The sequence below is a fragment of the Nerophis ophidion genome, linkage group LG26 (assembly GCF_033978795.1).
Source record: "Nerophis ophidion isolate RoL-2023_Sa linkage group LG26, RoL_Noph_v1.0, whole genome shotgun sequence".
Lineage (NCBI taxonomy): Eukaryota > Metazoa > Chordata > Actinopteri > Syngnathiformes > Syngnathidae > Nerophis > Nerophis ophidion.
In genome coordinates, this window is record NC_084636.1 from 21,155,806 (window position 1) to 21,216,753 (window position 60,948).

The 60,948-nt window shown below is 38.0% G+C and overlaps 2 protein-coding genes and 1 long non-coding RNA gene across 3 annotated transcripts in view; 2 read left to right on the forward strand and 1 right to left on the reverse strand.

Moving 5' to 3' along the window:
• Positions 1-20,054, forward strand: part of LOC133543316 (signal-transducing adaptor protein 1-like) — a 21,312-nt gene extending 1,258 nt beyond the window's left edge. Inside the window, exons 2-13 of the mRNA XM_061887814.1 lie at positions 3,989-4,060; positions 4,144-4,263; positions 4,433-4,489; positions 5,148-5,290; positions 6,581-6,712; positions 9,570-9,639; positions 11,615-11,717; positions 11,803-11,892; positions 16,606-16,659; positions 16,745-16,777; positions 16,903-17,049; positions 19,708-20,054. Coding sequence (XP_061743798.1) covers positions 3,989-4,060; positions 4,144-4,263; positions 4,433-4,489; positions 5,148-5,290; positions 6,581-6,712; positions 9,570-9,639; positions 11,615-11,717; positions 11,803-11,892; positions 16,606-16,659; positions 16,745-16,777; positions 16,903-17,049; positions 19,708-19,763 — 1,077 coding nt within the window. The 3' untranslated portion in view covers positions 19,764-20,054. The remainder of the gene's footprint in view (positions 1-3,988; positions 4,061-4,143; positions 4,264-4,432; positions 4,490-5,147; positions 5,291-6,580; positions 6,713-9,569; positions 9,640-11,614; positions 11,718-11,802; positions 11,893-16,605; positions 16,660-16,744; positions 16,778-16,902; positions 17,050-19,707) is intronic.
• Positions 20,055-29,842: 9,788 nt separating this feature from the next.
• LOC133543594 (uncharacterized) lies at positions 29,843-31,835 on the reverse strand. The gene is made up of 2 exons (XR_009804419.1): positions 31,060-31,835; positions 29,843-30,255 (listed from the first exon to the last, which is right to left on the reverse strand). It is a non-coding gene; the product is annotated as an uncharacterized LOC133543594 (long non-coding RNA).
• An 11,575-nt stretch (positions 31,836-43,410) lies between these two features.
• On the forward strand, positions 43,411-58,084 carry LOC133543311 (signal-transducing adaptor protein 2-like). Its single transcript, XM_061887803.1, has 9 exons — positions 43,411-43,514; positions 44,805-44,936; positions 47,779-47,848; positions 49,619-49,721; positions 49,803-49,892; positions 54,624-54,677; positions 54,763-54,795; positions 54,923-55,069; positions 57,738-58,084. Exons 1-9 carry the CDS (start codon positions 43,438-43,440, stop codon positions 57,791-57,793), a joined length of 762 nt encoding a protein of 253 aa, XP_061743787.1. The 5' UTR covers positions 43,411-43,437; the 3' UTR covers positions 57,794-58,084.
• The last annotated feature ends 2,864 nt before the right edge of the window (positions 58,085-60,948 follow it).

Genomic DNA, 60,948 nt, shown 5'->3' on the forward strand with positions numbered 1-60,948 from the left:
GCAATTTTTTAAGAAAAAGTAGCATATAGTTCTTATTTATATCCGTCAGCAGATTCGATACGGAGGCGCTAAAAACAATAACATGTCTGACATGTTGGAGACGCAGTCTAAGGAGCTTTGGCCCGAAGGAAGGTTTTGAAACGTAAATAAGACCGCCCACAGAAAGCAGCTCAAAAACGGTCCGTAAAACAATCCATGCAAGATTTTGATCAAAGGTCCACCATTCCATGTTATGTAGATGACAAGGAAGTCTTTATTTAAATGTGGAAGCAAATCACAAGACGACCACATTAAAGAATGGCGCAGTTCAGCCTCAAAAGTTAAGTGCTAGAATTTGAAGTTCGAGGAAAAACTTTCTAGAAAATCGCGCCCAGAGGATCAAACAAAACTTGCAGGTCAAACAATCGCCATGTCCAAAGTTAGCAAACCCAGTGGACAGTTCCGTTGAAGGTTGAAATTCAGAATGTGTCAGAATGTGTTGATAATTGTTTATACACAAAAATATATTTTATTGTACCACGCAAATGGAAACATTTATATGGACCACACAAATGTAGTTGAAAGCATAACGGCCAATTCAAAGCAAGGACATTTTTACCAAGAACCTTGTCAACATGTTATGCCTACTTTGCAACTAATAATGTTTAGTTTAACAAGACAGTGAGTACAGCCTGCCAACACAACATACTTCTTACAGTAGCTAGTGAACATAACTCTAATATTATTGCTCTACAACTGCAACAACTTCCTGCTCGTTTACGTCACTACTAGTTTTACTTTTCTTGATTTGTATCCGGTTAACTTACTTTCACGCTTGTATGACAATTAAGAATATTAAGATATGGCCCAAAACATACTGTTAAAAAGTTCATCAGCATCGAACAAAAATATTCACTTAACATAAATATAAAGTTCCTACAGTAACATTTGCTCATTAAATATTCTACATGTGTCTATAGCTCCATATATAGCACTAAAGCATATATATGCCTCTTACTGTAAATAAAATAAACCTGGGAACTGTAACTACGTTTTTTTTTTACAAGTCAAGAGATGTACGTCAGAGCTACAGATGCAATTTGTTGGAATGCCGACAACTTTAAAACCTGTCTGACTGTCTTGTTAACGAGCTGTAAGACGGAAAAAGTTTTGCGCGTCTGCTTGCAATCAAAGGAATGATAAGTTACGTGCTTTTTCCTGGCAGTCCCCACTCCAGCTGGAGGCCACAAAATATTCTGGAAAGTTGTCAAAACCGCAACAATTGAAGAGAATTACACATAATGATGCCAAAATGCAATTATTTCAATGGGAGTGAATGTTTTACGAGCTAAACCACCGTGTGAAGCACCTTAGGGCGTTAAATTTATAAACTTGTACACATTTTTGTCATGACAAGGCTTGTCCAAACTTTTTATATATATACTTAGACAAACTTTATTGATCCACAAGGGAAATTGTTGTATATATAATATATCCAATCCAATCCTATCCACTTTATTTATATAGCACATTTAAACAACAAAATGTTTCCAAAGTGCTGCACAACAATATTTAAAAAAAACATTCAAATACTATCCTATGCTCCACCAACGACTGAATAAAAACAAAAAAATAAAAAATTCAAATAAACAAAAAAATAAATACATATAAAACCAATGTAAAAACAATATAAAATAAAAATGGCAGACAAATATTTTTAAGGGTGAAACCAATTAAAACAGAAAATATAAATCAAAATTATAAATATATATAATTGTTATACTATAAAGCAGTGGTTTCAAACTTTTTTTCCCCAAGTACCACCTCAAAAAAACACTTGGCTCTTCAAGTACCACCATAATGACCAACAATAAAATACAGTAGCACGGTAGGCCTGAATATTCATTAAAAAACAGTCAGAGGTTCTATTCAACTATAACATTTAAAATTTTGGGGCATAACACTATACACAGTTTGAACAGTAACGCTGTATTTAAATGGAGCCCGAGTACCACTGGCGGTGCATGTATCACGGTTTGAAAATCCCTGCTATAATGTACATATAAAGTTTCAAAAAGAACATATACCCTGTTAAAAGTGTCAAAAGACGATAGAAGATGCATTGTAGATTTTATGCATTAAAACGGATGATATTGTGCTATATATATTTAGACTGTACCACTCCTCTCTGGGGGGGGAGGGGGGGGGGGGGTACTAGGATGACAGGGATGCAAAAAAATAACAGTGTAATACTTTTCCATAAAACAAATGTAGTGCAGCATGGGAGTGCACGGAAGAAACTTGTCAAGTTACAAAGAAAATGATCCAAGGAGCAGAAGGTAAAACCAAAAAGGCTAGATAGAGGTTCCCAAACGAGTACCACCCCAGAAAAACACTTGGCTCTCCAACATTAAAATACAGTAGCGTAGTAGGCCTAAGTATTCCTTGAAAACGCGGCAGGGGTTTTTCTAACTCTGGGGTGTCAAACTCAAATACAGAGTGGGCCAAAATTTAAAACTGAACAAAGCCGCGGGCCAAGGTTGAACAGATTAACCTTTTAATAGGGACCCAAACAAGTTTTGCATTGAACATTGAACAAGCAAGGCTTATATACAGTAACTTTATAGTGACATGCAAAATCGAGTTTCAAGTAATAATAATAATAATTAAAAAATATCAATGGCACATCAAATAAAATTTAAATGCACATTTAATGCCTCTTTTCTATTTGCAGCCTTCTGAGGTAAATATCAAAATATATTGTAGCGTACCGAAAGAGTTAGTGCTGCAAGGGGTTCTGGGTATTTGTTCTGTTGTGTTTATGTTATGTTACAGTGCAGATGTTCTCCCGAAAGGTGTTTGTGATTCTTGTTTGATGTGAGTTCACAGTGTGGCGCATATTTGTAACAGTGTTAAAGATGTTTATACAGCCACCCTCAGTGTGACCTGTATTGCTGTTGACCAAGTATGCGGTGCATTCACTTATGTGTGTGTTATAGCCGCATATATTATGCGAGTGGGCCTGCACGCTGTTTGTATGGAGGAAATGCGGACGTGACGACAGGTTGTAGAGAATGCTAAAGGCAGTGCCTTTAAGGCACGCCCTCAATATTGTTGTCCGGGTGGAAATCGGGAGAATGCTTGCCCCGGGAGATTTTCGGGAGGGGCACTGAACTTCGGGAGGATTGGCAAGTGTGAGAAATTGCGGTGTTACAGCGGCACCGCTGCTGTGTAATAACGGCGGGCCAGCTGTAATGTTAATTTGATATTGCCTGAAGGGCCAAATTAAATTACACGGCGGGCCAGAGTTTGACACCCATGGTCTAACTAGTATATTTAATATTTTCGGCAACTGTAACATTACACGCATATACATTGTACCATGAATTGATTAAAGTGAACTCGGACTTAAACAAGTTGAAAAACGTATTTGGGTGTTACCATTTAGTGGTCAATTGTATGGATTATATACTGTACTGTGTAAACTGTATTGTTTCATTTAATGTATTCTCTTCCTTTGCAATCTACTGATAAAAGTTTCAATCATTCAATCAATCTAATACATATTTACAGACTTCTTTGGCGTACCACTGGATGAAGTACCTGTAGTGGTACACGTACCATAGTTTGAAAATCACCGGGCTAGATTGACTAGTCACTAAGGGGAAAGCAGGAAACAATGCAGAGTGTGAAAGTGCAGTAAAACAAACAATCCAACAGGAAGTACGTACCAAAATAAAATCACCAAGACAGGAAATGGCACTTAACACAGGAAAATAGCGAACAAGGTCAAAACTGTCAAGTGGGATCATGAAGGATTAGTCAATTCCACACACTATGCAAATGTCAACACTTTTGTAATCAATGTTTCCAACCCTTGTTTATATAAAAATATAAATCAAATATCAATGGGTTGCAATGTTATTTATGATTAAAGGGATGTTTTTTTAACTGTACATCTGTCTTTGTCCATTTAATAAAATGACATCCTTCCTGTGTGTGTGTTCAGAAATCTCGCAAACTGTGGACGTGCCTCTGCGGCACAACACTTTTCTTCTTCAACGACAAGAGGGACACTGAAGTAAGTTGAAAGTGTTGGCATTTGAAACATTGGATGGAAGACTGTGCAGATGTTATTCAACTTGACACTCTATGTTGGAACAGTACCTGGAAAAGCTGGATCTCAGTGGACTGACTGAAATCACGGATGACACCTCGGTGGATTGTAACCTGGATGCAGCAAGACTGAATCTCCAAATTAAAGACGTCCAAATCGGATTTTCTGTAAGGGAATATTTGAAATTAGGAAGACTGTATATATAGCTATGTGGAGACATTAGGACAAACTAGTTTACATTTTATAAAGACATCCTTAGTTTTATAATCATCAAGCAAATGGCATCTTTTTTTAATTTATTTATTTAGTTTTACTAATTTTGCTTAAATTTGACAGGCTCCGAACGCAGAGGCCCGTGAGCTTTGGAAAGGCTTCATTCAATCCGTGTCTGAGGTTTGTTTTCCTCCTTCACTTACTTCCCTAAGCATTCGTGTCCAGTGGAAACTCCAGACCCCTAGGACTAGCCGGATCACTAGGGTTGTACGGGCATACAAATGTTTTAAATTATATTTTCCTCCAAGGTTATATTTCTCCTATTTTGTTGAGAAGAATTGTTGTACATCCTCGAGTAGCAGGTTATAGTTTGCTTTGTACATAATTTTAGCTCTTTGCAAATGCACCAAATTGTTGAATTTCAATAATTGTGATTCAATAAATAAAGGGTTTGTATGTTCTCTATATCCAACATTATGTGCTATTATAATTGATCTTTTTTGTAACACAGTTAGTGGATGAAGCGCACATATGTAGTTGTTTACCCACATTTCTGCACAATAATTCAGATATGGAAACACTAGCGAGCAGGAAAAAATATGAACTTATTTTTGGTCTCGAACATGTTTTGCTTTATTAATTATTTACGTGTTTCTTGCTACTTTATGTTGTATATTTTTTACATGAGATTTCCAATTCATTCTATCATCTATTATTATACCCAAAAATGTGTTTTCTTTATAAAATAATCCCCCCAAAAAAAGAAAAGAAAAAAATAGTAGTGAAATATTACCTCACCGCTCCCGTATTTAACATGAAGTTGTTTGTGTTTGTGCAGCTGTCGGTGTCTTCCTCCCTCAACCTGCTGCCGGGACAAATACTCAATCTCGAAGAGGTGGTGAAAAAGGAGAAAGAGAGACAAAAAAACATGCCGCAACGTTCTCCCACCCCGAATGTTGACCTCAATGTGGACATGCCAGAGTGAGTTAGTTCATTGTGTTTTTCAACCACTGTGCCGCGGCACACTATGGTGCAGTGAAATACAGTCTGGTGTGCCATGGGAGATTATGTAATTTCACCTAATTAAAAATATTTTTTTGCAAGCCAGTAATTATAATCCGCAAATAATGTGTTTGTTGTTTAATGTCGGTGCTGCCTAGAACTCGGCAGAGTATCCGTGTAATACTTTTCCATATCAGCAGGTGGCAGCAGGTAGCTAATTGCTTTGTAGATGTCGGGAACATGGTTTATTGCGATCACAATATGAGGGAGGCAGCGTAGAGGTAAAAAGGTATCTAACGCTTAAACCTAAAATAAACAAGTGCCGCTAAGAAAAGGCATTGAAGTTTAAGGAAGGCTATGCAAAACGAAAATAAAACCAAACTTGCTGCAAAGTAAACAAAAACAGAATGCTGGACGACAGCAAAGACTTACAGCGTGTGGCGCAGACGGCGTCCACAAAGTACATCCGTACATGACATGACAATCAACAATGTCCCCACAAAGACGGATAGCGTCCGCACAACTTAAATAGTCTTGATTGCCAAAAGGTGCGGGGAATAGCGTTCAAGGAAGACATGAAACTGATAGAGGAAAACTCCAACAAAACAGGAAAAGCCACCGAAATAGGAGCGCAAGACAAGAACTAAAACACTACACACAGGAAAATGTTAAAAAACTCAAAATAAGTCACAGCGTGATGTGAGAGGTGATAACAGTACACCTACTTTGAGACAAGAGCTATAATGAAGCATGCTTGGTTATGGTTTGAATTCAAATCCAACAATTGCGAAAAGTACTTTTTGTCGATATCGGCTGCTTGGTTTAATTTTTCAATGAATAAAACGAGCCTTGGCTCAGAAAAGGTTGAAAAACACTGGTGTAAAAAACTCCCCACGAGTCCAAAATCCATCTTATTGTGTTTTATTAACCTTAGTTGCTATAATATAGTTTTGCCATAGTTTTTAATTTTAATTTTCCTGAAAGAACTCTCCTGAAGGAATCAATAAAGTACTATCCATCTATAAGTTAGCATAACCAATCATTAATTGTCTTGTCTATCCTTTCATTATAACGGTAAAGGTCAGGGCGGGTTGCTTACAGACTTGCATAAGACACTTTTTCATCTGGTTGGGCTACTTTCAAAATGCAATTGTTTTGGAGGCAAAGCCAACACCCAGAAATTATATCCCAGGGACTATTAAAAGATGTCCACAATTGTACAGAGGTGTGATTAAAGTAATTAATATGCTCACTTGGTCTGGCCCACAGCTGCTTCCACCCAGTATCTCGCACGGAGGCGGAGCTTCTTCTGGAGCGAGAGGCCAGCAGAGGAAACCTGCTGCTCAGGCCCAGCAGTTACGGCAGCGCCTTCGCTATTAGCACCCGAGAAGAATTCAATGGGTAAGTAAATGTTATCATGTTGTGAACACAATTTAAACATAAGTGGTAAACATTCCAAACTACTCCATGCATTGTATATTATTATATATGTAAAACTATATCATACGTTAACACATTTAAACAGGAACAATAATGCGCAAAACAGTGTTTATGGATGGCTTAGATGCAGTCGCCGGGCCATGGAAACCCATTCCAATAAGCTCTCTGCGTACTGTACGTGGGTTAATTGGAAGGTCACAGGAAGTTTGGAGCTCTGTAGTAAGAAGAAAGCTGTAGTAGGATTTTAACTTGTTATATTATTGAAAATCAATCATTTTTGATACTTGTTTTTAAAATAAATGACACATGATTTTCATTGGACAGTGAGCTATATTTTAAAATCACTTTATCCAAAATGGAAGTTTTTACATATCAAACAAAATTACTATCCTACAAACGTATGTAAACCAATAATACAAATGAATGCACAATACCATTTTTTTTACAATATAGCTTTTGTGATTTTGCATAACATTTTTCTACTAGTGGTTTTATTTCCTCTTTTTACATTCAATAAATTATTTTTAAATTAATTTAAATAAATCGTTTTTACAATTACATTTACTACAGGGAGACCTCGAATTATTTTCATTTGCATTTCAAAGCATTTCCTATTTTGGACAATGTCTGGACAAAAATTATTGGTGATCCAGTCCAATCCAATCCACTTTACTAATATAGCACATTTAAACAACAAAAATGTTTCCAAAATGCTGCATGAAAATATTAAAAACAAGATTCAAATACTATCCACCAATGACTGGATAAAAACAAAATAAATGAATATAAAAATCATGTAAAAATAAATATGACTAAAACGATTTTAAAGGGTAAAACAAATAACAATAAATAGAAATAAAAATGTCAAAAGACAGAGGACCTCACAACTCACATAGTGTTAAAAGCCAGAGAATAAAAGTGGGTCTTAAGACGAGACTTAAAACAGTCCACTGTGGGAGCAGTTGGAACATGGAGGGGCAGAGTGTTCCAGAGTTTAGGGCTGACCACAGAGAAGGAAGGCCCTGTCTCCCCTGGTTTTATGTCTTGTCCTAGGCACTTTGAGGTATATCTGGCTCAGGGACCTCAGAGTGCAGGCAGGAGTGTAAATTTGGATGAGGTTCGATATATAATGAGTTGCCAGTCCATGCAAAGCTTTAAAACCAAACAGAACATTTAAAAATCAATTCTAAAATCAACAGGGAGCCAGTGCAAATATGCTCGCAATTCTGGACTAACTGCAACCGGAAGGGATCTTTTTGGCTAATGTGATGACTTCAAGATATCAATTTAACAGTGTACATTTTCAAAAGATAAATTATGATACTTTCGGAAAGGGTAAAGCATGGTTTCATTTGCAATCTTGGCTCGTCTCCAATATCCAACATCTTAGACAAGACTCACAAATCCACATATAAAATTGACCGTGGTGCAACATTTAAACCAAAACATCTCCAATAAATATTATGTGAACTCCACAAACATTATATAGATTCACCCGGTCACAACATTAAATACACCTGCACAATCGGCGACCAATAAAGTCTGCTTTTAGCAGGAGTTATGTCACTGCATGTCCCACAACTGTATTATTATGCACATGCAAAGGTTAAATAATAATATGTTTACCTAGTATTAAATTACTTTTTTGTGTTTCCTCATAGCCTGAAGCAGAATGAGATGAGTTCCTTGACTAAATGTCTAAATAAGTACATCTGTATAAATCGGTATCAACCGATACCGATTTATACAGTCGTGGAATTAACACATTATTATGCCTAATTTTGTTGCAATTCCCCGCTGGATGCATTAAACAATGTAACAAGGTTTTCCAAAATAAATCAACTCAAGTTATGGGAAAAAAATGCCAACATGGCACTGTCATATTTATTATTGAAGTCACAAAGTGCATTATTTTTTTAAACATGCCTCAAAACAGCTGCTTAAAATTTGGGACATGCTCTCCCTGAGAGTGCATGAGGAGGTTGAGGTGGCCAGGGTTGGGGGAATGGGGGAGTTGAGGTGGAGGGGGTGGGGTGTTTAGTGGGGGTGTATATCGTAGTGTCTCGGAAGAGTTACTTCTGCAAGGGGTTCTGGGTATTTGTTCTGTTGCGTTTATGTTGTGTTACAGTGCGGATGTTCTCCCGAAATGTGTTTGACATTCTTGTTTGGTGTGGATTCACATTGTGGCGCATATTTGTAACAGTGTTAAAAATTGTTATAAGGCCACACTCAGTGTGACCTGTATGGCTGTTGACCAAGTATGCCTTGCATTCACTTGTGTGTGTGTGAAAAGCCGTAGGTATTATGTGATTGGGCTGGCACGCAAAGGCAGTATCTTTAAGGTTTATTGGCATTCTGTACTTCTCCCTACGTCCGTGTACACAGCGGCGTTTTAAAAAGTCCAAAATTTTACTTTTTGAAACCGATAATTTCCGATATTACATTTTAAAGCATTTATCGGCCGATAATATCGGCAGTCTGATATCGGAAATCTCTACATTGAACCTTAAGATTTGACGCTTTGGCATTGTTCAACACCAGTATCCAACACTGTAATGAATGAGTCAGAAAAGACAAAATTCATCATCTTTGTGATATCAGCCCACATGAATAACATTGTTTGAGAGCATGAAATTTGTAGTCAGTTTCTCAGATTAAGCCCAATAAGAACCAAAATAAAATATATACATAAACAATTGTCATAAAATTACATGCATAAAGAACACATACCCATTTTTGATATGAAAGCTGCCCATACAGTATAAAATGTGCATTAGGTGTTCATTTGTCCTCATGTGTTGTCTTTCTCCATTTTCAGTCCTATCTACAAACATTATCACGTGAGCCGCAATCCCGACGACAGCTTCACCATCAATTTGGACAGGCCTGTAAGTTTTCTCTTATTGTGTTTGCGAAAATGTGAAACCCTAAGTCTAAATGTTGGGTGTTGGACAACAGAGAAAAATTCTGAATGATATTCTTGTGATGCCACTTATGAAATACTCTGCATTTTCTGTGGCGCTGGTTTATGTAACTGCTGTTTTAACTTCAAAACACATTTTCCCTAGGAAATAATGTACAGAAAAAACATTTTATTAACTGCACAGGCAATATTTTTATATTTGACCATTGCTATTTATGGAACTTGTTTCATCCCTTGTGTGTGTGCCCTAAGGAAAATTAAGTTACCAGGAGTAGCAACACCCTATGCCACACACAAGGCAGTCATAGCAATAGCCTGCAGTGTACACAAAAAAAACAATAATAAAGAATAAAACAGCTTTAAAAACATATCCAAGGCAAAAGACTAATTATAGCACATTGTCCAGTTAAAAAAATGTCCTTTTGTATGCACTAATCAAATTCTGTATTGTCATAAAGTGTACGAATGTATTTTAAATTCTTAAATGCAAATTTAAAAAAATAAATGTCGGACCATTTTTTAAAATTTTCACTTCTGAAACAAAAGTTATTTAATGATACTTTTTTTAAGATGACAACAGGACTCCTGCTGAACAAAGATGTTAGCATTGTGCTAAAAACATGCTAAACGCAAAAGAAAAGCTAAAAATACTGCTTCCGGTTCAATTTGTCAACACACAAATAACCACACATTTTTGGATTTTGGATGTTTGTGTTTATCTGGAAAATTTCAATCCATGAAAGGAAAACAGCACAAAATCCAATTTTATGGTAATATTTTAATGAAAATCAATCCGTTTTTGTTTGTTTTAAAATCTGCCATATATAATAAAAATCGAAAAACGGCCCTGATTTTATTTTTTGATTTGCGTTTCAGAATTGGAAATAGAATGAATGGAAGGTACATGGACCGATTTACTTAACCACTGAGTAGTAAGATTAAAAAAAAACAAAAAAAAACATGAAATCTGTAAGCCAGTCTGGTCCGTGTACCTTCCGTTCATCCATCCATCCATTTTCTACCGCTTATTCCCTTTCGGGGTCGCGGGGGGCGCTGGCGCCTATCTCAGCTACAATCGGGCGGAAGGCGGGGTACACCCTGGACAAGTCACCACCTCATCGCAGGGCCAACACAGATAGACAACATTCACACTCACATTCACACACTAGGGCCAATTTAGTGTTGCCAATCAACCTATCCCCAGGTGCATGTCTTCGGTTCATTCTTTTTCCAATTCGTAAATGCTTAAGTTATTTAATGACACTTTTTTTAAAACGACAATAGGACTCCTGGCGAACAAAGATGTTAGCGTTATGCTAAACACAGGCTAAATGCAAAGGAAAAGCTAAAATACTGCTTTCAGTTCAATTTGTCATCACACAGATAACCACAAATTTTTGCATTTTGGATAAACATGAAATGGATTTTTGTGTTTATCTGGAAAAATAAAAAAAAATAAGAAGGTAAACAGCACAAAATAAAATTTAATGGCAATATTTAAATGAAAATCAACCCGTTTATGTTTGTTTTCAAATTTGCCATATATAATACAAATCCATAAACGGCCCTAATTTTATTTTTTGATTTGCGTTTCAGAATTGGAAATAGAATGAACTGAAGGATTTACTTAACCACTGAGTAGTAAGATTTATAAAAAAAAAATCATAAAATCAGTAAGCTTATTCCTAATCCTTTTCGTACATGTTCAATTGTGCAGTGTCTTCAATCTAGCAGCATGTTTAAAAAAATTAATAAATCACAGCTCGAGCTGTACCATGATGTACTCTTTTGCATCATGTTAATAAATATTGTGCGCCTGGTTTGACAACGCCCTGCTTGTGCAAAAAAAAAAAAAAAAAAAATAGCTATGTTGCATATTGAATAAGATTTGCCATCAAGATTATTTCTGCTTCAAGCTAAAAGATGTCATGTCTGTTCAGGTCACCTGTGCGTCGCTACCTGACATCGTCCATTACTTCATGGACACCACGGACGGCGCTCTGATCTCTCTACCACGGGAAGACACCTACGAGCAGAAAATATGTAAGTACAGTACGTGCATTATTATGCATGTGCATCTCCTAGCTTTAACTCTAGTCATGACCTTTCCGGTGCATTTCTTTCGCAGCTTTTGTTGGCTTCGATAATGAAAATGGAGAGAGGACTGTGCGGGATGCCGCTGTGGACGTCACCACGCTTAATTTGCCAACCAAACCAGGTACGGTGCCAAAACTAAACAAAAGAAGCAGAAAAATGTTGACTGTATGCCAAACGAAACGTGGCTTTAGTTTTTTTTTTATTGACGCCGCTGAAGTTAAACGCACACTTGCACCCTTTCTTCCATCCATCCAACCATTTACTACCGCTTATTCCCTTTGGGTTCGCGGGGGGCGCTGGAGCCTATCTCAGCTACAATCGGGTAGAAGGCGTGCTACACCCTGGACAAGTCGCCACCTCGTCGCAGGGCCAACACAGATAGACAGACAACTTTCACACTCACATTCACACACTAGGGCCAATTTTAGTGTTGCCAATCAACCCGCACCCTTTCTTTCAGCCATAAATGATTCTAGGTTTCGCCTTAATTCCATCGGCAAAGTGGTTTTCTTTAATGTATTTTGATTTTCCAACTACGGCAGGGGTGTCCAACTCGTTTTCATTAAGGGCCACAATTCACCTAGGGCTGCTTATTACAGTAAATTTATTTGAATTTAAATATTAACACACAATTCCTTGTGCTTTTGAATTTTTTTTCTACGTACCCTTTTACCCTAACCCTTAATGGATAAAATATTGCCTTTTAAAATCATACGTAAGGGAAACAAGCATTTTATTCTCACATATAATAGGGTTAGGCGCAATAAGTGTTCAACTTCAGCCTAAACCCTTTCGGTCTGCAACATTTTTTTTTTTTAATTTATGAATGTACAACTGTTTGTTTATGAATGCACATCGGTTTGTTTGTGTAAACCTGTTTGTTTATTTTGTTGACTATTGACCGAAGAAATAATAAACTCAACATGAAATGTGTCCAAACTTTTGCCCACAAGGGTCACAAACCGAAAAGTCAAAGTATGCAGTGGCCATATTGATTTTTATAATGTAAAAATAACTGCTAAAAACAGACATTAACTACAGTACAGGCCAAAAGTTTGGACACACCTTCTCATTTCCATCCATCCATTGCTACCGCTTATTCCCTTTTGGGGTCGCGGGGGGCGCTGGCGCCTATCTCAGCTACAATCGGGCGGAAGGCGGGGTACACCCTGGACAAGTCGCCACCTCATCGCAGGGCTAACACAGATAGACAGACAACATTCACACTCACATTCACACACTAGGGCCAATTTTAGTGTTGCCAATCAACCTATCCCCAGGTGCATGTCTTTGGAGGTGGGAGGAAGCCGGAGTACCCGGAGGGAACCCACGCATTCACGGGGAGAACATGCAAACTCCACACAGAAAGATCCCGTGCCTGGATTTGAACCCAGGTCTGCAGGAACTTCGTATTGTGAGGCAGACGCACTAACCTCTCTGCCACCGTGAAGCCCACCTTCTCATTTCAATGGGTTATATTTATTTTCATGACTATTTACATTGTAGATTGTCACTGAAGGCATCAAAACTATGACAGCTATAAGGTGAAAACTATTTCAGGTGACTACCTCTTGAAGCTCATTGAGAGAATGCCAAAAGTGTGCAAAACAGTGACCAGAGCAAAGGGTGGCTATTTTGAAGAATCTAGAATATAAAACAAAAGTTTGGAAAACTCCTTCTCGCATTTTCTTTACTTTCATGCCTATTTACATTGTAAATTTTCACTGAAGGCATGAAAAGTATGAATTAACACGTGGAGTTATGTACTTAACAAAAAAAAAGTGAAATAACTGAAAACATGTTTTGAATTCTAGTTTCTTCAAAATAGCCAACCCTTGCTCTGATTACTTGTTCTGCACGCTTTTGGCATTCTCCCGATGAGCTTTAAGCACACCTGTGAAGTACAAATAATTTCAGGTGACTACCTCTTAAAGCTCATCGAGAGAATGCCAAGAGTGTGCAAAGTTTTCAGTTATTTCACCTTTTTTTTTGTCAAGTACATAACACCACATGTGTTCATTCATAGTTTTGATGCTTTCAGTGACAACCTACAATGTAACTAGTCATGAAAAAGAGAAAATGCATTGATTGATTATAAACTTTTGGCCTGTACTGTATAAATTTAAAGACAAAACACAGTGTTATAATGTAGATGACAAAGTGTACTATTATTATTTATTACAGGGTAAGAAACAACAGTAAAAATATTTTTTTAAAAGTGCAAGAAGAGGTAATGAGAAAAAGCTGACATTTTTATGCTACAAACTATTACTAATTATACACTTTGTCGTAACACTATGGTTTTAAAATAAATATTTATCTTTGCTTTTTAACAAAATAAAACAATTTTAAAATGGCCCCTTGATGGCAAAAAGTTTGGACACCACTTAGTTATTAGTATCCCAATGTCAGCAGTGTTTTCATTACATCACAAAAATTACCTCTTTTTGGTTTTATATTCTTACTGCAGTTTTTTATTTATGTTTTTTATTCCAAAGAATTCTGCGGACCAGGAAAACTCAAGCTGGGGGCCGCACTTTGGACACCCCTGTGGTATCGATGTTTATTTGCATGGTTCAATAATTCTCAAGTTTTAAGTACATGCAGCGCATACTTGTGTAAGAAAGATGAAGCACTTTCTTGAAGCAGGTTATTTCCAGGCTTTCGCGGGGCCACATAAAACAATGCCGTGGGCCAAATCTGGACCCCGGGCCTTAATTAAGCTTGACATGTGACCTAAGGTGTACCTTGGGCTGGGTACAGGTAAAAGGCCACACCAAACTTTATAGTGTACTCCTACTATTAGACAGCAATAAATACAACATATTTTCAAAATATGTAGACATAGTGATGGAGAGTAAGTGTTTTAAAGCTTCAAAGAAACTCCATATAGTGTATCTGTTAGCACAGGGGTGTCAAACGTACGGCCCGCGAACAGGTTTTATCTTGTTTGCTATGTATAAAAATGAGTCGAAATTTTTGAATGAAAAAAACTGCTGTTCTGAATGTGTCCACTAGATGTCGCAATAGCAATTATTTGTATCTTTGTAGATGATGCTACATATGTACAAAAAATAAACCACATGATGTTAGTACACCAGTCGAGGAAAATGAGCAAACCCCATATATAACATCCTTTAAGTTGATTTTGATATTATTTTTTATCGTAATAGATTGAAAATGAACACCAATGAGTTGCCTGTTGAACATTGTCACATGATTTAGTCAGAAAAACGACAAATAAAGATAGAATACTATTATCTACACACTACAAAAAGTCAGTGTTCCAAAAAATTACAAAAAAAGGGGTCTTTTATTTGAACTAAGCAAAATTATCTGCCAATAGTACAAGAAAATGTGGCTTGTCAAGACTTTCCAAAACAAGTAAAATTAGCTAACCTCAATTAAACTTTAAAATACGTATTTTCTCACTAATAACAAGTGCACTATTCTTGGTAGAAAAAAAAAGACCTTTCTGCTCAATATGTTGAAAAATATTCTTAAATTAAGTAAATGCTAGTGCCATTATCTTGACATAATAATATGCGTTTGGCATCATCCATCCATTTTCTACCGCTTATTCCCTTTTGGGGTCGCGGGGGGCGCTGGCTCCTATCTCAGCTACAATTGGGCGGAAGGCGGTGTACACCCTGGACATGTCGCCACCTCATCGCAGGCGTTTGGCATCATGATTTTCTTTTTCATGCTTGAAGTAAGAAATTGTTACTTTAAAAAAGTAGCTTTATACTTGTGAGTGTTAATGACACAGCTTTGCATCAGTTGATATTCTAGTTTCAAGCATGTTTTTGTCACGTTCGGAACACATTGAGATGCGCGGCGGTGTCAATTCAAGATGCATGGGACCAGAAAAGCAAGTTAGCAGGTAGGAGCTGGATTTAATATATACAATGACAAAAGAACACTGGTACAAAGGCAAAAGAAAACGCAAGCAACGCACGGGGAGCTAGGCTAACACTAGCACTGAGTAAAAGTCCAAAAACTGCGCGTGTCGTGCGCCCAAAAGCTAAGGTGGAACTCAGCAAGCCAAAAACAGGACCAGATAATCGAACGAGCGTGTTGCATAAAGCAGGTTACGAACCCAGACTGGACAAAGGGAGGAGGCAGGTTAAATACAGAAACAATAATCATAAACAGGTGTGCGTCAACCGGTCAGTGCAGGTGGAACAAATGAGGTAACCATGGAGACAGAACAAACAAGGAAGTGCAACCAGGAACTAAAAGAAGTCCAAAACTAACCGAACATAACTAAACAAAACATGATCCGGACCACGGATCATGACAGTTTTACTCAATATTGGTCATAAAATCTAAGCAACAAGCTGTAATATCTTACTGAGATCATTTTGGACCAAAACCCTTAAAACAAGTAAAACACTAACATAAAATCTGCTTAGTGAGTTAGACAGAAAATAAGCAACTATCACCCTTATTTGAGATATTTAATCTAAAAAAAAAAACAACCCAACAACATTATGATTTGTACATTTTTGGAATGTGCTCGGTCTATTTCTAAACAAAGAAAACAATCTGAAGTCGTCTTTATTTTTAAGTTATTGTGCCGTGATTTTACCAGTCCGGCCTACTCGGGAGTAGATTTTTTCCCCCCATCTAAAATGAGTTTGACACCGCTGTCTTAACACTTCCGTTACCAGCCAGTTGTCCTAAATCCATTTAATTGCACACAAATAAAAACATTACAAATCCGCTGCATGAGAGATGATCGGTTGTGGTTGCGTCGGCGTGCATGTCTTCCCAAAGCTACAATTCCATGATTATGAATAGAGGGTAACAACATAATGTTGTGTTTTTGCAGCAATGACAAAAGCGTCGAGTCAAGAAGAAGAAAATATCTATGTCAATGACAGCGGTGAGTACTAGTCATGCCATTGTTGCCAAACAGGCCCGATTCCATTTTCTCCCTTCTTATTTACTGATGTCATGTTTTCCAACAGAGGAGCGCATTTTAACTGACGAAAGGTCACCAGGTAAGACTCTTTCATACGTTTGTTTTGTTTTTTTTACATGGTATGGACGTTCATGTTGTGTTAGTGTTAGCAAAACACTTTTTTTGAACCTTTTCTGATTGGGATGCCCTTTTTTGTTTCGACAGAGCGGGAAATAAAACCTCAAGTGAAGTCAAGGACAGTTCCAATTCCCGCACGCCGCAAAAACCCGCCCTCCTCCCAAGCCTCAGTCACCGTCTCGACGCACAGCAAAGAGGCGAAGATGAGGATCCACACGGATCCTCTCGGCCAGAGTACGTCTGCACTGCGACAAACATTCACTTTCATTTTTCACCGTTGGTTGTACTTTAATGTTTTTAGGGAAATTATAGCACTTTTTGATTGCATTTATAGCAGGGGTAGGGAACCTATGGCTCTCAAGCCGGATCTGGCTCTTTTTATGACTTCATCTGGCTCTTAGTTAAATTTTAGCTGACATTGCTTAACACAATAAGTAATGAATAATTCCGCTGGTAATCACAGTGTTAAAAATAACGTTCAAAATATAAAACATTCTCATGCATTTTAATCCATCCATCCATCCGTTTTCTACCGCACCTGTTCAAGAAGTCGCATTAATGGTAAGAAGTGTTGTATTTATAATTGGTCACCTTCAGAATTACAATGTTTTTAAAAAGAATAAGAGACTTATTATACTCTAAAAATGTTGGTCTTACCTAAAAATGCACGCATTTTGTTGTATTCAGTGTTAAAAAATATTATGTGTCTCTCACGGGAATACATTTTAAAATATTTGGCTTCCATGGCTCTCTCAGCCAAAAAGGTTCCCGACCCCTGATTTATAGGATTAGGTACTAGTGTTTTAACGATACCAATATTTTAAAAATATTTCAGTACATTTCTAAATAAAGGGGACCACAGAAAAAAATTGCATTATTGGCTTTTTTTTAACAAAAAATCTTAGGGTACATTAAACATATGTTTTTTTTATTGCAATTTAGTCCTTAAATAAAATAGTGAACATACAAGACAACTTGTCTTTTATTAGTAAGTAAACAAACAAAGGCTCCTAATTAGTCTGCTGACATATGCAGTAATATATTGTGTCATTTTCCATTTATTTTATTTTACTAAGGACAAGTGGTAGAAAATGAATTATTAATATACTCGTTCATTTACTGTTAATATCTGCTTACTTTCTCTTTTAACATGTTCTTTCTACACTTCTGTTAAAATGTAATAATCACTTATTTTTCTGTTGTTTTGATACTTTACATTAGTTGTGGATGATACTACGGATTTGGGTGTCAATCCGATACCAAGTCATTACAGGATCATACATTGGTCATATTCAAAGTTGTCATGTATCCAGGAACATATTTCCTGAGTTTATAAACATAATAAAAGAAGATTGTTTGATGCCCAAAAATATCGACGTAATCATAGTATAATCGACTCGATACGTGCCTGTAATTGATATCATTACAGTGGATGTCAGGTGTAGATCCACCAATGGCGTTTATGTCCATTGTGACGGCGGTGAGCTACTGTGTGTCGTGAAGCATGTTTAGCTATTCCTCGTCCTGCAGGTACGATACTTGTAAGAAACTTACTTATTTGTCGAATTAGTGATTTAGAAGTAGCTAAACGTCAGCCGTTAGCTAGCTAGCCATGTCTTAAAGCAGTGGTTCTCTCATGGGGGTACGCGTACCCCTGGGTGTACTTGAAGGTATGCCAAGGGTTACTTGAGATTTTTCAAAAATATTCTAAAAATAGCAACAATTCAAAAATCCTTTATAAGTATATTTATTGAATAATACTTCAACAAAATATGAATGTAAGTTCATAAACTGTGAAAAAGAAATGCAACAATGCAATATTCAGTGTTGACAGCTGGATTGTTTGTGGACATGTTCCATAAATATTGATGTTAAAGATTAATTTTTTTGTGAAGAAATGCTTAGAATTAAGTTAATGAATCGAGATGGATCCTTATTGCAATCCCCAAAGACGGCACTTTAAGTTGATGATTAGAAATCTTTATTCAGAATTGAATCACCAGTTATTTTTATATCGTTTTCCCAAATAGTTCAAGAAAGACCACTACAAATGAGCAATATTTTGCACTGTTATACAATTTAATAAATCAAAAACTGATGACATAGTGCTGTATTTCACTTCTTTATCTCTTCTTTTCAACCAAAAATGCTTTGCTCTGATTAGGTGGTACGTGAATTAAAAAAAATTTCAAAAAAGGTTGAGAACTACTGTCTTAAAGCACCTCTCCTTGAGGGCGTTTCAGTGTTTTAACTTCACCTTTATCTTTAGTTTTATCTTTTATCTTTAGACTGTGCGCTGCCGAACATGCTCGTCTGCTCGTAAAACCAGCAATGACACGACGTGACTTTGACGCAGGCTTGGTTCGTTTCAGAGACGGTATGGTAATAAATATTATTTATTAGTATCGCGGTACTATACCAATACCGGTATACCATACAACCCTATTAGGTACCCTTAAAATTGACTTGTTTTTTTCTGTCTTATTATTCTTTGACGTTTTTGAGGTCTTTCCTCCAAACTCCAAAACACGCCAAAATTGACCACTCTTTCTATTGAACATTTCCACGACCCCTTCCAAAATGGACTCAGTAGTAGCCCCTGGAATGAAACCAGTGTCACTTAGCAACACGAACTATGGCAGGCATGCCTATTGAAAAGTCAAAATAATTTATGCCTAAGACAAACATTAAGTCTGCTATCTGGGTGTGAAGCAGCCAGGTTAGTGTGCCAATTTGTAGGAGTCCTTTAAAGACACACTTCTCCAAAATATTTTGTCTTTTCGCGACAACATTTTAACCACAGGGAAATAAATAAATAGTAGCTGGTTGAATCAACTTTCTGTATTAAATATAACATTTGTGAACTGACTTTCAATGTCTTCCTTTCTACAGCCATATCAGAGCTCAAGCAGAAGTTTGAGGACAAGAGGACGAGGTTTGCCGACTAACCTGAGAAGAGTCGACCTCTACAACAAAATCACTGTGAATGCCCCCCGACAACCCATGTGTTGCCATGACGACCCCAACTTAGTCCCATTTGCAATATCACTGTTAATAGTCTACATATGTGCAATGTGTAAAAAAAAGAAAAAGTATTTTCAAGGTTGTTGTTTTTTTAAATTGTTCATAATGGACAATGACTGCCAGATAAATGTAAATAGAGCAAACGTGTATATTCAATGTACAGTATATAGTTTTCTACAGGATATAAAGTGAATAAAAGTCAGACATGTAATGAAGTTGTTTGCCTGTTTTTCCTCTTTGACCAAAATGAAACATTTCTGGAGGGATTTTTGTACATCTAAAAAGCTTTTAGATGTGCAGTACAGGCCACAAGATTGGACACACCTTTTCTTTATTTTCATGACTATTTACATTGTAGCTTGTCACTGAAGGCGTCAAAACTATGAATGAACACATGTGGAGTTATGTACTTAACAAAAAAAAAAGGTGACATAACTGAAAACATGTTTTATAATCCAGTTTCTTCAAAATAGACAGCCTTGGCTGTGATTACGGCTTTGCGCACTCTTGGCATTCTCTCGATGAGCTTCAAGCAAACCTGTGACATGAAAACCATTTTAGGTGACTACCTCTTGAAGCTCATCGAGAGAATGCCAGGAGTGCACAAAAAAGTAATCATAGCAAAGGGTGGCTATTTTGAAGAAACTAGAATATAAAACATGTTTTCAGTTAGTTCCCCTTTTTTTTTGTTAAGTACATAACTCCACATGTGTTCATTCATAGTTTTGATGCCTTCAGTGACAATCTACAATGTAAATACCGTATTTTTCGGAGTATAAGTCGCACCTTCCGAAAATGCATAATAAAGAAGAAAAGAAAAAAAAACATATATAAGTCGCACTGGAGTATAAGTCGCATTTTGGGGGGAAATTTATTTGATAAAATCCAACAACAAGAATAGACATTTGAAAGGCAATTTAAAATAAATAAAGAATAGTGAACAACAGGCTGAATAAGTGTACGTTATATGATGCATAAATAACCAACTGAGAAGGTGCCTGGTATGTTAACGTAACATATTATGGTAAGAGTCATTCAAATAACTATAACATATAGAACATGCTATACGTTTACCAAACAATCTGTCACTCCTAATTGCTAAATCCCATGAAATCTTATACGTCTAGTCTCTTACGCGAATGAGCTAAATAATGTTATTTGATATTTTACGGTAATGTGTTAATAATTTCACACATAAGTCGCTCCTGAGTATAAGTCGCACACCCGGCCAAACTAAGAAAAAAACTGTGAGTTATAGTCCGAAAAATATGGTAGTCATTAAAATAAAGAAAACCTATTGAATGAGAAGGTGTGTCCAAATTGTTGGTCTGTACTGTATTTTGATACGGATTTTTGCCTTTACACACCACCACAATGTGTAGGCCCTTTCAGTTTGAACTTAAGAGGTTTCACAACAAGTAAAGTTAAAGTCAAAGTACCAATGGTTGTCACACACACCAGGTGTGATGAAATTTGTCCTTTGATTTTTTTTAACCAATCCCCTTGTTCACACCCTGGGAGGTGAGGGGAGCAGTGAGCAGCAGCGGTGCCACGCCCAGAAACAATTTTTGGTGATTTAACCCCCAATTCCAACCCTTGATGGTGAGTACCAAGCAGGGAGGTAATGGGTCCCATTTTTATAGCCTTTGGTATGACTCGGCCGGGGTTTGAACTCACAACCTACCGATCTCAGGGCGGACACTAACCACAAGGCTACTGAGTAGGTCAACAAATATAAAAGACAGCCAATTTATGAAAAATAGTCCAGTCAGTCAAAACTTGGCGATGTCCATTAATTTCAGCATACACGCCATTTGTGTTACTATTGCCATTCATCCGGAGCATTGAATCGATCAGCTAAGACTCCTTGCAAAAATAAAACCGTATCTTCCACAGGCTGACTTTGAAAGTGTTATCCACTCATTCGTGACGTCACACCTCGACTACTGTAATTCTCTGTACGTAGGCCTGGATCAGGGTTCAGGCTGCGGCGCTTGCAGAATTCGTATTTTAACTAAAACCAGACGACATGAGCACATGAGCCTTGTACTGGTTTCCCTTCATTGACTTCCACTTACTTTTAAAGAGTTCATTTTAAAATTGTACTTATTGATTTTAAATGCTCACACCAAGAAGCCCCGCCTTAACTTATTGAACTGTTCCAGCCTTATTGTGCCAGCAGGACCCCGAGGTCTTCACACCAGCACCTCCTAACTGTCTTAAAACTATGCTTAAAACCAGAGGAGATAAAGCCTTCTCAGTGGATGGGCCCGCTCTATGGAACAACCTTCCATTATCTAATAAGTGAAGTGAACTATATTTATATAGCGTTTTTCTCTAGTGACTCAAAGCGTTTTACATAGTGAAACCCAATATATAAGTTACATTTAAACCAGTATGGTTGTTGTTCATACGGCTACCCTCAGTGTGACCTGTGTGGCTGTTGATCAACTATGTCTTCCAGTCGCTTACTATGGCTACAGAAGCCAAATATAACATGTGGCTGGACTGGCACGCTGTTTGTACAGGTTGTAGAAAACGCTAAAGGTAGCGCCTCCACGGTGTCCCCTTAATATTGTTGTCTGGGTGAAATTCGGGAGAATGATTACCCCTGGAGGGGCACTGAAAATTGGGAGTCTCCCGGAAAAATCGAGGTTATATAAGTACGACGCTGTAAAGCGGCATTCATATAAAACTTGCGGGCCGCATCAACATTAAATTTTCACGTCTAGGTGTGGGCCGCAAAATAACGTCTCGCGGGCCGCAATTGGCCCGCATGTTTGAGACCCCTGGTCGACACACTGTCACTTATAAGTACTCCATGAGTGTGCGCTGCCGAACATGCTCCTCTGCTCGTAAACCAGCAATGTCATGGCGTGACTTCAACGTGCACACAAAAAAGGCAGGCAACTCCAACAACAACTCCAACACCACGCAAACTGTAAATGCCAGATCGTTACAGTATGATGCGGCTCACACGCAACCAAAATGATTCATTAGTATCGCGGCACTATACTAACACCAGAGTACCGTACAACCCTAGTGCACAGCTAACAAAACACAATCCAATCAAAATAAACACAAATTATCCTACACAATTTTGCATTGCAACTCTATGGTTAGACGCTGTATGGAGGACAGTAGGTCAATCGTTCACTTTATTGAGCAAAGCTGTTTATAGTCGGCCATAACCACACCCAAAAAACATAAGCCAAAAACTACCAGCTATCAAAACTGGTTATTGTCTGCCGTAAAAACCATGCAAAAACTCATTCTCATCTGTCATATTAACAGCAGTCGCTCTCTCTCTCGGTCTCTAGCACTTATTACTCAGCCACGGATGTGTTTACGACCACACGAAAAGTCAGACAAGTCCAACGTCACACAAACTGTAAATGCCAGATCGTTATACTATGATCTGGCATCGCAACCAATAATGTTATGAACAGGATATCATGCGTTTGTGTCTCTGTTTCGATTAACTTACAGCTAGCAGTGTAACAAGTAAGTTCTGTACACCCACATTCCTCAATGAGATGTGTGCTTATTCTAATGTCATTTATTAAGAATGTTTAATTACGGAGATTAATCATGAAATGTTGTTAGTACAAACCCCGTTTCCATATGAGTTGGGAAATTGTGTTGGATTTAAATATAAACGAAATACAATGATTTGCAAATCCTTCTCAACCCATATTCAGTTGAATATGCTACAAAGACAACATATTTGATGTTCAAACTGATAAACATTTTTGTTGTTGTTGCAAATAATCACTAACTTTAGAATTTGATGCCAGCAACACGTTACAAAAAAGTTGGGAAAGGTGGCAATAAATACTGATAAAGTTGAAGAATGCTCATCAAACACTTATTTGGAACATCCCACAGGTGTACAGGCTAATTGGGAACAAGTGGGTGCCATTAATGGGTATAAAAGCAGCTTCCATGAAATGCTAAGTAATTCACATACAAGGATGGGGTGAGGGTCACCAATTTGTAAGCAAATTGTCAAACAGTTTTAGAACAACATTTCTCAAGGAGCTATTGCAAGGAATTTAAGGATTTTACCATCTACGGTCCGTAAAATCATCAAAAGGTTCAGAGAATCTGAAAAAAATCACTGCACGTAAGCGATGACATTTGACCCCTCAGGAGGTACTGCATCAAAAACTGACATCAGTGTGTAAAGGGTATCATCACATGGGCTCAGGAACACTTCATAAAACCACTGTCAGTAACTACAGTTGGTCGCTACATCTACTATGCAAAGCGAAAGCCATTTATCAACAACACCGAGGAACGCCGCCGGCTTTGCTGGGCCCGAGGTCATCTAAGACGGACTGATGCAAAGTGGAAAAGTGTTCTTTGGTTTGACGAGTCCACATTTCAAATTATATTTGGAAACTGTGGATGTGGTGTCCTCCAGAACAAAGAGGAAAAGAACCATCCGTATTGTTATAGGCGCAAAGTTCAAAAGCCAGCATCTGTGATGGTATGGGGGTGTATTAGTGCCCAAGGCATGAGTAACTTACACATCCGTGAAGGCACCATTAATGCTGAATGGTCCATACAGGTTTTTGGAGCAACATATGTTGTCATCCAAGCGTTATCATGGACGCCCCTGCTTATTTCAGAAAAACAATCCCAAGCCACGTGTTACGACAGCGTGGCTTCGTAGTAAAAGAGTGCGGGTACTTTCCTGGCCCGCCTGCAGTCTAGACATGTGTCCCATCGAAAATGTGTGGCGCTTAATGAAGTGTGAAATACGACAACAAGACCCCGGACTGTTGAACAAATTAAGCTGTACATCAAGCAAGAACGGTAAAGAATTCCACTTTCAAAGCTTCAACAATTAGTTTCCTCAGTCCCCAAAGGTTTATTGAGTGTTGTTAAAAGAAAATGTGATGTAACACAGTGGTGAACATGCCCTTTCCCAACTACTTTGGCACGTGTTGCAGCCACGAAATTCTAAGTTAATTATTATTTGCATAAAAAAAAACAAAGTTTATGAGTTTGAACATCAAATATCTTGTCTTTGTAGTGCATTCAATTGAATATGGGCTGAAAAGGATTTGCAAATCATTGTATTCCATTTATATTTACATCTAACACAATTTCCCAACTCATATGGAAACGGGGTTCGTACATTACAGAAATGCTGTTACAACCTGCAATGATATACACACACCCTGGACAAGTCGCCAACTCATCACAGGGCCAACACAGATAGACCGGCAACAATCACACTCACATTCACACACGAGGTCCAATTTAGTGTTGCCAATCAACCTATCCCCACGTGCATATTTTTGGCCGGAGTACCTGGAAAGAACCCACCCAGTCACGGGGAGAACATGAAAACTCCACACAGAAAGATCCCGAGCCCAGGATTGAACCCAGGACAACTCAGGACCATCTTATTGTGAGGCACATGCACTAACCCCTGTAACACCGTGCTGCCATGCTAGTACATAGCTCATGAAAAACAAGATTGGTTATTTTCATTGTATAAAGGGCAAAATGCAAAAGAACATTGATTGATGAGATGCTTTGTCCTGTTTAAAAAGCAGTTTTGAAAAGCAGGGTTTATAAGTCTTTTCAACATTGTGGGACTGTGACATGAGTGGACGGATAGGGGGGTCTCAGAGGGTGGATTCAGGACAGTCCAGTCCCCCCAGAAGATTCGGGACAGATGTCAGCGTTGACAATGTTCAAATCAAGGTTGAAAACATTCTCATTTAACTGTGCATACAACAATTGAAAGTATTTTATCTGCACCTTGAATTTATAAGAATTAATTATGAATCATTTTAATGATGATTAGATTTCTATTTGGGCCTGGGCGACATAATAACAATAAATACAATCTCGGATTTTTTTCCACATAAAATGAGAAAAACGATTTTTCTTCCCCCCGACTTTAAAAACAAAAACAAAACATGAAATATATCATTCAAAACAAGATTTTTTGTTTCATTTGCTCAAAAAATAATTTGAAATGACACTGCATACAATGCATCTTACTCTATTTGAATAAAGTTGTTCATTTTTGGCCCAATATAAATAGTGCTTTTTATGGAAAAATATTTACATTTTAACCCTTTTATGGAATAATATTTACATTTTAACCAGATGTTTACCTTATCCCAATAAACATCTGTTCAGTATTTTAACATAAAACTGTTTGATTGTGAGGCATTAAAAGCTACAAAACGCAACAGGTCCATCAGACCCACAAACAATGGCTGAGTAACAACAAGATGAACGTTGCACGGAAAATTTCTCTGCCAGTTTCTGCATCTCACGGGGATTTTTACTTTGTTTTTATGTACTTGCGATTCCCACACAAGGTTGCACCATTGTTTGTCAACACTTTCTGCTCTCATTTTCTTGCACATTTGACCCTCTGATGTTCTGTGTACCTACACTCTGTCCTTTTCCTGTCTACGCCTGCTGTGTGTGTGTGTGTGTGTGTGTGTGTGTGTGTGGTACACAGAACATCAATTTCCACACTTCCATTTGCCCCCAGTGTGTGTATGGTGTGTGGTCATTAAATATGTATTCTGATATGGTCTTCATAAAAAATGAGCCAAAGTCAGTGAGTCTAAGTTTGAAAAATTATGATATTGTATCATTTTTCTTTTAATAAAAAATTAATCGGGTCCCACAGACCCGGACGCCACACAAGGGGTAAATTAATGTTTTAATTTTCCTCTGGGAAGCAGTACTTCTGTCTTGAATGAAATACTTTGGTAAACAAAAATGTAGCATTGCCCATTGCATGAAAATTAATATTAATCTCCAACATAGAGAGTAATAGAGTGAAAATGTAAAACTTCTACTTCTTTAATAAATTACTTTTGCAAATGTAGTATTATATCAATCAATCAATCAATGTTTACTTATATAGCCCTAAATCACTAGTGTCTCAAAGGGCTGCACAAACCACCACGACATCCTCGGTATTATATACATTATTGTTTGCCAATATATAATGAAGTAAAACATTGAGAAGACTATAGTTTCATTAAGTAAAAGTATATTTCCTGCATTGAACTTGCTGTGCTCCTGACGCTGACATGCTTACAACACTTTGTCGTGTGCAGTCATTTGTTCCACGCCTGTTGCCGCAAAAAGTACTGACTATGCTTGTCTTTGGAACAGACGTCTTGCTCTCGTTAGCATTAGCATTAGCCTCGATTTTTCTATGTGTGCCGCTAACGAAATAAGGGGGACGATGGAAGCTCCTGGGGGCAAAAAGTATGCCGCAGTAAGACGACCAAAACAAAAACAAATGTATATTGTCAGCAACAAAAAACATACATACATCGACAAAATTGAAATATATCACCCAGGCCTACCGTATATTTCGGACTGTTTAACGTGCACATAAAATCCTTTAATTTTCTCAAAAATCGACATTGCGCCTTATAAACCGGTGCGCCTAATGTACGGAATTATTTTGGTTGTGCTTACCGACCTCAAAGCTATTTTATTTGGTACATGGTGTAATGATAAGCAGTCACACATAAGAGACACGTGTAGACTGCAAGATGAGGCCAGTAAACAAAACCAAAACTTTCAATATTCCATTGAAAATATAGAACATTACAAACAACGCTCAAAAATCTGTCAAAATGTGTTAGTACAGCTTTGGTAATTGTGCTTCAACATACCTATTATTAAACGTATATAAGTATTACTAAGGTGTGTGTATTAGGACTGCAAAATGGCACCCATTAGCAGACATTATCTGGCGTTTTGTCTTGCAATATTATACAAAAAACACTTTTCTTGCCTTCTGGTACCTGCTGATGTGTATTTGGGATCTGTATAAATGCTGAAAATTTGGCGTGTCCGCCATTGTAGTCTGTGACAACACCACAGTCGATAAGCTTCTTCTTTTTCTCTATCTTCTTGTTATGGGGCATTCACCCTCTGCTGTTGACATTTCTAAAATAAAGTATATCGTAAAATGCTAACTTATATCTGTCAGTAAACTCACTATGAAAGCGCGAAAAACTATCAGTGTAGTGAGTTATCATTATTCACCCAAGGAACTTTAGTTATTAGAGAATTCCGGTCGGACGTTTTTTTACGGGACACCTTTCCTGCGTTGTTGTTGCACGAGTGAGCCACCGATGAGATGATGCTGCTCCGTTATTGATTTAAGTAAAGTCTGAATGTCATTGAAACAGTTAGCTCCATCTTTTGACACTTCTTGCACTGCCGTCCTTGCACGCTACAACAAAGATGACGGGGAGAAGACGCTGCCGAAGGTGAGTCACGTAAATAATACAGCCCACAAAACGGCGCATCCGGAAGCCACTGTCAGAAAGCATCATCTATGCAACATTTTGACGAAAGGAAGTGTTTTAAATTTAGAAAAAAAACATATGAGCCCTTTAATGCGCCTTACAATCCGTATGAAAATAAACCTGAATAGACCCGCTCATCAGCAGTGCGCCTTACAGTCCGGTGCGCCCTATGGTCCGAAAAATACGGTATTTCTGTTTATAATTGTATTTGCCTTCTTCTAAATGTCATGCATCTGTAAAGCACTTTGCATACGATTTGTGCTCTTTAAATAAATGACATTATGTAGTTTAAATACTGACTTTATCTAAAGCCTGTAGTTTGGTTTCACATCCTGAGACACAACATCCTTACAAAAGTTTACATGGTTCTACTATTCAATCTTAATATTATTCATAGTTGTGTGTTCATATACATGAATCAATCTGCACTCATGCAAATAGCTAAGTCATTGTGAAGTAGAGGTTTAGTGCCTGAGCTCAGGGTCTACAGCCTTTACAGGTTCCCCATCTCCATAACAAGTTTCCACAATGGTTTGTACGCCAACCGCCCTCCATCCCTGTCCTGCTAAAGTAAGAGCATCCCACTGCCTGTACACTATAAATGAAGCTTGCTCGGATGAAACGCAAAACGACTGCTACGACAGTCCAAGCAGTTCAGTTGCAATTGATTCAATGCACTGACAATCCTGAGTCTAAGTACAAAGGTGCACAATTTTGAGCCAAAGTAATGTAGGATTGTTTGACAATAAAATAGTTTGACTCAAAGGGAACTGAAAAGTATCAGTAAAACATTGAATTAATACATCTGGTATGGAAGGTTGCTTCATTGCGAATTGATGGTTTTTCAAGAACATATGTGTGGAGAGGCGGAGCCGGCGGTCCGACAGCGAGGCAGGGCACACCGCAGTCTGCTGCAAGATGGCGGCGAGGAGGCGTGGCCGGCGGTCCGACAGCGAGGCAGGGCACACCGTAGCCCGCTGCAAGATGGTGGCGAGGAGGCATGGCCGGCGGTCCGACAGCGAGGAAGGGCACACCGGCGGCGAGGAGGCGTGGACGGAGAGCAAGCGGCAAGGCGGCCGGAATCGACCCCGCAAATATTACCAGGTGCGTGGATCGCCCAGCTGGGCACAATTAAATAATCCTCTCACACTGTGTAAAAGGGCGGCAGCCGGAAACGTGAGAGGGAGAGGCAGAGAAGAGAAAGAGCCAGCGAGAAGCGGATGCAGAGAGAGAGCGAAAGAGAGCGCAAGGAAGATGACGACGCACCCGGCTGAAAAGCTGGAGCGGAGAAGCGAGCAGAAGAAAACGGCAAGGCTGAAAAGCAACACGGAAGAGACTCTGGTATATAAAAATAAAAGAAGTCCAAACCTCCCCGCAAGAATGGCATTCCTTGGTGGTCCTTGGAACCCGCACGACGGCTTGAGTATGTCACAATATGGTTGGGCTAATACTGTCACGGCCTGGGCGCATCCCAATGCTCATTCATCTGTGCGCACCTCCAAGTGCACACCTGCGCGCGCCACTCTGGCTACAGCAATTAATCTGCAATCATTCAGCACTCAACACACCTGTCACTGATGAGCACCTTGGGCTTCTTAAGCCAGAGCAAACCCGCATTCCGGGCCAGAACGTGGCTCATCATCATAATCGGCGGTCACTCGAAGCAAGTATGACGGTAATCCTGGTAGGGGGGTATCCCTTTATGGAGGATGCCTGTGCGTGACTTTTTTTTTAACATGGGGAGACTGGTGCACAGACAGTCATTACACAATATTTGACAGATCCGGGTCAGGGTCCATCGGCATGGAGTCCAAGACGACTGGGGATCCTTTTCTGCTGCAGCTTTCATCCGCCATCCCAGCCCTTGTGACGCTCCATGGGGTTAGCAGTCATCCTCCGCCTGTTCCACCGTTGAGGTCTTGGGTTGTTATTTCCCCATAACTGGGCCCAGATGGATGTGGGGGGGCTTTCTTCTGCCACCACAGGCGTTATGGTAGTTCTTACATCTACCGTCTTCCGCCTGCTCCTCAGCTGTTGAGGTCTTCACCGTACCCCTGGCTAGGGGGCAGTCAGATGCTAGGCCTTTGGCAAGGGCTACCTGGATTAACAGTAGTAAAGGGGTTAACCTCCTAGTGCCCCAAGACCCCATAGAGGATGCACTTTAACGTCATGCCCAGGACAAAGAACGTAGCTACCTGTTCCGTACAGTAAGCCGACTCGTCTCTAGCTCTACGTGTACTCTTTCTATCTCTGTGTTTCTCTCCCTTCGTGTTTATTTGTTTTGAGTCCCTTATCGCCATCCTGCAGCATTCCTCTGTTTCCTGATCACGAGCAGTGTGTCTCGTTGCCCCGTATTCCCTCTGGTTCCCCTGGATGCCTCTTTAGATCTCAATTAATTGGATTAATAACACGCCTCATTTCCTGTGCATTAATAAATAGAGCTAAAACTATGTCCCTGCATCTGTACTGTGTTCTTATTCCAACCCCTATACCCTAATAAATACCACAAATGAAAAAAATCTACAAAACTTTACGCAGCAGTAATTTTCTTTTTTTTTATTATTTCTCTCCTAATTATTTTCTCACGCGTTTTTCAGTAAACAGTCCAGGAATTTTGATGACAAATTTTCAAGCAAGCATATCACGTGTGTATGTAAAAATGTGTACAATCAAGTGCAAAATACATGAAGGTCTGAGTTTAATTATACAAAGTGGTAACTCAATTTACTAGTTTAAAAAGTTTTGTGATATAGGTCTTATCTCAAAACACAACTAATTAATGTCTTCCATCTAAAATTAATTGAAATCAATTGGATTGGTGTTTGCATGTAACATGTATTTAAAATGTTTTTTGTTGTTGTTTTTTTTATACAAAAAATAGGTAATAATGTATAGCATTTACCTGTAAGAGTTGACTTCTTGGGTATCTCCTTCCAGCTGCCTCCACACAGTCTTAGTAAATCGCACGCAACACGCCCACTAGTAGTAGACGCTATTTTAAAAATTCCACACGCTGTTTAGTGCGAGGTACTTCAATTTTGGTTGATTTTCATAAGGTGTAAGCTATAATAATCGAAATTATATCAAAAGAAGTCCTGAAATACCTTGAGTTACATGTTATGAACATATGTCTTACTAGTTTTGTCTTGTAGATCGAATTGCTGGAATAAACAAACCCGTGCATAATATTAACATGTTTTGAGTTTCACCTGAAATCTGTTGTAGAAGCTAAAGTCAAATCAAATTTTACAACTAATATGTTATTTAGAGTTATGTTTTGCAGCTCCAAGCTGTATTTCTTACAGACGAAAGGGGGCAAAATGTTTCTTTTGACAGTAAAGGCTGTCAACCCATGGGCTAAAAGCCACAAAAAAACTCCAGCTGCTTCCCCGTCAAATACACTATCAGCAGCTTTTACATATTTTCACAGATAAAGGTTTGCAGTTTTCAAAAACATTTTAAAATTTTTGACTGACATTAGTCAGTCTGCTTCAGTATGCTGCAGACTAGCAGAGATACACTGAAATTGCTTTGACAAGTCGACAAAAATGCTCAGTTTCTTTCATTCGATAAATATCGTTTTTTTTCAGCACTCTTCTTCACGTTCATTTTAAAAAGCAAAACAATTTGCTGAGGCACTGCTCTTTATCGAGAAAAAAAAAAAAAAAAAGGTTTAAAGTTTGGCCAGTGGGTCACTGTACAATTTAAACTCCAACAAATGTTTGAAGCACAAATACAACAAAAAGAAACTTAGTTGCAAGTAAAAAAAAAAAAAAAAAGTTTATCATTTTCCTCAGTTTTCCGTTATGTATCAAAACAACAAAATTAAAGATCATACATCACGTGTGTACGTATAAAGGTGTACAATTAGCTCCTCGTCCAACTTGGGAAGGTTTGGCCGTGGGAAATTCGGATGTCTAGTAACTCAATAATAACTGTACGGCTTGAATGAAGCCTGTAAATATAACCGCTGGTATGAAAAATGGTTCCATCGCTGATTGTTGGTTGTGCAAAGAAACAAGTTTTGCTCAAACGAGGGATGGCAACCTACAGCTCTGCAGCTTCATGTGGCTATTCAGTTTCAAGTCTCGGCTCCCTTTGCAGAGCTTGGTGTTTAATACCACAGTAGAGAAAAAATTTGCATTTTTTAAAAGAGCTCTATAATTTATTATAACTACCCACTTTGTAGTCCTGACTCGTGATTGGGTGGACACAGAAGGCAAAGGAAAGGGGAGGAGGATTAAAATTGTGCGGGGTGATGTAATTTTCTTGTGTCCAATTCCCAGTGGTATGCTAAACAATGAATACAGTGCAACGGAAAAAAAGAAAAATCTCATTAGAAAATACTTTCATTCTGCACGAACAGAATTCTCTGCCTTCACTGTCAACAACGCGGGCTTAACTGCGTACTTGATGTGTGTCGAGAAATTGACAAACAAGGAATGTAACGTTGGAAGGCTTTTTCAAAACACAGCACTTTTGTAAAAGCAGTCCTTAATGTTTAGAGTTGGCGTACACGTGCACTTCTGTTTGTTGTGTAGGTGAAAATTGTTACATTTGCAAAAATACATTATTATCAGCACTTCAACTTCAAAGGTGATATAAACTCATTAAGGGCAAAAAAGGATTTGTCAAGTCTTTGTTTTTAATTTTGATGATCATGGCTTATAGTTTTTGAAAACCCCCAATTTTATGAGATTTTCATAAGCTGTAAAGCTATAATCATCAAAATAAGGCCTGGAATATCTTCAGTTGCATGTTATGAGCCTATGTCTAAGCTTTAATGATCCACAAGGGAAATTGTTCCACACATAAGCTCATTTACAAAGGATTGAAAGGATAAGGATGGAAAGGATAATAAAGGTATAAAGAAGACTAAAATGTATCTTAGTAGCAATATAAAATAAAACATGTAATATTTACATATTAAAGTTAAAGTACCAATGATTGTCACACACACACTAGATGTGGCGAAATGATTCTCTGCATTTAACCCATCACCCTTGATCACCCCCTTGGAGGTGAGGGGAGCAGTGGGCAGCAGGGGTGCCGCGCCCGGGAATCATTTTTGGTAATTTAACCCTCAATTCCAACCCTTAACGCTGTATATATACATTATATAATGTATACTGATATATTGTATTGTTATGTTATATAATATATAGAATATGTAACAAATCCCAATTACCATGTGCAATATTACAGTATATTTAACAGCTGCAGCAAAAAAAGGGCTGCATAAAATAGTGAGTAGATCCAGCAGAAAGGGCTTCACGGTGGCAGAGGGGTTAGTGCGTCTGCCTCACAATACGAAGTTCCTGCAGTCCTGGGTTCAAATCCAGGCTCGGGATCTTTCTGTGTGGAGTTTGCATGTTCTCCCCGTGAATGCGTGGGTTCCCTCCGGGTACTCCGGCTTCCTCCCACTTCCAAAGACATGCACCTGGGGATAGGTTAATTGGCAACACTAAATTGGCCCTAGTGTGTGAATGTGAGTGTGAATGTTGTCTGTCTATCTGTGTTGGCCCTGCGATGAGGTGGCGACTTGTCCAGGGTGTACCCTGCCTTCCGCCCGATTGTAGCTGAGATAGGCGCCAGCGCCCCCCGCAACCTCGAAAGGGAATAAGCGGTAGAAAATGGAAAAATGGATCCAGCAGAAAATATACATTATAAACAAAGAGAGGAAGCTCACATAGAAGCGGTCAGGTTATAGACAAATTAGTTTTATCTTGTAAATCGAATTTCAATTTTTTGAGTTTCACCTGTAATCTATTGTAGTAGGTAAAGTCAAATCAAATATTAAAACTAATATGTTATTTAGAGTTATGTTTTGCAGCTCCAAGCTGTATTTTGTTTTAAAAATATTTTCTTTCCTTAAAACTTGCCCTGTTTCTCAGGGAGTAATTCTTGATAAAAGAAAATTCAAGCAGAGACATCGCATGTGTATCTATGAATGTGTAATTGGTGCTTATCCAAACTACGATGGTTTGACCATAAAAGATTCCAATGATCTAATCAATTATGAACTTAATGAAATAGATAAAGCATCTAATTATCACCTTTGGTATGTGGTGTGCTTTCATTAATTGTTGGTTTTGCAAAGAAACACGTTTGAGGTAAAAAGCACAAACATTTTTTACAAGTTTCTCTTTCCAAAGATGACGTCCTTTTGTTTGTTTTCGACGTCCTGCCGCGTTAATCACTCTATAAAAGCAGTGTGGCGTAAGCGGTTATTTCGCTGTATTGTGTTTTTCCCTCTCATTCTTATCATTATCGATCGGAATGACACATTTCGCAAGCCTACACGTCACGTGTGCATGTAGAAAAGGTGTAATTAGTGCTAATCCAAATTAGAATACGCATAATACACTGATCTCACGAGACAAGATGAGACTATTAGGTATTTCAGAAGGAGACAATATTTTAACTTTAAAGGGAGGTAAAGTGGGGACAATTCCAATTGCCCTGGCAAGTGGTGCAGGTGGGGAGGCCTGGGGTCCCAGAATTCCTGACCGTGCCCCTGTTTTAAAGAGGACTCCGAGTACAAGGATTGCACAAAGAAACATTTTTTTAATTCGCCTGGGTCACAAAACGCATAACCTTGTAACTGTAGGACTGGTGTCCAGTGTGTTAGGGTTACTTTTCTGTAGCGCCTATGCATCCATGTTGACATTTTAGCGTGCCTGGACATACTCGCGCCGTGTTAGCGGTCAAACTCAAATGTGGAAAAGTGATGTGTGAGCAAAGCACTTAATGTGCGGTTCCAATTCCTTGGTCACGGCCAGACACATAGAGCCTGATTTACTAAAGGTTTGCATGTACTAAAACACGACAGGACTTAAAGGGGTACTGCACTTTTTTATTTTATTTTGCCTATCATTCACGATCATTATGAGGGACATGACGACAATTTTTTTTTTCAAGCATTTTAAATAATAAATAAACATATATCTTTTGAAAGAAAAAAAAAAAAGTAGAGATGTCCGATAATATCGGCAGTCCGATATTGTCCGATAAATGCTTTAAAATGTGATATCGGAAATTATTGGTTTCAAAAAATAAAGTTTATGACTTCAATATGACTGTACGGAGCGTAGGGAGAAATACAGAGCGGAAATAAACCTTAAAGGCACTGCCCTTGAGTGCCGGCCCAATCACATACTATCTACGGTTTTTCACACACTTTGCATACTTGGTCAACAGCCATACAGGTCACACTGAGGGTGGCCGTATAAAACAACTTTAACACTGTTACAAATATGCGCCACACTGTGAACCCACACCAAACAAGAATGACAAACACATTTCGGGAGAACATCCATACCGTAACACAACATAACCACAACCGAACAAATACCCAGGATCCCTTGCAGCACTAACTCTTTCGGGACACTAAAATATACAGACTCCCGCTACCCCCACCTCAACCACACCTCACTCCAACCCGGCCAACCTCAACCTCCTCATACTCTCTCAGGGAGAGCATGTCCAAAATTCCAAGCTGCGGTTTGGAGGCATGTTAAAAAAAATAATGCACTTTGTGACTTCAATAGTAAATATGGCAGTGCCATGTTGCCGTTTTTTTCCTTAACTTAAGTTGATTTATTTTGGGAAAACCTTGTTACATTGTTTAGTGCATCCAGCGGGCCATCACAACAAAATTAGGCATAATAATGTGTTAATTCCACGGCTTTATGTATATCGGTATCGGTTGATATCTGAATCGGTAATTAAGAGTTGGACAATATCGGATATTGGCAAAAAAGACATTATCGGACATCTCTAATTTTAAGTGCACTTTACAGTCCGGAAAAAAATGGTATGTATTTTTTTGCGTCTTAAGCGGACTAAGTGTGGCTTCTCGCCAATGAGCGCACTTTTGACGGTACACAAGAAAATGTAGATGCATTGCACAACTGCTACTCCATCCATGCATCCATCCATCCATGCATCCATCCATCAATATTGCTGCTAAAATGCCCATAAAAAGTGGTACATGTTTCTTGCCTGTTTGAAAACATAGCAAAACGCCACAATAAGCATAACATGAATGTGCAGTAAATGAGTGGCTCCCTGGTGATGCATTGTATAGTACACACAAAAATCCTTATTTAAATAAGGCGGTCTGCGGTCTACAAACGCACAGACAGTCTTAGTAAATCACACACAGCACGCCCACTAATAGTAGACGCTATTTTATAAATTCCAGACTCTGTTTAGCGTTAGGTATTTGCACTTTGGTTGGTTTTCATAAGGTGTAAACTATAATCCTCGAAATTATATCAAAAGAAGTCCTGAAATACCTTCAGTTCCATGTTATGAGCATATGTCTTACTAGTTTTGTCTTGTAGATCGAATTGCTGGAAAAAACAAACCCTTGCATGATATGAACATGTTTTGAGTTTTACCTGTAATATGTTGTAGAAGCTAAAGTTAAATAAAACATTAAAATTAATATGTTATTTAGAGTTATGTTTTGCAGCTCCAAGCTGTATTTCTTACAGACGAAAGGGGACAAAATGTTTCTTTTGACAGTAAAGGCTGTCAACCCTTGGGCTAAAAGCCACAAACATTTAATTTTGTCTTTCCTTAAAATGTTCCCTGTTTCTCAGGGAGTTTTTCCTGATAAAGGAAAATTCAAGCATACGTATCTGTAAATGTGTAATTGGTGTTAATCCAAATTATAATGGTTTGACCATAAAATATTCCAATGATCTAATCAACAATGAACTTAATTGAATAGATTAAGTATCTAATTATTACCTTAGTAGTGTGCTTTCATTAATTGTTGGTTTTGCAAGGAAACACGTTTGAGGTAAAAAGCACAAACATTTTTTACAAGTTTCTTTTTACGTAGATGACCTCCTTTTGTTTGTTTTTGACGTTCTTCCACGTTAATCACTCTACAAAAGCAGTGTGGCGTAGGCTGGTTATTTTCTAATTATTTCGCTCTTTTGTGTTTTTCCCTCACATTGTCATCATTATCGATCAGAATGACACATTTCGCAAGCCTACACGTCGCGTGCGCATGTACAGTATAAAAGGTGTAATTGGTGCTAAGAAAACACATAATGCACTTATCTCACGAGACAAGATGAAACAATTAGGTATGTCAGAAGGAGACGATATTTTAACTTTAAAGGGAGGTGTTGACATTTTAGCGTGCCGTGTTGGCGGTGGAATTCAAATGCAGAAAAGTGGCCATGCCGGTTTGATGTGTGAGCAAAGCACTTTTTTTTTTTTGTCCTGTCCAGCTTCTCAGGCAAATCATATGTTGATGTAGATGCCCATATCGGCTGTTCAGATTTACTTTACAAAAGAGAAGTGTAGGATACCTCTCTTGTTGCCTTATTTGAATTTGACTTTATTAAATGTATTTATATAATCATTTGGTGCAGCCGGGCCGGAGCAGGATGGGATAGAAAGAGAAAAAAAGGAAGACAGAGGGGGAAATTGTGGGGATAAGAGGGGGATTAGACAGAGAGACAAAAACGACAACAGTAAATACAACAATAACAACAACAACAATAGAACAACACCAGCACATACAATATGTACAAATATGATCGTAAAAGTTATAGCAAATAAGCAGTTAGTGAAATAAATAATATAGTAATGACGATGAGCATTTTTACACTAAAACTGGAGCAATACAAATACCAATTGAAAAAGCGCTATTGATCATGAACAAAACCAATAGTTTACTTCTATTATCAACAATAAAGTTGTTCAAATGCAACAATACGTATACATAATGATAGCTAGAAAGATAATAAAAAAAACAAATAAATGGAAAAAAAAAAAAAAGAAAAAAAAGAAGGAATACCGAAAGATGAAAGGGAAGAGAGAGAGGCAACCTATATTAATCTTGTAGATTGTTATAGTAACAATGGTTTAAGCTCTGTCAATATGCCTTGTGTTACCCAGTTTACCCTAGGGCAACAACGTTGATATATGTGTGATGAAACATGATTATGTGCATGAGTGTATGTATGTATATGTACTTGTATATGAACAGAATGTGTATATGAATGTTTGTACAGTAAATGTATATGTACAGTATATGTATGTTTGTTTGTACAGTAAATGTATATGTACAGTATATGTATGTTTGTACCGTGAATGTGCGCGTGGATGGACGGACTTGGAGTATGTAGGTATGTAATGTATTTATGTATGTATGTGGGAGCGTAGGTACCAATGTATGGACGTTTGTATGTATGAATAACGGTGTGTGTGTGTGTGTGTGTGTGTGTGTGTGTGTGTGTGTGTGTGTGTGTGTGTGTGTGTGTGTGTGTGTGTGTGTGTGTGTGTGTGTGTGTGAGTGTATGTGTGTTTGTATGTACAATATATTTGACCCCCAGTGTGCGTGGGAGCCAGAGTGCGGATCCAGCCGCCCACAGAGCCCAACCCAATTAGCAGGTGTGGCGCCCAGGGAACCAGGGACCACCCGCCCCACGCAGCCAGGGCGGCCAGCGGCGGGAACCCCAGAGCCCGGCCCACCGCGCCGCCCGAGCAAAGCACTTAATGTGCGGTTCCAATTCTTTGCTCACGGCCAGACACATACAGTAGAGCCTGATTTACTTAAGGTTTGCATGTACTAAAACATGACAGGAGTTAAAGGGGAACTGCACTTATTTATTTTATTTTGCCTACCATTCACGATCATTATGAGGGACATGACAATTTTTTTTTTAATGTATTCTAAATATTAAATAAATGCGATCAAAAGTCAGCTTACAATGGAGCTTATGGGAGCCGTTCAGTTCTGCATATAGAGCCCCTAAAAAACATTCAAACACCTCCATTAGTTTTTTTACATATATGTAATGTACTAAAAGGCACATTTATAATAACATTTAACAATTATGTATTTTGATCATTTTAAGCATTCGCAGCGCATTAATTTAAAAAATCAATTCTATTTTGTATCTTTATTATGACTTGTGTGATTTATTTTCATTCCATATTAGTTTCCACTACCACACCTTAAGTTGAAGTCCTTAAAGGCCTACTGAAATGAGATTTTCTTATTTAAACGGGAATAGCATGTCCATTCTATGTGTCATACTTGATCATTTTGCGATATTGCCATATTTTTGCTGAAAGGATTTAGTAGAGAACAACTTTTGGTCGCTAATAGAAAAGCCCTGCCTTTACCGGAAGTATGTGCGCGTGACGTCACGAGTTGCAGGGTTCCACACATATTCCTATTGTTTTTAATGGGAGCCACCAGCAGTAAGAGAAATTCGGACCGAGAAAGCGACAATTTCCCCAAGAATTTGAGCGAGGATGAAAGATTTGTGAATTAGGATAGTGAAGGAATAGAAAAAAAAAAAAAAAAAAAAAGTAACGGTTCCGGGCGACGGCAGTGTGAGCGTTTCAGATGTAATTAGACACATTTACTAGGATAATTCTGGAAGATCCCTTATCTGCTTATTGTTTTAATAGTGTTTTAGTGAGATTTTAAAGATTGTAAAGACATACCTCGAGGTCGGATGACTGCGGTGAACACACACTGTCTCAGAGAGAAACCGAGGAGCCAAGCTCACAGCTGCTGCGGGACGTCTTCGGTAAGATATATATCACAATTTCCCCATCCAAAAACATGCTGGTGGAAGTAGAGAAAACATGTTTACTGCTTCACAACAAACAAAGAAACACCGGCTGTATCTCGGTGCTAAAGACAGCTGCAATCCACCGCTTTCCACCAACAGCATTCTTCTTTATAGTCTCCACTATTAAATGAACAAATTGCAAAAGATTCAGCAACACATATGTCCAAAATACTGTGTCGTTATGCCATGAACAGAGACGACTTTTAGCTGTGTGTCGTGCAGCACTAATATTTCCTTACAGTCCGTGACGTCACGCGTATGCGTCATCATTCCGCGACGTTTTCAACAAGAAACTCGCGGTAAATTTAAAATTCCAATTTAGTAAACTAAAAAGGCCGTATTGGCATGTGTTGCAATGTTAATATTTCATCATTGATATATCAATCAATCGATCAATGTTTACTTATATAGCCCTAAATCACTAGTGTCTCAAAGGGCTGCACAAACCACAACACAAACCACTACGACATCCTCGGTAGGCCCACATAAGGGTGACCCAGTGGGACGTCGGTGACAATGATGACTTTGAGAACCTTGGAGAGGACGAAAGCTATATATAATATATAATATATAAACTATCATACTGCGTGGTCGGTAGTAGTGGGTTTCAGTAGGCCTTTAATCTCGTTGTATGCAAATATAATGACAATAAAGTACATTGTATTTTATTCTATTCTAAATGCATCACACCAATTGCTTTTTTTCCCTTCATCACAGATTAATAATCCCAGCAGATTTAATGAGAGCCAACAAACATAATAAAGCATCCCGTACTGTACCATGTCTGCCATCATTAGGATGCCGACTGCTGGGATGTTCATATATTCCCATTTAGGTAAAAGAATTATCATAATCCTCGGAAAAAAAACGGGGTGAGGGTGTGGGGGAACAAGCTCTTTTTGTGTCGTTCTTGCAAGTTCCAGGTTTTAAATTTGCTGTCAAAGTGTCCCAATTTGTCAGATTACCTACTCAGACATCTCATGTCCAGGTGAGATGCATTAGAATAAACTTACAGGGAGCAGGGACAAGAAAAAACAGCAGCCCACTCGATGATGTAAACATAGGCAGGCACACATGGAAGTGATTAAGTCGCCGCTATAAATAGTTTGCGTTAGCGCTTATGTTAACAATATCACTGATATATATATATATATATATATATATATATATATATATATATATATATATATATATATATATATATATATATATATACATATATATATATATACACACACACACATACACACACTGTATTTTCGGAGTATAAACCATATTTAAAATCCTTTAATTTTCTCAAAAATCGACAGCGCACCTAATGTAGGGAATACTGTTTTATTTGCACATGGTGTAGTGATAAGTGTGACCAGTAGATGGCAGTCACACAGAGATACGTGTGGACTGCAATATGACGCCAGTAAACACCACCAAAACTTTAAATGTTCCTTTGAGAATATAAAACATTACGCACAGCGCTCAAAAATCTGTCCAAATGTTTTAGTGTGACTTTGGCAAGTTACGAAACAGCACCGCTTGATGGATTGTCGGAGCATCACGGCTACAGTAGTCAGACGTGATGTGCTACAATATACAGTATTACTATGGTGTGTGTATAAGGACCGCAAAATGGCACCTGTTAGCAGACATTATCTGGCGTTTTGTTTTGCAATATTGTACATAACAGACTCTTCTTACCTACTGTTACCTGCTGATGTGTATTTGGGATCTGCATAAGTCCTGAAAATTTGCCAGTGCCCGACACCATAGTCAATAAGCTTCTTCTATTTCTTTAAAATACGGTAAAATTTGAGTTAGGAACTGTAAATGAGATATTGTTGGCCCTTTTTGAATGGTTATCGGCTTTTACGGGCGGAATAGTGGAGCTCCCATTTGCTCCGCTATAAGCACACTCTTATTTACGTTTGTTTAATATTTAGAATGCATTACAAAAATCCATCCGTCGTCATGTCTTTCATGATTGTGAAGGATAGGCAAAATTCCACAAACAAGTGCAGTTCCCCTTTAAGGGGTTGATTACAACAAATTAAATTGCTGCGTTTTGGTGTCCTTAAGTATCTTTTTAATAGAGTTGTTTTTTTTTCAAATAGTGTATTTTATCAAAATATTACTTATATGAAAAAAAAAAACGTATTTATGTGTGCATTTTTTTGCATCTTGAGCGGACTAAGTGCAGCCTCTCGCCAATGAGGTGGGTGTATTCAATGTAGTTGCATTGCACAACTGCTACTCCATCCATCCATCCAACCATCTATACTGCTGCTAAAATGCCCCTAAAAAAAGGTACATGTCTCTTGCTTGTTGAACACAGCAAAACGCCACAAAAAGCATGATAACATGAATGTGCTGTAAATGAGTGTCTCTGTAGTGATGCCTTATTTCAATAAAGTGGGTTGCCCCATTCTACAATTGCACATACAGTCTTAGTAAATCGCCCACTAATAGTACATGCTATTTTATAAATTCCCCACGCTGTTTAGTGTGTGGAGTTTGCATTTTAGAGAATCAGGCCAACACTGTGAGCTTAAATTAAAATGAAAAAATAACAACAAAACAACTAACTTAAACCGCGTTCTTCCCGTTTCTCTTAATGAGAAATATTGCCACTTTTTAATATTGCTAAATCTCCTGACCTCACCACAGCCCTGGTTTTGGCATAAGAAGATTCACATTTGCAAATACCTAACCCCTTTTGAAGGACTGGCCTATCAGATTTCATGTTTTATTATGGGGTGACCAATAAAAGATTGTTTAAACAATGCATGCTTTAATGCGCAGGGTTATGATCCTCCTCCGTCATGCAGGTTAGTCATGGGGGCGAATTCCACTAAGCCAGCATTTCTTCATGCTTTTGTTCACTGTATGAAAACCTCATTCAGGAATTGGGTTACGTTTACGCGTTTTTGCCCTACGAAATATTTCCATTTACGCACCCCTTGGTGACCGTCAGGTTTTTCCTCCCTCTCTTATTGAAGTGTTTTAAAGTTGCTCCTGTCTGGGTAAAACAACTTTAGAGACAAGACTTATTCTTCTTTGTGACGGATATTCATTTGCGCACCTACATAAATATAATTTATTATAACATACATATTTTTTTTTTTAAATATTTACAGGTTTATTGCACTTTTCCCATGAACTGACAAAGTTCTGGATGTTTTATTACCACCACTCCCAACGCAAAAGGGGTCAATTACATAAATGTTATCACATTTATATTTTACACCCATGATGCTTTGAACCCAATAGAGTTGATCTGAGCAGACTATTCAGGAGTTGTTGTTTTTTTTGTCCTGCCCAGCTACTCAGGCGAATCATGTTGTTGATGTAGATGCTCATATTTGCTGTACAGACTCACTTTACAAAAAATAAGTGTGGGATACTTCTCTTGTTGCCTTATTTGTGTTTGACTTTATTAAATGGATTTATATTAATACATTTCGAGAAACATGGGATCCTTATCTTAAATTTGCTCATGAAACTGATCTTCAACTCAGCCCTGATGGAAACATTGTGACAGCTAGGAAAGATAACTTTATTTTTATTACATATTGATGGATTGATGGACATGTCATCTAACCAATGTGTTTTGTTTCAGCTTGTTTCTTTTAAAAACAGTAACATTGTCGGTGTCTTCCTCCCTCAACCTGATGCCGGGACAAATACTCCTTCTGGAAGAGGTGGTGAAAAAGGAGAAAGAGAGACAAAAAAATGTGGACATGCCAGAGTGAGTTAGTTCATTGTGTTTTTCAACCACTGTGCCGCGGCACACTATGGTGCAGTGAAATACAGTCTGGTGTGCCATGGGAGATTATGTAATTTCACCTAATTAAAAATATTTTTTTGCAAACCAGTAATTATAATCCGCAAATAATGTGTTTGTTGTTTAATGTCGGTGCTGCCTAGAACTCGGCAGAGTATCCGTGTAATACTTTTCCATATCAGCAGGTGGCAGCAGGTAGCTAATTGCTTTGTAGATGTCGGGAACATGGTTTATTGCGATCACAATATGAGGGAGGCAGCGTGCAGGTAAAAAGGTATCTAACGCTTAAACCTAAAATAAACAAGTGCCACTAAGAAAAGGCATTGAAGTTTAAGGAAGGCTATGCAAAACGAAAATAAAACCAAACTTGCTGCAAAGTAAACAAAAACAGAATGCTGGACGACAGCAAAGACTTACAGCGTGTGGCGCAGACGGCGTCCACAAAGTACATCCGTACATGACATGACAATCAACAATGTCCCCACAAAGACGGATAGCGTCTGCACAACTTAAATAGTCTTGATTGCCAAAAGGTGCGGGGAATAGCGTTCAAGGAAGACATGAAACTGATAGAGGAAAACTCCAACAAAACAGGAAAAGCCACCGAAATAGGAGCGCAAGACAAGAACTAAAACACTACACACAGGAAAATGTTAAAAAACTCAAAATAAGTCACAGCGTGATGTGAGAGGTGATAACAGTACACCTACTTTGAGACAAGAGCTATAATGAAGCATGCTTGGTTATGGTTTGAATTCAAATCCAACAATTGCGAAAAGTACTTTTTGTCGATATCGGCTGCTTGGTTTAATTTTTCAATGAATAAAACGAGCCTTGGCTCAGAAAAGGTTGAAAAACACTGGTGTAAAAAACTCCCCACGAGTCCAAAATCCATCTTATTGTGTTTTATTAACCTTAGTTGCTCTAATATAGTTTTGCTATAGTTTTTAATTTTAATTTTCCTGAAGGAACTCTCCTGAAGGAATCAATAAAGTACTATCTATCTATAAGTTAGCATAACCAATCATTAATTGTCTTGTTTATCCTTTCATTATAACGGTAAAGGTCAGGGCGGGTTGCTTACAGACTTGCATAAGACACTTTTTCATCGGGTTGGGCTACTTTCAAAATGCAATTGTTTTGGAGGCAAAGCCAACACCCAGAAATTATATCCCAGGGACTATTAAAAGATGTCCACAATTGTACAGAGGTGTGATTAAAGTAATTAATATGCTCACATGGTCTGGCCCACAGCTGCTTCCACCCAGTATCTCGCACGGAGGCGGAGCTTCTTCTGGAGCGAGAGGCCAGCAGAGGAAACCTGCTGCTCAGGCCCAGCAGTTACGGCAGCGCCTTCGCTATTAGCACCCGAGAAGAATTCAATGGGTAAGTAAATGTTATCATGTTGTGAACACAATTTAAACATAAGTGGTAAACATTCCAAACTACTCCATGCATTGTATATTATTATATATGTAAAACTATATCGTACGTTAACACATTTAAACAGGAACAATAATACGCAAAACAGTGTTTATGGATGGCTTAGATGCAGTCGCTGGGCCATGGAAACCCATTCCAATAAGCTCTCTGCGTACTGTACGTGGGTTAATTGGAAGGTCACAGGAAGTTTGGAGCTCTGTAGTAAGAAGAAAGCTCTAGTAGGATTTTAACTTGTTATATTATTGAAAATCAATCATTTTTGATACTTGTTTTTAAAATAAATGACACATGATTTTCATTGGACAGTGAGCCATATTTTAAAATCACTTTATCCAAAATGGAAGTTTTTACATATCAAACAAAATTACTATCCTACAAACGTATGTAAACCAATAATACATATGAATGCACAATACCATTTTTTTTTTACAATATAGCTTTTGTGATTTTGCATAACATTTTTCAAGCAGTGGTTTTATTTCCTCTTTTTACATTCAATAAATTATTTTTAAATTAATTAAAATAAATAGTTTTTACAATTACATTTACTACAGGGAGACCTCGAATTATTTTAATTTGCATTTCAAAGCATTTCCTATTTTGGAAAATGTCTGGACAAAAATTATTGGTGATCCAGTCCAATCTAATCCACTTTATTAATATAGCACATTAAACAACAAAAATGTTTCCAAAATGCTGCACGAAAATATTAAAAACAAGATTCAAATACTATCCACCAATGACTGGATAAAAACAAAATAAATACATATAAAAACCATGTAAAAATAAATATGACTAAAACGATTTTAAAGGGTAAAACAAATAACAATAAATAGAAATAAAAATGTCAAAAGACAGAGGACCACACAACTCACATAGTGTTAAAAGCCAAAGAATAAAAGTGGGTCTTAAGACGAGACTTAAAACAGTCCACTGTGGGAGCAGTTGGAACATGGAGGGGCACAGTGTTCCAGAGTTTAGGGCTGACCACAGAGAAGGAAGGCCCTGTCTCCCCTGGTTTTATGTCTTGTCCTAGGCACCTTGAGCTGGATCTGGCTCTTGGACCTCAGAGTGCAGGCAGGAGTGTAAATTTGGATGAGGTTCGATATATAATGAGTTGCCAGTCCATGCAAAGCTTTAAAACCAAACAGAAAATTTAAAAATCAATTCTAAAAGGAACAGGGAGCCAGTGCAAATATGCTCGCAATTCTGGACTAACTGCAACCGGAAGGGATCTTTTTGGCTAATGTGATGACTTCAAGATATCAATTTAACAGTGTACATTTTCAAAAGATAAATTATGATACTTTCGGAAAGGGTAAAGCGTGGTTTCATTTGCAATCTTGGCTCGTCTCCATTATCCAACATCTTAGACAAGACTCACAAATCCACATATAAAATTGACCGTGGTGCAACATTTAAACCAAAACATATCCAATAAATATGTGAACTCCACAAACATTATATAGATTCACCCGGTCACAACATTAAATACACCTGCACAATCGGCGACCGATAAAGACTGCTTTTAGCAGGAGTTATGTCACTGCATGTCCCACAACTGTATTATTATGCACATGCAAAGGTTAAATAATAATATGTTTACCTAGTATAATATTACTTTTTTGTGTTTCCTCATAGCCTGAAGCAGAATGAGATGAGTTCCTTGACTAAATGTCTAAATAAGTACATCTGTATAAATCGGTATCAACCGATACCGATTTATACAGTCGTGGAATTAACACATTATTATGCCTAATTTTGTTGCGATGCCCCGCTGGATGCATTAAAGAATGTAACAAGGTTTTCCAAAATAAATCAACTCAAGTTATGGAAAAAAAAATGCCAACATGGCACTGCCGTATTTATTATTGAAGTCACAAAGCGCATTATTTTTTTAAACATGCCTCAAAACAGCTGCTTGAAATTTGGGACATGCTCTCCCTGAGAGAGCATGAGGAGGTTGAGTTGGGCGGGGTTGGGGAATGGGGGAGTTGAGGTGGAGGGGGGGGGTTGTTTAGTGGGGTATATTGTAGTGTCTCGGAAGAGTTACTTCTGCAAGGGGTTGTGGGTATTTGTTCTGTTGTGTTACGGTGCGGATGTTCTCCCTAAATGTGTTTGACATTCTTGTTTGGTGTGGGTTCACATTGTGGCGCATATTTGTAACAGTGTTAAAAATTGTTATAAGGCCACACCTACTGTGACCTGTATGGCTGTTGACCAAGTATGCCTTGCATTCACTTGTGTGTGTGAAAAGCCGTAGGTATTATGTGATTGGGCTGGCACGCAAAGGCAGTACCTTTAAGGTTTATTGGCATTCTGTACTTCTCCCTACGTCCGTGTACACAGCGGCGTTTTAAAAAGTCCAAAATTGCACTTTTTGAAACCGATAATTTCCGATATTACATTTTAAAGCATTTATCGGCCGATAATATCGGCAGTCTGATATCGGAAATCTCTACATTGAACCTTAGGATTTGACGCTTTGGCATTGTTCAACACCAGTATCCAACACTGTAATGAATGAGTCAGAAAAGACAAAATTCATCATCTTTGTGATACCAGCCCACATGAATAACATTATTGTTTGAGAGCATGAAATTTGTAGTCAATTTCTCAGACTAAGCCCAATAAGGACCAAAATAAAATATATACATAAATAATTGTCATAAAATTACATGCATAAAGAACACATACCCATTTTTGATATGAAAGCTGCCCATACAGTATAAAATGTGCATTAGGTGTTCATTTGTCCTCATATGTTGTCTTTCTCCATTTTCAGTCCTATCTACAAACATTATCACGTGAGCCGCAATCCCGACGACAGCTTCACCATCAATTTGGACAGGCCTGTAAGTTTTCTCTTATTGTGTTTGTGAAAATGTGAAACCCTAAGTCTAAATGTTGGGTGTTGGACAACAGAGAAAAATTATGAATGATATTCTTGTGATGCCACTTATGAAATACTCTGCATCGAACACAATATTTTCTGTGGTGCTGGTTTATGTAACTGCTGTTTTAACTTCAAAACACATTTTCCCTAGGAAATAATGTAGAGAAAAAACATTTTATTAACTGCACAGGCAATATTTTTATATTTTACCATTGCTATTTATGGAACTTGTTTCATCCCTTGTGTGTGTGCCCTAAGGAAAATTAAGTTACCAGGAGTAGCAACACCCTATGCCACACACAAGGCAGTCATAGCAATAGCCTGCAGTGTACACAAAAAAACAATAATAAAGAATAAAACAGCTTTAAAAACATATCCAAGGCAAAAGACTCATTATAGCACATTGTCCAGTTAAAAAAATGTCCTTGTGTATGCACTAATCAAATTCTTTATCATCATAAAGTGTATGAATGTATTTTAAATTCTTAAATGCAAATTTAAAAAAAGAAATGTCGGACCATTTTTTTAAATTTTCACTTCTGAAACAAAAGTTATTTAATGATACTTTTTTTAAAACGACAACAGGACTCCTGCTGAACAAAGATGTTAGCATTATGCTAAAAACATGCTAAACGCAAAAGAAAAGATAAAAATACTGCTTCCGGTTCAATTTGTCATCACACAGATAACCACACATTTTTGCATTTTGGATGTTTGTGTTTATCTGGAAAATTTCAATCCATGAAAGGAAAACAGCATAAAATCCAATTTTATGGTAATATTTTAATGAAAATCAACCCGTTTTTGTTTGTTTTAAACTCTGCCATTAATAATAAAAATCGAAAAACGGCCCTAATTTTATTTTTTGATTTGCGTTTCAGAATTGGAAATACAATGAATGGAAGGTACATGGACCGATTTACTTAACCACTGAGTAGTAAGATTTAAAAAAAACAAAAAAAAAACATGAAATCTGTAAGCCAGTCTGGTCCGTGTACCTTCCGTTCATTCTTTTTCCAATTCGTAAATGCTTAAGTTATTTAATGACACTTTTTTTAAAACGACAATAGGACTCCTGGCGAACAAAGATGTTAGCGTTATGCTAAACACATGCTAAATGCAAAGGAAAAGCTAAAATACTGCTTTCAGTTCAATTTGTCATCACACAGATAACCACAAATTTTTGCATTTTGGATTAACATGAAATGGATTGTTGTGTTTATCTGGAAAAAAAAAAAAAAATAAGAAGGTAAACAGCACAAAATAAAATTTAATGGCAATATTTAAATGAAAATCAACCCGTTTTTGTTTGTTTTCAAATTTGCCATATATAATACAAATCCATAAACGGCCCTAATTTTATTTTTTGATTTGCGTTTCAGAATTGGAAATAGAATGAACTGAAGGATTTACTTAACCACTGAGTAGTAAGATTTATAAAAAAAAAATCATAAAATCAGTAAGCTTATTCCTAATCCTTTTCGTACATGTTCAATTGTGCAGTGTCTTCAATCTAGCAGCATGTTTAAAAAAATTAATAAATCACAGCTCGAGCTGTACCGTGATGTACTCTTTTGCATCATGTTAATAAATATTGTGCGCCTGGTTTGACAACGCCCTGCTTGTGCAAAAAAAAAAAAAAATTAAAAAATAGCTATATTGCATATTGAATAAGATTTGCCATTAAGGTTATTTCTGCTTCAAGCTAAAAGATGTCATGTCTGTTCAGGTCACCTGTGCGTCGCTACCTGACATCGTCCATTACTTCATGGACACCACGGACGGCGCTCTGATTTCTCTACCACGGGAAGACACCTACGAGCAGAACATATGTAAGTACAGTACATTATTATGCATGTGCATCTCCTAGCTTTAACTCTAGTCATGACTTTTCCGATGCATTTCTTTCGCAGCTTTTGTTGGCTTCGATAATGAAAATGGAGAGAGGACTGTGCGGGATGCCGCTGTGGACGTCACCACGCTTAATTTGCCAACCAAACCAGGTACGGTGCCAAAACTAAACAAAAGAAGCAGAAAAATGTTGACTGTATGCCAAACGAAACGTGGCTTTAGTTTTTTTTTATTGACGCCGCTGAAGTTAAACGCACACTTGCACCCTTTCTTCCATCCATCCAACCATTTCCTACCGCTTATTCCCTTTGGGTTCGCGGGGGACGCTGGAGCCTATTTCAGCTACAATCGGGTAGAAGGCGTGCTACACCCTGGACAAGTCGCCACCTCGTCGCAGGGCCAACACAGATAGACAGACAACTTTCACACTCACATTCACACACTAGGGCCAATTTTAGTGTTGCCAATCAACCCGCACCCTTTCTTTCAGCCATAAATGATTCTAGGTTTCGCCTTAATTACATCGGCAAAGTGGTTTTCTTTAATGTATTTTAATTTTCCAACTACGGCAGGGGTGTCCAACTCGTTTTCATTAAGGGCCACAATTCACCTAGGGCTGCTTATTACAGTAAATTTATTTGAATTTAAATATTAACACACAATTCCCTGTGCTTTTGAATTTTTTTTCTACGTACCCTTTTAACCCTAACCCTAACCCTAACCCTTGATGGATAAAATATTGCCTTTTGAAATCATACGTAAGGGAAACAAGCATTTTATTCTCACATATAATAGGATTAGGCGCAATAAGTGTTCAACTTCAGCCTAAACCTTTTCGGTCTGCAACATTTATTTTTTTTAATTTATGAATGTACAACCTTTTGTTTATGAATGCACATCGGTTTGTTTGTGTAAACCTGTTTGTTTATTTTGTTGACCATTGACCGAAGAAATAATAAACTCAACATGAAATGTGTCCAAACTTTTGCCCACAAGGGTCACAAACCGAAAAGTCAAAGTATGCGGTTGCCATTTTGATTTTTATAATGTGAAAATAACTGCTAAAAACAGACATTAACTACAGTACAGGCCAAAAGTTTGGACACACCTTCTCATTTCAATGGGTTATATTTATTTTCATGACTATTTACATTGTAGATTGTCACTGAAGGCATCAAAACTATGACAGCTGTAAGGTGAAAACTATTTCAGGTGACTACCTCTTGAAGCTCATCGAGAGAATGCCAAGAGTGTGCAAAGCAGTAATCAGAACAAAGGGTGGTTATTTTGAAGAATCTAGAATATAAAACAAAAGTTTGGAAAACACCTTCTTGCATTTTCTTTATTTTCATGCCTATTTACATTGTAAATTGTCACTGAAGGCATGAAAACTATGAATGAACACATGGAGTTATGTACTTAACAAAAAAAAAGTGAAATAACTGAAAACATGCTTTGAATTCTAGTTTCTTCAAAATAGCCAACCCTTGCTCTGATTACTTGCTTTGCAAGCTTTTGGCATTCTCCCGATGAGCTTTAAGCACACCTGTGAAGTACAAATAATTTCAGGTGACTACCTCTTAAAGCTCATCGAGAGAATGCCAAGAGTGTGCAAAGTTTTCAGTTAGTTCACCTTTTTTTGTCAAGTACATAACACCAAATGTGTTCATTCATAGTTTTGATGCTTTCAGTGACAACGTAAAATGTAACTAGTCATGAAAAAAAAGAAAATGCATTGATTGATTATAAACTTTTGGCCTGTACTGTATAAATTTAAAGACAAAACACAGTGTTAGCTTTGTGTTATAATGTAGATGACAAAGTGTACTATTATTATTTATTACAGGGTAAGAAACAACAGTAAAAATATTTTTTAAAAAGTGCAAGAAGAGGTAATGAGAAAAAGCTGACATTTTTATGCTACAAACTATTACTAATTATACACTTTGTCGTAACACTATGGTTTTTAAATAGGTATTTATCTCTGCTTTTTAACAAAATAGAACAATTTTAAAATGGCCCCTTGATGGAAAAAAGTTTGGACACCACTTAGTTATTAGTATCCCAATGTCAGCAGTGTTTTCATGACATCACAAAAATGACCTCTTTTTGGTTTTACATTCTTACTGTAGTTTTTTATTTTTTTTTTATTCCAAATAATTCTGCGGGCCAGGAAAACTCAAGCCTGGGGCCGCATTTTGGACACCCCTGTGGTATCGATGTTTATTTGCATGGTTCAATAATTCTCAAGTTTTAAGTACATGCAGTGCATACTTGTGTAAGAAAGATGAAGCACTTTCTTGAAGCATGTTATTTCCAGGCTTTCGCGGGGCCACATAAAACAATGTCGTGGGCCGAATCTGGCCCCCGGGCCTTAATTAAGCTTGACATGTGACCTAAGGTGTACCTTGGGCTGGGTACAGGTAAAAGGCCACACCAAACTTTATAGTGTACTCCTACTATTAGACAGCAATAAATACAACATATTTTCAAAATATGTAGATATAGGTGATGGAGAGTAAGTGTCTTAAAGCTTCAAAGAAACTCCATAATGTGTATCTGTTAGCACAGGGGTGTCAAACGTACGGCCCGCGAACAGGTTTTATCTTGTTTGCTATGTATAAAAATGAGTCGAAATTTTTGAATGAAAGAAACTGCTGTTCCGAATGTGTCCACTAGATGTCGCAATAGCAATTATTTGTATCTTTGTAGATGATGCTACATATGTACAAAAAATAAACCACATGATGTTAGTACACCAGTCGAGGAAAATGAGCAAACTCCATATATAACATCCTTTAAGTTGATTTTGATATTATTTTTTATCGTAATAGATTGAAAATGAACACCAATGAGTTGCCTGTTGAACATTGTCACATGATTTAGTCAGAAAAACGACAAATAAAGATAGAATACTATTATCTGCACACTGCAAAAAGTCAGTGTTCCAAAAAATTACAAAAAAAGGGGTCTTTTTATTTGAACTAAGCAAAATTATCTGCCAATAGTACAAGAAAATGTGGCTTGTCAAGACTTTCCAAAACAAGTAAAATTAGCTAACCTCAATTAAACTTTAAAATACGTATTTTCTCACTAATAACAAGTGCACTATTCTTGGTAGAAAAAAAAAGACCTTTCTGCTCTATATGTTGAAAAATATTCTTAAATTAAGTAAATGCTAGTGCCATTATCTTGACATAATGATATGCGTTTGGCATCATCCATCCATTTTCTACCGCTTATTCCCTTTTGGGGTCGCGGGGGGCGCTGGCGCCTATCTCAGCTACAATCGGGCGGAAGGCGGGGTACACCCTGGACAAGTCGCCACCTCATCGCAGGCGTTTGGCATCATGATTTTCTTTTTCATGCTTGAAGTAAGAAATTGTTACTTTAAAAAAGTAGCTTTATACTTGTGAGTGTTAAATTACACAGCTTTGCATCAGTTGATAGTCTAGTTTCAAGCATGTTTTTGTCACGTTCGGAACGCATTGAGATGCGCGGCGGTGTCAATTCAAGATGCATGGGACCAGACAAGCAAGTTAGCAGGTAGGAGCTGGATTTAATATATAAAATGACAAAAGAACACTGGTACAAAGGCAAAAGAAAACGCAAGCAACGCACGGGGAGGTAGGCTAACACTAGCACTGAGTAAAAGTCCAAAAATTGCGCGTGTCGTGCGCCCAAAAGCTAAGGTGGAACTCAGCAAGCCAAAAACAGGACCAGATAATCGAACGAGCGTGTTGCATAAAGCAAGTTACGAACCCAGACTGGCCAAAGGGAGGAGGCAGGTTAAATACAGAAACAATAATCATAAACAGGTGTGCGTCACGGTGGCAGAGGGGTTAGTGCGTCTGCCTCACAATACGAAGTTCCTGCAGTCCTGGGTTCAAATCCAGGCTCGGGATCTTCCTGTGTGGAGTTTGCCTGTTCTCCCCGTGAATGCGTGGGTTCCCTCCGGGTACTCCGGCTTCCTCCCACTTCCAAAGACATGCACCTGGGGATAGGTTGATTGGCAACACTAAATTGGCCCTAGTGTGTGAATGTGCGTGTGAATGTTGTCTGTCTATCTGTGTTGGCCCTGCGATGAGGTGGCGACTTGTCCAGGGTGTACCCCGCCTTCCGCCCGATTGTAGCTGAGATAGGCGCCAGCGCCCCCCGCGACCCCAAAAGGGAATAAGCGGTAGAAAATGGATGGATGGAAGGTGTGCGTCAACCGGTCAGTGAAGGTGGAACAAATGAGGTAACCATGGAGACAGAACAAACAAGGAAGTGCAACCAGGAACTAAAAGAAGTCCAAAACTAACCGAACATAACTAAACAAAACATGATCCGGACCACGGATCATGACAGTTTTACTCAATATAGTTCATAAAATCTCAGCAACAAGCTGTAATATCTTACTGAGATCATTTAGGACCAAAACCCTTAAAACAAGTAAAACACTAACATAAAATCTGCTTAGTGAGTTAGACAGAAAATAAGCAACTATCACCCTTATTTGAGATATTTAATCTAAAAAAAAAAAACAACCCAACAACATTATGATTTGTACATTTTCGGAATGTGCTCGGTCTATTTCTAAACAAAGAAAACAATCTGAAGTCGTCTTTATTTTTAAGTTATTGTGCCGTGATTTTACCAGTCCGGCCCACTCGGGAGTAGATTTTTTCCTCCCCATCTAAAATGAGTTTGACACCGCTGTCTTAACACTTCCGTTACCAGCCAGTTGTCCTAAATCCATTTAATTGCACACAAATAAAAACATTACAAATACGCTGCATGAGAGATGATCGGTTGTGGTTGCGTCGGCGTGCATGTCTTCCCAAAGGTACAACTCCATGATTACGAATAGAGGGTAACAACATAATGTTGTGTTTTTGCAGCAATGACAAAAGCGTCGAGTCAAGAAGAAGAAAATATCTATGTCAATGACAGCGGTGAGTACTAGTCATGCCATTGTTGCCAAACAGGCCCGATTCCATTTTTTCCCTTCTTATTTACTGATGTCATGTTTTCCAACAGAGGAGCGCATTTTAACTGACAAAAGGTCACCAGGTAAGACTCTTTCATACGTTTGTTTTTGTTTTTTTTTACATGGTATGGACGTTCATGTTGTGTTAGTGTTAGCAAAACACTTTTTTTGAACCTTTTCTGATTGGGTTGCCCTTTTTTGTTTCGACAGAGCGGGAAATAAAACCTCAAGTGAAGTCAAGGACAGTTCCAATTCCCGCACGCCGCAAAAACCTGCCCTCCTCCCAAGCCTCGGTCACCGTCTCGACGCACAGCAAAGAGACGAAGATGAGGATCCACACGGATCCTCTCGGCCAGAGTACGTCTGCACTGCGACAAACATTCACTTTCATTTTTCACCATTGGTTGTACTTTAATGTTTTTAGGGAAATTATAGCACTTTTTGATTGCATTTATAGCAGGGGTAGGGAACCTATGGCTCTCGAGCCAGATCTGGCTCTTTTTATGACTTCATCTGGCTCTTAGTTAAATTTTAGCTGACATTGCTTAACACAATAAGTAATGAATAATTCCGCTGGTAATCACAGTGTTAAAAATAACGTTCAAAATATAAAACATTTTCATGCATTTTAATCCATCCATCCATCCATCCGTTTTTCTACCGCACCTGTTCAAGAAGTCGCATTAATGGTAAGAAGTGTTATATTTATAATTGGTTACCTTCAGAATTACAATGTTATTAAAACGAATAAGAGACTTATTATACTCTAAAAATGTTGGTCTTACCTAAAAATGCACGCATTTTGTTGTATTCAGTGTTAAAAAATATTATGTGTCTCTCACGGGAATACATTTTAAAATATTTGGCTTCCATGGCTCTCTCAGCCAAAAAGGTTCCCGACCCCTGATTTATAGGATTAGGTACTAGTGTTTTAACGATACCAATATTTTAAAAATATTTCAGTACATTTCTAAATAAAGGGGACCACAGAAAAAATGGCATTATTGGCTTTTTTTTAACAAAAAATCTTAGGGTACATTAAACATATGTTTTTTATTGCAATTTAGTCCTTAAATAAAATAGTGAACATACAAGACAACTTGTCTTTTAGTAATAAGTAAACAAACAAAGGCTCCTAATTAGTCTGCTGACATATGCAGTAATATATTGTGTCATTTTCCATTTATTTTATTTTACTAAGGACATTTGGTAGAAAATTAATTATTAATATACTTGTTCATTTACTGTTAATATCTGCTTACTTTCTCTTTTAACATGTTCTTTCTACACTTCTGTTAAAATGTAATAATCACTTATTTTTCTGTTGTTTTGATACTTTACATTAGTTGTGGATGATACCACGGATTTGGGTATCAATCCGATACCAAGTCATTACAGGATCATACATTGGTTATATTCAAAGTTGTCATGTATCTAGGAACATATTTCCTGAGTTTATAAACATAATAAAAGGAGATTGTGTGATGCCAAAAAATATCGACCTAATCATAGTATAATCGACTCGATACGTGCCTGTAATTGATATCATTACAGTGGATGTCAGGTGTAGATCCACCAATGGCGTTTATGTCCATTGTGACGCCGGTGAGCTACTGTGTGTAGTGAAGCATGTTTAGCTATTCCTCGTCCTGCAGGGATGATACTTGGAAGAGACTTACTTATTTGTCGAATTAGTGATTTAGAAGTAGCTAAAACACTGCCGACTGCGGATGGACGTCAGCCATTAGCTAGCTAGCCATGTCTTTGGGGGTACGCGTACCCCTGGGGGTACTTGAAGGTACGCCAAGGGTTACTTGAGATTTTTCAAAAATATTCTAAAAATAGCAACAATTCAAAAATCCTTTATTAGTATATTTATTGAATAATACTTCAACAAAATATGAATGTAAGTTCATAAACTGTGAAAAAGAAATACTACAATGCAATATTCAGTGTTGACAGCTAGATTGTTTGTGGACATGTCCCATAAATATTGATGTTAAAGATTTATTTTTTTGTGAAGAAATGTTCAGAATTAAGTTAATGAATCGAGATGGATCCCTATTTCAATCCCCAAAGACGGCACTTTAAGTTGATGATTAGAAATCTATATTCAGAATTGAATCACCAGTTATTTTTATATCGTTTTCCCAAATAGTTCAAGAAAGACCACTACAAATGAGCAATATTTTGCACTGTTATACAATTTAATAAATCAGAAACTGATGACATAGTGCTGTATTTCACTTCTTTATCTCTTCTTTTCAACCAAAAATGCTTTGCTCTGATTAGGTGGTACGTGAATTAAAAAAAAATTAAAAAAAGGTTGAGAACCACTGTCTTAAAGCACCTCTCCTTGAGGGCGTTTCAGTGTTTTAACTTCACCTTTATCTTTAGTTTTATCTTTTATCTTTAGACTGTGTGCTGCCGAACATGCTCGTCTGCTCGTAAAACCAGCAATGACACGACGTGACCTTGACGCAGTCGTGGTTCGTTTCAGAGACGGTATCATAATAAATATTATTTATTAGTATCGCGGTACTATACCAATACCGGTATACCATACAACCCTATTAGGTACCCTTAAAATTGACTTGTTTTTTTCCGTATTATTATTCTTTGATGTTTTTGAGGTCTTTCCTCCAAACTCCAAAACACGCCAAAATTGACCACTCTTTCTATTGAACATTTCCACGACCCCTTCCAAAAATGGACTCAGTAGTACCCCCTGGAATGAAACCAGTGTCACTTAGCAACACGAACTATGGCAGGCATGCCTATTGAAAAGTCAAAATAATTTATGCCTAAGACAAACATTAAGTCTGCCATCTGGGTGTGAAGCAGCCAGGTTAGTGTGCCAATTTCTAGGAGTCCTTTAAAGACACGCTTCTCCAAAATATTTTGTCTTTTCGCGACAACATTTTAACCACAGGGAAATAAATAAATAAATAGTAGCTGGTTGAATCAACTTTCTGTATTAAATATAACATTTGTGAACTGACTGTCAATGTCTTCCGTTCTACAGCCATATCAGAGCTCAAGCAGAAGTTTGAGGACAACAGGACGAGGTTTGCCGACTAACCTGAGAAGAGTCGACCTCTACAACATAATCACTGTGAATGCCCCCCGGCAACCCATGTGTTGCCATGACGACCCCAACTTAGTCCCATTTGCAATACCATTGTTAATAGTCAACATATGTGCAATGTGTAAAAAAAAGAAAAAGTATTTTCAAGGTTGTTGTTTTTTTAAATTGTTCATAATGGACAATGACTGCCAGATAAATGTAAATAGAGCAAACGTGTATATTCAATGTACAGTATATCATTTTCTACAGGATATAAAGTGAATAAAAGTCAGACATGTAATGAAGTTGTTTGCCTGTTTTTCCTCTTTGACCAAAATGAAACATTTCTGGAGGGATTTTTGTACATCTAAAAAGCTTTTAGATGTACAGTACAGGCCACAAGATTGTACACACCTTTTCTTTATTTTCATGACTATTTACATTGTAGATTGTCACTGAAGGCGTCAAAACTATGAATGAACACATGTGGAGTTATGTACTTAACAAAAAAAAAAAAGGTGACATAACTGAAAACATGTTTTATAATCCAGTTTCTTCAAAATAGACAGCCTTGGCTGTGATTACGGCTTTGCGCACTCTTGGCATTCTCTCGATGAGCTTCAAGCAAACCTGTGACATGAAAACCATTTCAGGTGACTACCTCTTGAAGCTCATCGAGAGAATGCCAAGAGTGCACAAAAAAGTAATCATAGCAAAGGGTGGCTATTTTGAAGAAACTAGAATATAAAACATGTTTTCAGTTAGTTCACCTTTTTTTTTGTTAAGTACATAACTCCACATGTGTTTTGATGCCTTCAGTGACAATCTACAATGTAAATACCGTATTTTTCGGAGTATAAGTCGCACCTGCCGAAAATGCATAATAAAGAAGAAACAAAACAAAACATATATAAGTCGCACTGGAGTATAAGTCGCATTTTTGGGGGAAATTTATTTGATAAAATCCAACAACAAGAATAGACATTTGAAAGGCAATTTAAAATAAATAAAGAATAGTGAACAACAGGCTGAATAAGTGTACGTTATATGACGCATAAATAACCAACTGAGAAGGTGCCTGGTATGTTAACCTAACATATTATGGTAAGAGTCATTCAAATAACTATAACATATATTACATGCTATACGTTTACCAAACAATCTGTCACTCCTAATCGCTAAATCCCATGAAATCTTATACGTGTAGTCTCTTACGCGAATGAGCTAAATAATATTATTTGATATTTTACGGTAATGTGTTAATAATTTCACACACAAGTCGCTCCTGAGTATGAGTCGCACACCCGGCCAAACTAAGAAACAAACTGTGAGTTATAGTCCGAAAAATACGGTAGTCATTAAAATAAAGAAAACCTATTGAATGAGAAGGTGTGTCCAAATTTTTGGTCTGTACTGTATTTTGATACAGATTTTTGCCTTTACACACCACCACAATGTGTAGGCCCTTTCAGTTTGAACTTAAGAGGTTTCACAACAAGTAAAGTTAAAATCAAAGTACCAATGGTTGTCACACACACCAGGTGTGATGAAATTTGTCCTTTGATTTTTTTAACCAATCCCCTTGTTCACACCCTGGGAGGTGAGGGGAGCAGTGAGCAGCAGCGGTGCCACGCCCAGAAACTATTTTTGGTGATTTAACCCCCAATTCCAACCCCTGATGGTGAGTACCAAGCAGGGAGGTAATGGGTCCCATTTTTATAGCCTTTGGTATGACTCGGCCGGGGTTTGAACTCACAACCTACCGATCTCAGGGCGGACACTAACCACAAGGCTACTGAGTAGGTCAACAAATATTATAAATGACAGCAAATTTATGAAAAATAGTCCAGTCAGTCAAAACTTGGCGATGTCCATTAATTTCAGCATACACGCCATTTGTGTTAATATTGCCATTCATCCGGAGCATTGAATCGATCAGCTAAGACTCCTTGCAAAAATAAAACCGTATCTTCCACAGGCTGACTTTGAAAGTGTTATCCACTCATTCGTGACGTCACAGCTGGATTACTGTAATTCTTTGTACGAAGGCCTGGATCAGGGTTAGGGCTGCGGCGCTTGCAGAATTCGTATTTTAACTAAAACCAGACGACATGAGCACATGACCCTTGTACTGGTTTCCCTTCATTGGCTTCCAGTTACTTTTAAAGAGTTCATTTTAAAATTGTACTTATTGTTTTTAAATGCTCACACCAAGAAGCCCCGCCCTATCTTATTGAACTGTTCCAGCCTTATTGTCCCAGCAGGACACCTCCTAGCTGTCTTAAAACTATGCTTAAAACCAGAGGAGATAAAGCCTTCTCAGTGGATCGTCCCGGACTATGGAACAACCCTCCATTATCTAATAAGTGAAGCGAACTATATTTATATAGCGTTTTTCTCTAGTGACTCAAAGCGCTTTACATAGTGAAACCCAATATCTAAGTTACATTTAAACCAGTATGGGCGATACTGGGAGCAGGTGGGTAAGGTGTCTTGCCCAAGGACACAACGGCAGTGACTAAGATGGTGGAAGCGGGGATCGAACCTGGAATCCTTAAGTTGCTGGCACGGCCAGTCTACCAGCCAAGCTATACCGCCCATAATTGGTCCTCCCATATTGTAGCCTGGAAGAGTTAGGGCTGCATGGGATTCTGGGTTTTTGTTCTGTTGTGTTTATGTTGTGTTACGGTGCAGATGTTCTCCCAAAATGTGTTTTTCATTCTTGTTTGGTGTGGGTTCACAGTGGGGCGCATATTTGCAACAGTGTTAAAGTTGTTCATACGGCTACCCTCAGTGTGACCTGTGTGGCTGTTGATCAACTATGTCTTCCAGTCGCTTACTATGGCTACAGAAGCCAAATATAACATGTGGCTGGACTGGCACGCTGTTTGTACAGGTTGTAGAAAACGCTAAAGGTAGCGCCTCCACGGTGTCCCCTTAATATTGTTGTCTGGGTGAAATTCGGGAGAATGATTACCCCTGGAGGGGCACTGAAAATTGGGAGTCTCCCGGAAAAATCGAGGTTATATAAGTACGACGCTGTAAAGCGGCATTCATATAAAACTTGCGGGCCGCATCAACATTAAATTTTCACGTCTAGGTGTGGGCCGCAAAATAACGTCTCGCGGGCCGCAATTGGCCCGCATGTTTGAGACCCCTGGTCGACACA

What these genes read in the sequence shown, in the direction of transcription:
- LOC133543311 (XM_061887803.1), top strand. Translation starts at nt 43,438, where the DNA reads ATGCCGGGACAAATACTCCTTCTGGAAGAGGTGGTGAAAAAGGAGAAA. An exon ending in ACCCGAGAAGAATTCAATGG is followed by an intron (nt 44,937 to 47,778) that starts GTAAGTAAATGT and finishes CTCCATTTTCAG; the next exon opens with TCCTATCTACAAACATTATC. An exon ending in TATCTATGTCAATGACAGCG is followed by an intron (nt 54,678 to 54,762) that starts GTGAGTACTAGT and finishes GTTTTCCAACAG; the next exon opens with AGGAGCGCATTTTAACTGAC.